Raw genomic sequence first — 60661 nt, forward strand, 5'->3', positions numbered from 1 at the left:
GAAAATGTTGATGCTATGACACACAATTTATATTACAAGAAAAAAATATTCTAAAAAATACTTTAAAGATAAAAGAAAAAGCTGAAAATATAACAGATTTTTCATCCAGAGTAAGAGCCAAACAATAGTAAACTAGAACTATCCAGTTTCTGTGTTGCTGCTGAAAGCAAAGGCATCTCATTAAGCAAAATCTAAAGCCTACATCTTCTTTTCTAAAGGACAGTGAGAAGTAATAACCAATCCAAAAAACTTCCAACCTTTTTTTAGGGAAGAAGGCTCTAGTTTCTCTGTACTTTTAAGAAAGAAAAATCTATTATATTTTTTTTACCCATGGACATGAAATATCCGTTTGAGATCAACAGTTCCAGTTGTAACTTCGCATGAATCACTAAGTAACATTAAGGGGATCTGGCATCTGGAAGGTTAATTTTCTTACCAAAACTATAGGAAATCCTAATTTTGCAGAGTAGCAATTTGGAAAAAAAAAAAAAAACAGCAATGGGAAAATGTTGGTTATGCAGCACTAGACATTCAGTACTCAGGGGATCAATTATAAAAACACTCATTCAGCTATTTCTATTCAAATGAACACCTGAAGAGGAGGTCTCAATGGTTTTAAAAGTGTGTGGATATTACTGGATAAATGTTAGTCCAATAAAAGAGATCATCATCTGCTATTTGTGTGCATTTAAGTTGACACTAAAAAGATCTTTGTGGAATATTGCTGCTTCTTTTTCTTTTTGTGTGCGTGCATCTTTTATCTCATATTCCCTTAACACTTTGTGAACTGAAGAAAATAGACCAAATGAGCTGTTCTTTAAGATTAAAGGGGCAGCATTTAGTTGAACACACCTGAATGTGGAAGGAGTCTATTTTCCTCACACTTATGAATATGTAATGATGTGCTTGGAGGCACAGTCACGAACCCCTAATAAGAATTCACGAGCCTGTGTTTGAAAACAGACATTTGCATTTGCCCTCTGGTCACAGTACATGGGTCATTCTTATTCAAAAATTCATTTGCTTTATTTTTCTATTCCCCCTCCCTTTGCTTCTCATTTCAAAATATTTTCTCATTTCTAGGTTTTGTTTAGAGAAAAATTAAAAAGGGAGGGCTAAGTCACTCCAGAGCATTCAGGACTCAGCTAGAGTGAGTTTATTCAGGGATATCTACATGCATTTGTGCAAGTGTAAAATTCTATTGTCTGGTTTGAGGAAAGAGTATGTTTCAATAATCTCACAAACACATTTGCTATACCAAAAGCATTTGGCAGGATCTGAGAAGAAACAAAAACCCCTCTACATCTGTGAACAACATAACATTTTAAAAAGTGAAAATTTGGACTAAAGTAATAGAAACAAAGTTATTTGGGATATACTTCACTAATCCAAATGCATAAATACTTATGAAAAGCTACACCAAGAAAAAGAGAAAAACAACAAAGAATCATAGATGTTAATATAGTGATCTAATCAGTGATATGTACCAGACTATTACCTTTGAAGGCATGATGTTCAGGTGGGAAACAACAGGCTGTGGGGACTGGCACTTAATGAGACTATTGCAGCTCTCTTAAAATCTCTGTTTAAAAAGCAGTTGGAGAGCTACTCCAAAACACACTCAGAATCATATCCTTTTTTTTTACCACTTCCAAAACAGTGTGCTGTAATTTTAAATTGGGCACAGGGGGAGATTTTTGTCTATGATTTTTTAAACCTCCTTTTTCAATTCTTTATAATTATTTTTCTTTTAAAGAAATAGCAAAGGGATAAAATAAAGTTTAAAAGTGAGGAAGAGAGAGTGAACTTGAAACGCTTTACTCGTTATGTGAATAACAACATGGAAGAATCAGGCCTGTTTACCCAGAGGGGGGAAAAAGGGAAAAAAGTAAAATAAAAGCCACAAACAAGCAAAAAAACCCACACAAATAAACCCAAGCAAATTCGTTTGAAGAGAATGGAATTACTGAGCTACTGCAAATCACCAGAAACAATTTCAGATGCTCACTATCAAATCCCATGTCAGTGCTTATACATTCTACAGCTGTATTGGAGATTTCATCATCACTTCGCTAAGGGTCAGTGGAAGTTAAATACTCTCCCCAAAGCATGGGAGGATTTCGAAACGTTCAGAGTAAAAGTTATAAGTCTAATTTGCAGAGATGTTAGAGCTTATTGCAAAGATGCTGAGATAGCTGTTACTGAGGTGTATATATGTGGAGACACACACCTGAAGTATAGGTTCAGCCTCAGCACATACCATGCATACGGGCACAGACACACTCACACAGGGCTTCAATCGATTACTGTTTACTACACATTTTCCAGATTTTATTTTACTATCACAAGTGTGACTTAAGAAAGAGAAGTCCGAGCGAGAGCAGCAGAGTAAAGCACGATTTTAGATCAAACAGTGACACCTGCAGCTGAGCCGCACACACTGACACACAACCATCTCAGAAAAACATCTCTCTTTTCGAGTCGTACTTATCTTCTGCTTAGTTATCCTCGTGTACCTCAAATTTGCCTCTCCCATTGGCAGCACAATCAGCTTCCACACCAGCATGAATCAGCTTTTCCTCTGAAAAGGCGAACAGCCTGCCATAAAGTATATAAATAGCCCAGAAAAGCTTCCTTGAGCTGCTTGGTGGGAGTGGAGCTGCCCATGCATATACATAACACAGATCTCTGCTCCACAAGCAGGCATTTCAGGAGAACCATCTGCATGTCTGAAAGGCTCATCTCCATGTTTCAAAGATTTAATCACTTTTCTTTTAATCGCAATATAAAGTGTTACGTTTGGTATGAATAAGAACTAGATAACCCAATGATTTTGATGAATTCTCTTTGCTTTCACTGTGCACTCCCTGGCTTTGCTACTAGCTGGTGGGTGTCAGTAATGTGGTCATTCTGTTCCCCTTCGCTCCCAGATGGTTCAAGAGTTTTCACTGTTGCCGTGTTAATCTAAAGCACAAATTTTTTAGGGTTTGTTTGTTTCATTGGTTGTTTTTTTTTTTTTTTTCCTGTTGTTTGAGGGTTAAGAAAAACAATGTTGTCCTTTGATTACTACTCTGGAAGCTACTTTTAAGAGGGCTGACTCTCTTGTTAAAGCAAATAGTATGTGGAAGTCTAGATGTCATTTTTCCTTTCCAGTATTCCCAAACAGTGTTTATTTGACTTCCTCCTGTATATTGGAAAACAAGCTCCTCTTCCTCTCTTAAATGCAGAGATGGCAACTAAAATGTGACTCTTCATTTCCTGTAAGATTATTGTACTTTTTTAATCACCAGTTCTTTTGATTCACTTCAGTGGTCCCACTACAATGGTTTCCAACCACGATCAGTACTCTCATTTCACCCAATATACAGCTCCTGGTGCTACTTCTTTCACTAAGTATGTAGAAGAACCTCATGCATAAACCTGTGTTCATATGAACAAAAAGATTTCTGTATAAGTTTTGTCAGTATTCTGCTGATTGCTAGTTCAGTAGCAGATGTGCTATGCTTAACAGTGCATATACAAGAAGTATTTGCTAATCCCCAAATGAACTTCTTATCTCAAAACGTATACAGGATAAGCGATCTAAACTCAATTTAGCAACTATGCTATTAAATCTACCAGAATCAAACGCTGAAAAAATATTGTTAAAGCCAGGCACCTGTTAGCAAAACCCAAAGAATCTTAACAAAACAAAACACTGCTAACCTTAGATCAAAATAAATCAGGTACAGTTCTACATAGATTAATTTTTATTATCAGTGCATCTTGATCCTCCTCATCTCAAGTGCATGCATGCAGTTTTAAAGCACACCAGTTTTGTTAGTGCTACACTCTGTCAGTCACAATTCGTTGTAGAGAAATGAGTTGTCATCAGATCAGACTTTTCAACTGCCTATGAATACAGATGGAGCCATTACGGGATTTAAGAGAAATTCACGAAAGAAAAGAAGGTAGTGTCATCTGCTGGCTGGATTACAAAATCTGGAAGAACAACTTGTGGTGCAAAGGTTCCTGCTGTACCTCCAGTTCCCTTTGGTGACCCTGGTACACATCTGGATGCGGCACCTGAATATCTTAGTTTATCATTCACAGCAACACTAAGGCCTGGCCCATCAGCTCCTCAGCAATGATCTCTTCTGTCCCTGGACACTGCAGTGGAAAAGGCAGGGATGCTCAGGGGCAAACAAGAAGAACACCTCTTGATTACTCCACTCTCCCTGGCACAGGTTCCCTGTCAGGCTGCTGTGTTCCCATTTAGCCCTCAAAACTGAGGTGAATCCTCAGAGCCAAGTGTAAATTATTGCAGTCTTGAGACTCTGGCTGGGCAGTGGGACTCAAATTTGTTATACAAATTACCTCTTCCAATTTAATCTCTGACTCTAATCTATGGGCAAACTCTCCCAGCCTAACAGGCTGAGGGGAAAAATATCCTTCCTTCTATTCTCATTTCTTTTTGTTTGCATTGGAGGAGAATATCACAAGACCATTGCAAGGAGAAGCCAGTATTCTCTTGTCTTTGGAAATGGTGCTGAAACTTAATGCAGGGAAAAGCTTGAAATGTCTCACAGCTACACACCACCTCTAAGTACTGGAAAATAAACATTGCCTACTTTGCAGCCACTAAATACATCCTGACCAAAAATACCTGGACACATCTTTTTTGTTTCTATAATTCTTGACATAGTTGGCTACCTGCAAAGGTGGTAAAATGGAGCATATAGAGATCGAGAGGCAGCAAGTTACACTCTGGCCCACAGATGAGATGACTCCTGATATCGTCTGCATGGTGAATGCTACCTGCTGCGGTGGACAACTTAACCATAGTCCTGAGAGTCCTCTGCTGCCTTCCCCACACTTCCTCATCCACTCTTATTTCTCCTCCCCTCAGCACAAAGATGATCATCTGGTATTAGCTGTATACCTGACATCCTGAAAAAAAAAATCCACTTTTTTCCAACCTCCAGGAGCATCATTCAAGAACTCTTTGCAGAGCTTGGTTTAAAGTATAACAAAATCTCAAACAAAATTCATTGACTTCACAGTTGCATGTGGAAGAGGAGAATCCCAGTTCAATAAAAGCAGAGGGCTATAGTCTGGGACCAGAGGATGGACAGGCACCACAGAGGTGCATTTTTGAGATACATTTTTTGTGGCATCTGCCTACATTTTCTTCAGCTTGTGCTCATGTTATTGTCTTATTACCTCGGGAAAAATGCTACAAAATCAACTTTTCCTTTAAAAAAAAGAAAAAAGAAAAAAAAAGAAGGAAAAAAAAAGTAATTTTAAAAGAAGAGGCTATGCATATGCAAAGTTGATTCAAATGCTTTCAGACTGCACTATAGAAAAGCCATGGCCTAGTTTTTGAAATACATATTTCACTTTATTTTGCACACAGCTGGGTTTATATTGGCACTCACACTAATATGCAAAATGCAGTATCTTGTATTCATGAATGACTCTTTACAAAATGCCAGGAGGGCACCTGCTTTCTTTTCTTTAAGTGTGTATCATGACAAAGAAGAAGCCTGTATGAATGGCCAGCTTCCAGCTCTGACCACAGCCTGGGGGGATTTATGCCAGCTGTACACAGGTTTGGAAGTAAACAACATGCCCTGGTCAAAAGGAGTTTCTTACACTCCACGGAAAGAGACTGCTAATGAGATGCAACATACTGAAGGAGGGAGTGCACATCAATGCTAAATCTGTCCACAACTCTTACAACTGCACACATCCTGTTCTTATCCACTATAAGTCTAGTACATTAAACACATCACCCAGCCCTTGTAGCCCTGTTGTAGACACAGTAACAAGATATTAAACACCTTCCCATGCTGAGTAGTTCTCAGGGCTCAGGCCCCGTGGCTACAGGGCATTAGGCAAACTAAAGACACTCTGGGCCGTTACAAGTGGCAAGATCTCTTTTTTCAGTTAAAAAAAAAAAGGCAGAGAGATGCACTGCATCTCAGTGGTTTAGCAGGCAGGCCATTGAAACAACAGCTCACTTGTGATGGTTTGGGTGTTACCTGCCCCCCCCCCCCCCCCCCCCCCAAATTTGTGAATCACCCAAACTAGACTCAGCTGGCTCTGGAAATTGAATGGAGCTTTTATATTTACAGCAGCACAATAGACAAGCAGGTATTTACAGTATATACAGTTATAGACAGAAATAGACAAGGTAAAAGGTAATACAGAAACACAACTCCCTGCCCAGAAACCTGAGTCTCCAGGAGGGGCTCCCAACTGCCCTTCCACTTTCTCTCACCCCTCTCTACCTTACCCTAGAAATTGCGTAGTGCCCGAGGAAGAACGGAGGGTCGGCCAGTAGGAAGCAAGTGGATTAATCAGAGAGATGGAAGGTGAGGTTAGAGAGATGCAGCCCAGAGCCTGGACAGAGAGCAACTCCCTTATCTGTGTTTGGATTCTTGCTCTTATACCTCTCAGCAAGCCTATGAGCGAAGTGGACATCACCACTGTTTCTCACAGCCTGTAATCTAGTTCTTCTCACCAAAACATTCTAGCTAGCTTCAAACTAGCACAATCCACACCTGTTTCACTCAGAGTATTGCTGAGAACGATCTGATCTAATCTTAGACTAATCTAATGAGTATTACAAGTTCAGTTCACACTTCATTCCAGCTCAGATGTAGGTGATACAGAAGCTCTAACAACAGCAAGCAGTTTGTCTCCTCACAGATGAGATGAGAACAGGGACTCCCAGGTGACGTTGGGTTCATGCTCATGTACTGTAGATTCTCTTGTAGATTCTTTCATTGGACGCCGATGGTACCTAGAACAGAAAACTCCTAACAGCTTGTATTATACACTCTGAATTTAAACTCTCTCAGCTAAGGTTAGATTTCTCTGTGGAATACACTGCATTTCACCATTCTCCTGCACTACCCAGTAGGTGTGACCACAACCTCCCTGGGAATCCAGTTCCAGTTTCTCACCACCCTCACTGTAAAGAGTTTCTCTCTAACATCCAGTCTAAGTCTTTCCTCCTCAAGCTGTTCCCTCTTGTCCTACAACAGGCCCTTGTAAAAAGTCCTATTTCCAGCTTTCTTGTAGGCTCCCTTCAGATGCTGGAAGACTACTACAAGGTCTGCCCCAGAGCCTTCTTTTCTCTATGCTGAATAGTCCTAAGCCTTGCAGTCTGTCCCCATAGGAGAGAGTCTCCAGCCCTCTCATCTTCATCTCACAAAAGCAGAGTAGGGGAGCTGAATCACCCCTCTCACTCTGCTGAGCACACTTCTTCTGATACAGCCTAGGACAGAGTTGGCCTTCTGGGCTGCAAGCACACATTGCCAGCTCATGCTGAGTTATCCTCTACTGACACCCTCAAGTCATTCTTGAGACTATTCTTGAGCCACTCCTCACCCTGCCTATATTTGTGCTTGGGATTGTCCCAACCCAGGTGTAAGACCTTGTACTTGGCGCTGTTGAACTTGACAAGGTTGACTTGGACAGGCTTGGGAGGTGGGCCCAAGTCCCTCTGGATGGCATCCCTCCCCTCCAGTGTCAACCAGACCACACGGCTTGATGTCATCCACAGACTTGCTGAGGGTGCACTCAATCTTACTGTCTGTATCATTGACAAAGATGTTCAAAAACATAGACCCCAGTACTGACCCCCCAAGGGATACCACTTGTCATTGGTCTTCATCTGGGCATTGAGCCATTGAATGCAACTCCGAGTGCAGCTATCCAGCAAGTGGTCCACCCCTCAAGTTCATGCTTTTCCAGTTTGGTGACCAGGATGCCATGCAGGACAGTATCAGACATTTTAGATAAGCCCAGGTAGATGACATCAGTTGCTCTTTGCTTTTCCACTAATTCTGTAGCTGCAGCATACAAAGGCACCAAGTTCATCAGGCATGACTTACCCCAGGTGAAGCCATGCTGGTTAACTCCAACCACCTCTTTTCATCTCCTGTATGCCTTAGCAAGGCCTTCAGGAGAATCTGCTCCATATTCTCATCAGGCACAGAGTTTCTGGGGTCTTAAAAGATGTCTTAAGAGTCATTAGGTAAACCCACAAAGTATTAAACAGAACAACCATTTTGAGGTTGTTTTTTTTAAATGCTTTCACTAGGCAGGTTGCATGAAGCACATAGTTGTGTATTTTTGCAGGCTAGTAACAACTCAATTGTAGAAAAGCTCTGTCCCTTGTCAGAACATAAGCTCAAATTATTTGCTGTATCACACTTCTCAGTGTGGAAGTCTGGTTGTCATTTGCAGTTATCTAGAAGAATCTGACTTAAACTTGGGAACTGGAAAAGGGAGTCAGGTAGCTAGTTTTCTACCTCTTAGCTCCCCCAGTGAATTACTAGGTGACCTTGGGCAAGACAACTGCTCTGTGTCTTCATTTACCCATCTAAACCACATCTATTACATTTATTTAGCTCACAGGGGCATCAAGAGGCTTAATTAATGTTTGCAAAAAGCTTTGAGATCATCAGATGAAAAGTGCTTATATAAGTCCAAAATACTATAAAGTCAACGAGAAAAAAAAGGGAGAGGTGCCAGAGGAGGCAACTGGACAAAGCAGCTTCTCCTATCAGCATTGTCCACATTTCAGGTTCTAGTTTATCAGTGGAAATATACAGGGCTGTTTAAATAAAGTCTCATACATGGTCCCCTGTGTACAGAACCAGCCAGAAGAGTTTGTAGAACTGAAAACAGAAAGTAAATGAACTCTTGGGAAGATATATTTCACTTCCAAGACAGAAGCTCTACCTCCACAAGTGGTTCTATAGGTAGAAAACTTCCCAGTGGCAGAAGCATATACATGGAGTTTAGCATTTTCAAATACTGTATTTTTTTTAATCAATGGACATTAGCAAGGATCTTTCCTTGACTGTTTTAGGAGGAGCTTAAATTTAATACCTGCAAACACATAACTAGTGTCTAAAGAAATAAACTCCCCTCTCTCTGAGGATCCTAATGCTGTAGGCATCTAGGTCACTGCCATCAACCTCTTCCCTAAGGAATTTGAAATAACTCCAAGATTCCAAATAAACTCTATTCTTTAGCTGATGGGATCCTGTCAGAAGACACTGTTTCCATCATCTTCCACCTAACCTGGTGATAAGCAGTCTTGGCTTAACTCAAAGAAGTTATCTTAGATACTGCACTGTCCTAATTCAGCCAAGAACAGGCCAGCTACAGATGTATTTGCTTGATCCCAGGCCTACTCCTTCCCACCTACCCTATACAGTCTTCTGTACTCATGGAGTTTAATTGCCCCCTGTCTCCTAGAAACTGAAGTTTTCAGCATGCTTGTGTGGGAAGGCAAAGCGCTATGTGGACCCGTTCAACAAAAATACACCTAAAGCAGAAGACAGGAGGCCAACCTTTAGTTACATCGGAGGGGCTTTTGCTAGAGATGGGCTCAGACAATATGAGATAAACAGACATGGACAGCAATCAAAGCATTATTTACAATTGTTCAGACTTGTTAATGTAGCAGATATAAGCATTAACTCCAAGTTGAATTTAGTATTTGCTGTATCAACTCAGTCCTCCAAGTAGAATAAATTCTTTCAAAATATCAGCATTACCTCAAAGAGTGCTGAAGAACAAAAAATTGGAGGATCTTTAGAAGATTTCAGGGGAAATGGGATTACCATAGGGTACACCCTAGTCACTAACATATGGCACTTCAAAAATTATTATCCTTTAAAAAATTAAACCCCTTTACACTTACCATTGTGAAGAACATAAATGCAAAACATGAACCAACTCATAAAATGTCTTCCCCAATTTTCAGACAAGCTTCCACAGGAAAGCAATGGGGGCCTGAGCAACTAGAAAAGTTCCTAAACTGTTAAAAAAGAAGGCAAATCTTCCAACGATGTCCTCACCACATTCTGGTTTTGTTTACAGGGTGAGATAGACTACACAATTAGTTTGTACTGGCAGAAGGTGAACACTCTGTGTAGCCCAAATTCATTTCCAGGTACACTTAATATGCACTATGCCAATGTACCAGTGAACTAAAAAGCTTGCAGACAGAAAGAAGACAACAGGATTAAATAGCTGATAATCAGAACAGCAAACAGCTATATAGCTTTTAGGATATAAAACTCTATTTCTCCTGCCAGAGTGGGGGGGAGGGAATCACCACATGCAGGTCTGTGTATATAAATAAATATATATAGATAGATATAAAGAAAAAATGAAGAATGGGCAAATCAGGATGCAGTATGTTTCCAAATAAAAACAGCACCAAGTTGCTCACTTCTGTGTTTTTCCTCTGCTGGAAGACACTTCTAATAGCATTCACAGGAACCTTTCCTCTTTCATGTGTTGCCCGTAGAACTAATTTACAGCAGGATATAAAAATGATATATCTGATAGAAAATAGAGATTGGAAAACTAGTGTACGACTTTCAAGTGGTGTGTGATTCATGCTTACAGTAGAATCCAATGGAATATTTTGAAGTATCTTTTGGATGAAAATTTCAAGACATCCTCAAATGTTAGCAGTATTTGTGAAGTGTCTGATAATCACTAATGTCATTTCACATACAAGAAGGTTGAAGCAGAGAGTCAATAACCCTGCCAAGGTCATGTATACACAAGTCAGGAGTAGAAGGGAGGTTGTAGCCAGTTGGGGGTTGCTCTCTTTTCCCAGACAACCAGCAACAGAACAAGGGGACACAGTCTCAAGTTGTGCCAGGGGAGGTATAGGCTGGATGTTAGGACGAAGTTCTTCCCAGAGAGAGTGATTTGCCATTGGAATGGGCTGCCCAGGGAGGTGGTGGAGGCACCGTCCCTGGAGGTGTTCAAGAAAAGCCTGGAGGAGGCACTCAGTGCTATGGTCTAGTTGACTGGCTAGGGCTGGGTGCTAGGTTGGACTGGATGATCTTGGAGGTCTCTTCCAACCTGGTTGATTCGATGAATCTATGAATTCACACCTGGCTTTGTTGTGATCCAGTCCTTGCAACAAAGACCTCTGTGTCACAGTGACAAGTTACAGTTATGGTTGGTTTGTTTCCTCACACATTACATGTTACTTCTCATACAGCCACATGAAAGTATCTTTGAAATAATATGTTCATGACTTCTTTCATCTCGACAGAATTAAAACACTAGAATTATAAGAGGAAACATCACACAACCTTAAAAAGAGTTGCTACAGCTGAAGAAGGTACCGATAACTTGGCAATGATATAATGGACAATTTATTCCCACAAATCCTCTGAAAAACTGTCTGTGGTCAAGCAAGGCATTTGGTTTGACACTTCACAAAGAGTATTAAAAACAAATAACTAAACTCTAAAATGTTTGTACACTAGAGAACACCAAATAGTAAAAAACCATAAAGATACACGATTTTTAAGCAAAAGTAGAAATGTACATCTGCAATGAATGTTCAGGTTATCTTTGAAAAGCTAACAGGCCAGGAAAGGAAAATCAACACACTGCAGAAACTGCAGTAACTCAAGAGCATGACTGCCACACATTTTACAAAATACAGTCTGTAGTGAATCAAACACAAAAGTATTCTTTCAGATAAAAACACCACAAAAACCAACACCCCCTCCCCCCCAAAAAAAACCCCAAACAAACCCACACACCAAATGTACACATAAACAAAAACACCCCCAAACCTAACGGTACTAGATCAAATATGCCATTTTGACTTTATCTGCAAAGACAGAACATCTGGTGTGCTTCTGGCTAGAAAGGTCTTATTCAGAGTAAACACTACTGAGACTATGAACCAATTCCTGCACCTTCAAAACAAACACGAGAGTGAATTAGTTTATACTGCTATGTTAAAAAAAAACCCAAACAACAAAACCAACAAAAACACACACAACAAACTTAAATCTTCTTAGATTCTTATAACCAGTCAGGTTAACAGAAGCCTCTGGAATGAAGCCTCCAAATTTAGAATTTTGTATGTTTTAAGTAGCAAGTCAAGATACAAAAATCTAAAACCTGCTATTTTCCCCTGTGCCTGTAGCAACTACTGGAAAAATGTTACTACACCAGTACTTTTTTATTCACAAGATATCATCCCTGTCTGGATCAAAAGTTCATAGGAGAGAACTCCATTTCCTTTTTCTGTTTTTTGTTTGTTATTTTTTTAAGAATGAGAAAGAATACATATCTAGTACTTTACCTATGAATTAATACATTATTTATACATCTCAATGCAGTTAAAAAAATACTAGTATTTGTACAATTTGTCCATAGAAAATGACCTAGCACCACCCAAAATGTGATCAGACCAAAAGGTCTGACCTTTCTTTCATAGAATCATCCAGGTTGGAAGAGACCTCCAAGATCATCCAGTCCAACCTATCACCCAGCCCTAACCAATCAACTAGACCATGGCACTAAGTGCCTCATCCATACATTTGAAACACTCAAGTGTGGGCCACCAAAATTGCTTTTAAAATCATTGTTCTTGATTTGGGTTGTGAACATCTTCTAGCATCCAGTGAAATAAAAAGAAGAAAAAAAAACCTGCTCCAGGATGAGACACTGCCTTTATTGGTCAGAATGATGATTAGCAGATAGAAAATCCACACACTGTTCTTGAACAAACAGTAGGAATAATCACTAATAATTCTAATATACTGAATGAGCAGATGGCCTAAACTATCAAATGTTTTATCAGTCTTAGTGTTTTTCACTTTGTGATGGATTAAAATTATCCATGATAAACTGTGGCTGAGAGAATGAGTGATTCCATTCATCACACTGGGCTTCTCTTCTTGCAACCATGTGACTAAGCTGAATCAAGTTTATGACAGCTTGGCAGGAGAGATTCCTCCAGAAACTAATGTGTACCCTGAGTACATGAATAATACATTTACTCCCCATAAAAGCAAAAAATGTTAAGAACAAGGGATTTCTATCTCACTTCATTGAGCCAAACCACAATGCAATAGTTTAAAAGTCCTAGCAGATCATTCACAAAAATCTACTCAAGCCTTTGTACTGCTGCTGCTGAAACTGCATTTGTTCAGAAGATGCTGTAAAGTTCTTTAAAAATCATAACACGTCTAAATGAAGGAAATCTCACTTTAAGAATACAGACTAAAAGCCTACTAGAAATCCATGTAAGCTGCAGACTCCTCTCCCCAACACACTGAACAGGCTTGGCACAGTGTCCAGGCATGGCCAGCTCTCTGCTGGGGGCAGCGTTTTTGGCTGTGAAGGCAGAGCATGCCCTCTGTCACTCATAGTGAGCAGCCCTGTCCAACTGTCTCTTTTCGACAACTTTATCATCAATCTCTTTATTAACAGCTCCACTGCAGACTGAGAATGCAAACAAGGGCAGTGCGCATGCCAGATTTCTGGAAGGCACACAGCACCAGACACCACACAGGGCAGGGCTTCTGTAATGCTGCAGCAGAAGCTGCAGCACAAAACCCTTGCATGTTGTTTTAAGAAGTACCACGTTTATGATGTTTTCTTGGAATCAAAGATCTAACTGGGGAGAGGTGAGGGAAAGTTGTTACTCAAACATCAAGGATCCCTCCAGCTTTCTCCAGTACTGGTTGAAATAGCCAAGGAATGAAGGAGATGTGACCTAGCGTTCCATTCCACTCTCGTAATTGTATTAGCACAGTACCTTAACTTAAGCAAGCATCACATAAAGAATCTCAGAAAACCTGAAAAGTTTGAAGTGTAGATTTTAAACATGTAAAACACTTACTTCAAACAGCCTTAGTGAGGATATTTATTTCTAAAAACACAAGCAAAGAGGGCATTTATAAAGCAGATGTGCTAGCTCACAAGACAGACAAAAATATATTTGCACTTGTAAGATTTCCAGTATCTGTGTAGGCTGCAATTACTGAGCAGTTTAAACGCATTGGCTGTTTGCTTAAATACATGTAGCTTTCCTTACCCAACAAGTTGGGAGTTTTTATCCACTCACATCAATAGCAATTTTCCTTCTTATCCTTTCCTGTTACTTGTCTGGATTCCAGCTGTTATTGAAGGACAGTAATTTACTGCAAAACCCAAGCTTGGTAACATTAAATATTTTTTCCCCCCAAACATTAGAATGCCGTGAAAGTCAACTTTTTCCTAAACTCAGTATCATTAGAGCCTATGAGGTAAACATTTAATGAACTTTGCAGGACATTGCCATTCTTAGTCAATTTTAAACACTACATTACCATACAGAGGTCATAAAATGCTGATATAACTAAGAAAAACAAGAAAACAAAAGCAAGCCCAGCAAAAAGAACAGACATGCTACATAGGAACTGTGATCAGGTTAACAAATTAAGTGTTGTAAGAAGGAAAAAGGTACTCGAAGATGGCATTAAAGAATTTACTTGGAAAAATACAAATGCCTGAACTTTATTTAAAAATACCATTAACTTAAAATATCCAAACAGCAGATGGGACATCCCACAGTGGTTAAGCAAATTATCTTTTTAATAATAGAACATGCCCTGGGAAGTTTGATATCCAAGTTTGCATTCTTTTGGTGATGATAGCAGCAGATGTTTGATGTTTGTAGGTATTTTGAATTATTAGTTTGAACTTTGTGGGTGTATCAAGTTGCACCTGCCTCTATCAACAAATCCAAAATGCTTTGTTTCTGTTGAACAGATCCTTAATTCCAAGATTACAAATTTATAAAGGCTTAATATTTAAGTTTTTTTCCAATATTAAGACAGGATCATTTTAAAAAGTGAATCTACCAAGTACTTAGCTGATATATATGTATATAAACATTTGTAGAGCATAGTAGCAAGACCTGCAGATTTTTAAGTGACAACATTTTTGGGCATTTTTCAGCCACGATGGCCATGAAGAGAGATTAAACACAGCAAAGCTATTTATTTTGCATATAAAATAACAAAAGATATGTCAGGGTCACTACCATGTGAAATGGCTTTTGTACAAATGTACAAGTCTTTAAAAAAAGTATAAAAAAATAAGCATATTCTGCTTCCTCAGTAACAGAGTTTTTCTTGCATTTATGTTACTCCTTGCTCAGTAATACTGAATGTGTTCTTGCTATACTGAGTATTTGTGGTTATTCTAGTTACAAACTCCATTTTAACTTTTACCATTAACACTGTTTCTCTTAAGGTACATTTACTAACATTTATATTCATTACTACACAGTAATGAATTTGCATTAAAAAAGAAATGCACTAAGAAACAGCATGCACACAAACCACCTACAGCAAGAAGGACAACTTCAGCTAAATCTCATCAACTCAAATGTCTGATTCAAATCAATATGTCTCAAGCCATCTGTTAAAACCATGGCTTATTAATGTTGATTATTTGGCTACAACAGTAATTTTCAGCTTCTTGTTTGCAGATCCTCACAAGTCCATGAACTTACTTCTGGAGGTTCATGACGGGTAACTCAGAAAAACAAGCCTATTGAAGCCTATTGCCAGTGGATTGAGAAACACTGAACAGAAATTTGTATATCTACTAGCAGATTTTTATTGGTCAGAGAAAATAAAAGAGGAATTAAAGTCATAAATAACATCAGCTGTGATGAAAGGGAGATGGAGCGGGTAAGACATAAAGATGATGAATCTGTTCTAAACAAGACAAGCCATTGCATGCTGTGAAAAATATATACAACACAAAGGTTTATTGTTTTAGGCAGGGCAATTATAATGTGAAGACCATAATCATCAGTGGTTTTAGCAGTTAGAGAAATTTTAGTCAAAAGGAAGCTACTTATTAAAGTTACTCACATCAAGCATTTGGAGGATTGGGCTCATGCTGATACAAAGATCAATCAAGTGATGCACAGCTACTTGCAATTTTTACTTTTATTTCAGGGCAAGCTTACACTATTTGACAAGAAGAGAAATAGTGCCATCTGGTGACATAAGAAACAGTCACTTGCAACAACAGCAAGTCCAAGAACCCAAAACTCAGAGCTAACGTTTTTAAAAATGGAATACAAATTTCCAAGAAATCAATCTAGTCTCAAGTTTTTAATGCACACATTTCTTCCAGTTCTGTCAGCTTTTAAGAATTTTAGCATTTTGAAATGGACTCCTAATCAGGAGACAAGGAATGGATGATCTTAAAAACTTTTTTTGGCAACAAACCCTGACCCTGCCAAGCCACTGTACAATCCACAACCCTTCCCTTTAACAGACTAGAGCTCAACATCCAGACAGGTTTTACTTCTGCTTCCTACATTTAACAGTATGTTTCTTGAGAGAACATTCATTCACATACCATCTCTTTTAGGCCACACCGTATTTTGTCTCAGTAGAAAATTTAGGAGCCAAGTATGAATTCAGAGAGCAAAATCAATTTAGTACATTCAGAAAAAGCAGACGACTATGGGATTGTGCTGTTTTTTATTGTGTTTTCAATGGAGAAATACATCATCTGTTTACAAAATAGCTCTTGAAAAATACAAGGAGTACAGATACTATAAAACAAAGCAAACTCCAGTCATGAGACACTACGTACATCATGCGAAAGCAACAGTCTGATCTCCAGGTTATGAAAACTAGAATTAAAAAGTCACTATACAGAAAGGTTCCAAGTTTCCAGCTTGGCAAAACTTGGGTGCAGTTACATGAAACGTTTAATAAAATGAAAAAGATCTTCTGATGTGTAAACAAAATGACAAGACTAAATTTGTGCCTGGCAATTTCGATCTAAACTCCATAGCTACACAAAATACACAGACACCTTGTACACTTCAACTGTTAATATAACCTTCTTTGGGGGGTGGACAACAGCAGGCTGCACAGGGCAAGGAAAAGAGAAATATTGTATACTAGACATCTTAGACAAATGGCAAAAAAACCCCTTCAGTTACTGCACAGCCTAAGTAAAAGATAAGCTACACTCTGACTTTGGAGAATTAATTTAGAAGGATAAGGGCAAGAGTGTAAGTAATTTAACATGAAAGATGCACATGTAATAGGATGGAGCACAACGGGAGAAGGGAGTTCATAAAACATGCTAATCAAAGTATGGGAAGTATGATTTGACATCCCACATATTTCAGACTTAAGTAACAGTAACATGAAGCTTGTTATCTACATCTGTTATTACTGTTGGTATCCTTCATGTTCCTCAAATACTGCTGCTCTTTGCCATGAGAGATTTAGTTCTTTCAAAAGAAAAGGTTGTTACTTTTTTGATAGGACTACAACAACAAAAAATAGTAGTAAGACTTTACTAAATGGCAAGTGCTTACTAGAAATGTGACTTCTAAAAATTCAGTGTTGTCTCAGTATGTAAAACTATTTCTGATGAGCCATCTAAAAATAAAGAAGTTAAAATTCTTAGGGAAAATTCTTTTTTTCCTTTATTTAAAATTTGAAGCTTTTAAATGCATACAGGACTTTCATGGAGCGTACAAAAATCATCTTAGATTTAGTGACTCAAAGGCCATCAAGACAGGTGTTACATTTCACAGGCACACAGTATGTAATTGAACACTTTAGTCAAGGGACAAAGTTTTCATTTGTGCCTACAGGCCACAAGGTATTATGATTAGGTAAGGGGCAAGAGGGAACCCAAAGGAGTACATGGCTTGCTTTTATTTTGTATAAATAACTATTGTTCTATATGGTGCATACAAAGCTGCAAAAACCCCCTCAACACTGAACGTAAAAGCTTTTCCCAAGAAAAAGGGATCAAAAAGGGAATAAGGAGTTTGATTAGCTCAAAAGAAAGTTTATTTGCTGTTTGATTTCTTATCTGTACGCACTTTAAAATAATCCCATAAAAGTAGAACACGTTAATCATGTCCCACTAACACCAGAACTTCCCAATCACTTCCTCAACTTATGTCTTATAACCTCAAGATTTGACATTTCATTTGAAAGGTTTACTGTTGCTTGATGACAGTTGACCTAGATATACTATACACTTTGAGTTCAATGTATAGTATATCACTGAACTTCATCCGATTTGCAGATTACTACTGAAGAGATTCTTCGATAAAACAAAAGTTTCAGTTGAAGATCTAAAATTAGTCATACTCCAATAAAAAAAAAAAAAAAACCACCCACATAAAAGTGTGTTTAAGGGATTCTTCTGCCAGTTTTACCTCAATTTTGAAACAATGCATCAAACAAATTCAATCAGAATGTCAAATATGGCTACAAATAGTGTTCATGTTTTTAAAGGCAGTAATCCTTTGAAATATTTAATGCAACTGTTGCTAACACATTAATTGTACTCCTGGCTTCACATACTAACCTGGACTTCCAATCAGGTGGTGGTATTAGTCCAGAAAGGGAAGTGCACAAAATATATCTAAATCCACTTGCGATTACGTTCTAGTCTTGCACCCTCCGTTCTTTTTTTGTAGCATTAGAAGACAACAGGTTGAGTTGGCAGGTACTGTTTATGGACCCCTGAGGTTGGTTTTACCGGTTCAATCTCAATTTTATCGAATTCTTGATAACAGGAATAGGATTTGCAGGGAGAGCAGGAATATCTGAAAGGTCTGTACTGGGTGTTTTCTGAAAAGAGAAGAACTTTGGTTGCATTTTAACTCTGTAAATATTAAAATGTTGTAGTAATTGGCACTAATTTTCACAACCAAGATCTTTAGAAATATACCAAGATAACGATAACTACAAATACAGATGCAGTTATTTCCTTAGTAATGATGGTGTAGATGAAGGAAAATTTATGCAAGAGTCTCTTTCACAGTGTTCAATTCCTTTATCAACAACTAAGAAATTAAGAAGAGCTGCAGATAAGGTTGAGCCTACTAATAACCTGTATTAGCATAAGACATACTATCCACATAAGGGTGCTTCATTGATGCCATCTATTTGATCTACATGCTTAGTATATTAAAAAAAATAATCTTTTGAGCTATTCAGTGTTAAGCCTCAGCCCCTTACAGACAAATGATGAAAAACTGTCACCAACGTCTTCATACAGTCATATTTCGGCCTGTTTAAAAGCTCTTTATAGTCAAATTTCCAACTTTTCACACTGATTTAAATATACATGGAAAAAGTATGATGAGACTTGAAACAGTGCTATATGACTGTGTTAAGAATTTCACCTTGAAAATAATCTGCACACTTCTTTTCCTCACTTTTAAGACTTAAGTCTCATTCAGCAAAACTAAATTGAAAGCCAAATAAAAGATAAACACAGAAAAGGAACACTCTCAAGATTCAGTGCAAGTTGCTAATTTCTCACATGTTTAACAAGCCTTTATTGTTGGCCATTGGGATGATTTGTGTTGTGGGGTGATTTTTAGTTTTTTGGTGTTTTTCTTCCTTGTTTTGTTTTTATAAATTGAAGTATTTCTCTTCCACTGGGACAGATTATTTGCTATTCCAATAACCCAGTTATTACACATTACTCATCATGATTTATCATAAAGTGGTTTCTGATGTTATAAACAATGAAAATTAACATTTGATACATGGAGAAAACTCCATTAAAATGACTGTTCTTAGTAGTTGTTTCAATAAAAAGAAATCAATTCAGTTAACACTGATACGGTAGCAAAGCGCAAGCCAACAAGGACTCCCAGCAAAATAGCTTTCATCTCCCTCCTTTTCCCAGTCCAAGCAGCCCACTCTGGTTGGTGCTGAACTGCAGTTTAAGTTAGTTTCTATTTGCTGCAATGAGCAGTGTTTCAAACAGAGCCAACAAGAATATAGAAAAGTGACAGAAGAGGCCACCATTTTTTTGCAGGTTTCAGACTACTACTGTATGATGTGTACTAGCTACAAGCTTTATATAATCATTCCTCAACAACAGATGAAATAAACTTGGCATATCTAATGACCTAAAAAATTTCCCTGAAACAGTTTAGTGGTTGTGCCAATTTTGGTACATTTTATTCAGTTCTGTCCATAGTTTGAAGTCTGCTAACAAATTCCATTGGTACTGTTGCAGTATCTCTCCTTTTTCAAACAATACTTTTACAACATGTAATGTAATGAGTATTCATAAATTTTCTTGTGACAGTGAAGTATCAATTGGTAGAGAACTAACAGAACCTTATAAATGCTGGTAAAGACAAAGATGTGTTCTCTAAGTTTTTACAATACTAGGAACAAAAATTCAAGTGAATTCCACAGAATTATTAGCATCTATTTTTCCAGTCCTCTTTACACTTGTAATACCTACAGTGAAGCAACACAGCTGGCTAATATATAAACCTACAGCTCCTTGTATCTAATATCAGAATCTGAACTTACACTTCAGATTTATCAACCTCTGCTAGGATATCCTAGAGCAGCAGCTATTTAAAGCATTTTTTCCTTGTTAGAAGGGATTATTCTGTGATGTGCAAAGCACAAAGGAATAAACCAAGCCCCTTACTTTGAAGGCACAATTCAGAAGAGCGAATCCAGCTTCGGTCAGTTTGTATGGAAAGCCATACATGTTTAGCTACAATGCACATTCAATAAGATCAATGACCATCTAAAACACAAAAATTGTGACAGTAACAACAAGCAGCTTTCCATACAGTGGATTTGTATTTAAAATTATACATTTATTTTTAACATCTGGACTCATTTTTATTTCAGCGTTTTCACCACAGATCAGTGTGCACAGAGAGGTGATGTTTTTAAAAACATACCTGAGGAGCTTGCAGAGAAGTTGTCTGAAGAGTTTCTGTTTGAGAATTAACATTCACTTCTGTCTCAAGTTGCTCCTAAAAAGCCAAAAGCATTAACATAGTTACAGCACTTGCAATTACAAAAGCTGTTCATACAGAACTCCATTAAGCAGAATATCTTAAATGTTGCATATAGAGCAAAATTTTAAAAGGCAACTATCTTGTACATGCTGTGTTGATATTCCTCTTTTTATAACATAGAAATCTCCACACTAGAGAACATACATGCTGTGTTGATATTCCTCTTTTTATAACATAGAAATCTCCACACTAGAGAACACAGGAATCTGACATTCAACATGAGCTACATTACTTCTCGGTTGTCACTTGTTTAACCACTAAATACCTTTAAACAGAAATCTATAGGAAAGCATTGCATGTCACTCAACTCATTAAAGAAAGAAAGTCTAGTGCAAAGGACATGAAAAAGCTACTGAATCTGTTGCAAATTCAACTGCTTTTCCACTTCTTTCGACATTCGGACATTCTGCCTGAAAAGTTTTGCTGCTATTTTCATGTGTTGAATCAGTTCCCTAGATGAACAGCTTGATGTCAGAGACAGTTTTCCAGGTAAAATAATGAGACTTTCACAGATAAAGTAGGGCAACAACACATTTTAATGAAAACAGCCTGTTAGTTAAAACTGTACTGAATTATTTAGTAAATCATACCCTAATAAAAAGGTATGGAATTAAATAGAGATATACCTATGGTTATGATAAAGAATTGAATTCCTCCATTTCCTTCTACTAAATTAAGGCCATAAGATTTAGAGGAGACTGACAACAAAAGCTAACAGGCTTATCTATGTCTTTTAAAATCATCTGTATCCAAAGGATCTATTATCAGTGTTAGGGTTACAAAATGCTGGAAGGGCACACTTGAGTCTCTGGTAGTTGCACGTGTGCTCTAACTGCATGCCAATTTCATTGTCAGAAAATATTTATTTGCCAGTATTTGACTTTGCCTTTTTAAACCTCACAAGTTGTTAAGGCAGCAGCTGACTTCAGGATTCTCAGCCCACCATGCAAAAATCCCAGTGAAATACACTGGATAACTGTTCAGCTAAGTAACATACATTGAGATTGAAATGCAAAAAGACTTTTTTTTAATATAGACAAATCCCTAGCCTGATTTACAAAATTTAAGTATAATAATAATTTTTTTTAGCTACATATAATATTGTATGTATGACTGACCAGTAAAGGAATCACTGTCCTAAGTGACCATGGACTCAGGCTCAGCATCACTAGGTTGAGAGCAGGCAATGGACTGTAATTGGTTAATAGTGATGTATCAAAATGACGCATTAATTTTTCAATACCCATCTTTACTGGAGAGTTTGTACTGTATCTATATAAACAGTCACTCCTAGAAGGGGAAAGATCCATCTTCACAAGGATGAGTACCAATTAATATATACAAAATGGTATGGTCTAGGCAAAGATACCTTAGTTTCCATTTTTTCATGTTCATTCAAATCTATACAGCTAGGTTCTTCACTCATTTCATCTTGCTGAAATGCAAACAAACCCAAAAAATATTAAAAAAACATTAAAATGTATTTTAAGTAATCAACAAGAAAATAAGGCTGTAAAGTGTTTTTGAAGACATAATTAGTTGAAGACTTAGCACATTACACTAATAAACAAAAAACAAAAATATGACTTTTCAGACAAGAATTTAGAATCAAAGCACTTGTGACAATGCAGTACCTCTGTCATGTGATGAGTATCAGCATTAATAAAACCACTAACACCTGAGCAAGTTAAATACAAAAAGCAGCATTTCAGAGTAGGAAATATATACTTGATTTAACAAAATGTTTGAAACCTAGAATATGAGAATCAGTACACTGCAGCTGAAATAAATAGCAATGTCCAAAACTTTGCGTATGGTATGATCTCAAAATGTCAAATACCTCTTCCATTTTCATTTTCTTGGGAGAATCGTCTTTATGGGGAGATGATGTCCTTTTCACCGCTGTGACAGGGCTAGGCATTTTTGTTGCAACATTTCCTGAAGTTCTTGGTGATGGATTTAATAGATACACTGGGGAAACAACTCTAGAGATGGTAGGCTTTGGTGGTGGAGAAATGGCTGGTTGTGTGGCAGTTTGAGGAATGCTTTCATTTGAAGTACCTGTGGACAAGTAATTAAAAAAACTTCCATAAACAACTAGACACAACTGTTTCATTGCAATCACTGGTATTTTTGGTCTCTATTCAAAAGCAGTGGTATCAAGTAGGCTTCACATGGTACAGTTAGAGGTATAAGCATCATGTTTGGGACAGCAGGTCTGCATACGCATCAGTGATACTCTGCCTTTTAATCTTGCTTAATAGCAGAGTATACTAGCCCAGACAGAGATCTGTGCTAATACAGCTCTATTATTCTGAGTACCCAAAAAAGGCTTTTCCATTTCTGTTCTCAGCCATATATATGCACTGCTAAAGACTGCCTTAAATCAAATCCAAGTGCAATCCAATACTCTTTTTCATCCACATATGAAGTTTACTTTCTCAGACTTAGCCTATGCTGTGGCAGTCATCACAGAACATCAGATAAAGGTCTGACATTCCATACATCCTTTTGAAAAATGTTCCATATGACAAAGTTCTATCTTATCAATTGCCTACTTCAAACCAGTAAGTGCATACACAAAGATGCTCCAGGATGACAAAAACTACTTTAAGAACATTTTTCATTAATAACTCTGAGGTGACTGCTGTTGATTAGCCAAAATAGAAGAATGACCAATTTCTGATACACTTCCAAATTCCAAAAACAGTCATGCTATTTAAGGTCTGCTTAGTGCTCACGGACAAATTTAATCACAGAACAATAAGGCTCTACTGCACTACATGTCAGAGTGAAAAAAGGGAGCTCTCTGTTTTTCCATCTACTGCTGACTTGCTCCTTTTATACAGCTCAAGTTCCATTTGACCAAACGAACTGCAGATCTGCTCTAGATCACTATAAAGCTATGCTATTGTGAATGACAAATATAAATCCCCAGGAATAAAACACACACTGCAGTACAAGATATTCTGCCATGGTTTTCCAAGTCCTAAAGAAATTAGTTACACTTGTGTATCAAGAAGAATATGTTACAGCATGTGTTAGAAGTCCTCAAACTGGACTGTTTTATAAGTGTTAAAAATAAATCAATAGAAACAATACTCTATGGCAATCTCCTTACCCCCTGAGCTTTCACTGGAATTTATTTGTGGCACAGTGACTTCAGAAGCCTGTATGTTGGTCACAGATGCTGCAGTTACAGCTGGCGCAGGACTGCTTCTGCTAAAACAAGAAAAAAAACCAACAAAATTATGAACATTGTTAAAGTTAAGGTGCTGTGTGATTTACCTTTCATTACATTATACACGTGGCCAGTAACCATAGTTGATAGGATTTTACCTACATTACAGAGTAGTACTTACAGTACTACATTACAGGAGGAAGACAGAAATGAGCACTGAATATCTACTATCAAAACTAAGCAATGGAAGCCACTTCAAATATCTCATCTGAATCACTTCAGAGATATGTTTTCAGATGAGTAAGAAGCTGCATTAGAAAAGGCAGAACTTAAGTCCAAGGGAAAACTTGGCAATTCATCTGAAGTATGGAATAAAACTAGAAGAACTAGAATAGAAAGTATGTTTACAATCTACACACAACCTTAGGACAATGATTTCAGTCTGGACTTCCCAAGGAAAAGCCTGAGATTAAACATGGCAAAAGGTCCACTTATTTTTCCACTTTCAAGAAATAGGGATGAAATACGAATGATCACAGAGTAATTTCCACTTCATGTGTGACATCCTAGATGTCATACATTTGTTTTAATAGCATGGTCAGCAGCATCCACTATGGAAACGATTTATGAAGGAAGACTAACAAAAAGAGCATTTGTCAAAATGAGTACGTTTACTGAACTTCTAATATTGCACACTTACAGGAGATCTATGTTAACTTCTCTGTGTATCAAACAGACAAGCATGAGACTCTTGAAATAGATTTTGATGCAAAATTGGTATAACTTTCTTGCTCTCAAACTTCAATTTCGTCTGCCATCTCTCAGTCCCCTATTACAGCACCCTTACATTTTCATATTGCCTCCTCCTTGTAAGCATCTTTATCCAACCTTCTGACTCCTTAATTGAAATCCAATGCTGTGCTCCCTTCTCCCCAGATATAGCCATGTTCTAGCACTCAAACTGGAAATGAGTATCTGCAAGCTCAAACATTCACACCTTGGCAACTGTAGTATCTTGTGTATGCAGCATTTGCTAAGCTTTTAACGTAAATAATTTAAAAACAGAGAGCATCAACAAGACTGAAAGTCCTCATTACTCACCCCTGAGAACTTCCAGAACTGTTCAATGGACTCGTCTTCATAGCACTAGTAGGCGAAGGCACAGACGTGCTGTTATCACTGTCCATAGACAAGTCTAGGCTGCTGTCATTCAGAGCAGTCAACCTGATCCCTTCTGTCGAATGCTGCAATCCACAAAAAAGATTCTATTAGCCTTACAAAAAAAATCAATGAAGACTCAAATTGTTTAATAGTTCAGGTATGCAAAATATGTTAGGTGTTAAATCTCTAAAGAAAAAAACAAACACGAGATGATTTAACAGCAGTAAGCTTTCACTGTGAACCAAGAATGTACGTGTGCTTTAAATGCAGTTATATTTAAGTAGTCTTTAGGAAAAAAAAAACACCCAAACACACTCCAAAAGGGCCATTTAAAAATGTACAATGTTAAATTGACAAATTTCAAAAGACTTTTACACGAAATAATTCATTACTCTTTCACTAAAAGCATTACATTTTCACACTCATGTTTGTCTGTAACAATGATGTTTAAAAACTAAGATAAACTGTTGTTGTATTTAATGATTGTCTTTTCAGCTTTATTTCAAGTTGTTTTGGCTTTGTAGGCTTACAAATACTGCTTTCAGAAAGTTCAAAATAATCCTGATATAGACCAAGCCCACAATTTAAAAAAATAATTTAGAGACTGGTTTGCACTTAGTGGATAAGAAAAATGCTTCTCTGACGTAGCATCACTTAAAAAGATGCATTACTTAATATTTACACTATCCTTTGAAACATAGTACTCTTGGTTTCCACAGAGGACTTCTTAATTCTTTCAGAAAGCTGTTGATATAGAACAGCTACAGTAATAAAACATGTTATTTGGACATACCTAAACCAGAGTATATAAGTGGTTTAGCTACTCAGAGACAAGTCAACCTGTACTACTCTCAGATTGCACTAATACAAAGAAGCAGAATTTTGAAATTCAGATTAAATACACTCAATGCTCCACCTTCTTCCTGCCTTCAGTAAAAGAAATCACATGCAAAGCAACAGCTTAAGAATTTTGCTACCATTTGCATGGATGGCCCCAAAAGTAAACTTCACAGGGAGAGAAAACAGTACTGGCCAGGCAACGGGCAACTTTCAGATGTCAAAACTATAATTTAAATATTTTAATTAAAAGATAATATCAAAGGCTACCAAGTTTCATGTTTAAAAATATTTTTCTGTAAATTATCCTCAAAGTATTCAACCTCAGTACACAGGAACAGTTTACTGTCTGAGACACAAATAGGCACCAACAAGTTCAACATTCTATTCTGCTTCTATCTGAACATCTGCAGTCTAAGTAGTAACAACTTAAGAGGTAAAACATGGAGATAGCAAGAATTGACTGAGTTGTATTGTTACCAATGGCTTCCTTCAGGTATCTGTATGTTAAAACAGCAAGAAAGTTTTAAAATCTTATCACTGCTCTGCATGAAATGCATTGATGCTCTGGAAAAATCTATTATTATATGTAGTGCATCTAATAATACTTTAAGAGTCCAGTGAGACCAAAATACTTATACATGTAAAATAAAGCTTTTGAAACATGAGTTTAGTTCTTTGATTGTAAACCTATTAAGCTGAGGAATAATTTCCCAATGGTGTTTTTACTGATCTCAACTATTAGTCAAGTTTACCTTTTTCTTCTTCTGAAGCACATGATTAGGTAGTAGTTGGTGAAGTTGCCTACGTTTCACATGCCTTGCAGCAATCTTCATATCCATCTCAAACATTTTGCTGTTTATTGCTTGCCTATAAACTACACAATTAGAGTAACATTAAGACCTATTGAAACATTTTGGACAGTTCATTTACTTGCCCAGACACAAGCAATTTGCACTTCATAATATTTATTACGCTCCAGAAAAAAGCACAGTGTCTTCTCCTTCTAGCTGAACAACGTGAACTACCTACTACGGCAGAACTGACAGTACAGATGCTGCAATGTTACTCTGGAAAGAGACGACCCCTTTCAAAGAAAAATATCTTGCAAGCATACAGTTAGCTAAACTTCATTTTGAACAAGTTTCAGTAGCAACAGCTCTGAAGTGAATTCTACATTTTGTCTCAAAGGGACTGAAGACAGAAATAAGATTTCCTCCTAAGAATTACAGTATTTACATAAAATTGTTTTCTTCACAGGGGATTCGGCTTTTATTATGCAGCTCCTACAACAAATGGGGTTTAGTTCAGGAGTTCCATGCTTGTGTGCCAGCTAATGTAATACAGATCATTCTGGCAACTCAGACACCTCTACGTTTTCATACACGAGTGATTTATGTTTATATTTGTTTTTTTCTGCTGTGTTCTGTGGTTGGTTTGTTTAGTCTGTGTTTTTTGTGGGGTTTTGTTTGTTTTGTTTGGATCACGGTGGTTTCTGGTTATCATTGGGGTTAGTTGGTCGTTTTGTTTTATATGTCTATTATAATAATGTATTCCTCTACCTCAGAAATTTAATTCTGGTGAGTCAAAACTGTTAGTGCTAGTAAAGGACTAACACAACATCTTGTGTTCAAGTAAAGCCATGTAAAAAATTAAACATCTGTTGTTTTTTCACACTGACTTCCTACACAAAGTTGAACATTGTGGCAGACATATGAATAAAAAAAAATCTGTAGCTCTTCAATACAAAAACTTCAGAGGCATCTCACTTATTCACTGTCTATTCTGCAAACTGTAAGGAATCCACTAAATAGTCTGTGAACATGCAATTGACTTTCTGTTAAGAGAAAGACAAAACAAAAGGTCAATAATACTGCATACTGAAGAGCCTACTACACTAATTCTTCATATTGAAATAATTCATAATGTGCACATGTAAAAATTGTAAGAGTTACAGCTAGGGTAGGGGCACACTCAGGAAAGCCAGACATCATTAAAGCATTCCATATTCCTGGCATTAGGTCTTACCGAAGTTTCACTACCAAGAATACCTATCCCACTTTCTAAATCTCTATTCCACCCCCTGCCCCCACTAAGCAGTAAACTATTCACTAATTTAATCCTTGAAATGGTTTCAGTAGTTTTGATAACATCTTAACAATCTATTCCAAAAGACAAACATGAGTTTTTGGGATGGATTTGAAACAGTGAAGACATATCACATTAATCTGACAAAAAAAGGTACACCACATAATCAGAAGTAGTCTATTATTCATAGAATCAACCAGGTTGGAAGAAACCTCCAAGATCATCCAGTCCAACCTATGACCCAGACCTATCCAGTCAACTAGACCATGGCACTAAGTGCAGTCTGCTAGTTGCTTACTTCTGGAAGCGCATTTACAAACTGGACAGAAAACTACACATCACAGTCTACAGTGATTTTGAAGAAATACTACTTCATTTAACACAGTAATTATCTAGACAAATTTCAGATTTTAATGTATGGCAAGTAAAACAGATTTGGTGTCAGTCCAAGTTTTAGTGTTTTCATACCAAAAATCTAACTATTGAAATACTTAAAGAACTAAGACACTGCAACTCCTAGATTCTTCACTCCTTCAAAGCAGTGGCAAAGCTGTTACACCTTTTTGTAAATTCTCAAAAATTAAGATGTGTCTATAATTGCACTTTCAGTCCTTATAACCCGAGAAGGAATATTGCACTCCACAAGAAAATGGAAATCCTTTTGCCTGATAAAGGACACAGACAAACACGGAGCCACTCCTCATGCCCTGCACTTCCACAGAACAATAAAGACTTTGAAACCTTGGCACAATTTACTTAAAAATAGATGTGTGTTTATATTCTATTCATCTATGCACCAAGAGCAGGGGTGCACAATTTCCTCACTTCCAGTCCTACTGAGGCCCAGAAATCCAGAGACAAGGGTTGCAGTAAGTAGCACTTCAGTCTATTCTTTTAGCCCTGTAAACACGATCCTTAACTGTCAGTTGCTTAAAAAAGATATTGTAACTTTTTTAAGTACTGTTCCTCTGGCAGCCTCTGGAGTGTTATACTCTTCAGCTGTTACCAACCCTATGCTTTATATTTTTTTATGCACATTTTAAATATTTTCGTGAATCAAAAGGTAAACCATGGAAAAAGTCAAAAAGGTTTCTGGAAGAGAGTGCTGGACATGAAAGCAAAAATTACTCAGTTAACCAGCTAGTAAGAAACTCTATGGAATAAAGGGCATTTTGTTGTAAAATCTGATACTTTTAATCCACTAATAAATTCAGTTTCATAAAGCAAGACAGACTTAAGTCAAAGTTTATGGACACACTGTTTAAATGAGATTAAGACAGGTAGTTTACATGCAATTTGTCAGTTTAATAAAGATCACAATATAATGTACCATTCTTAATGAGATGTGAGAAGTGCTAATCATTTTAAAGAGTTTAAACCAAACAAACTGAACATAATTAATCTGAAGTGTCTAGAAACAATTATCTTAATTCTTCTACTCCATGTCTAGATACAATTCTACTAGTGAAACAGAGTAGATGATGAGCAAAGACAGTAGAAGGCAAAACTCACCTGTATCTGTAAATGACTGAATATCATAGGTAAGATCAACACTTAAATTTTCAGAGTTTTCGGTTTTCTTAAACACCAACCCAATCACCCACATTGTACGGTATTCTTCCCTGGGAAAAAAAAATGATACAAAGAAGTTACACAACAGCGACAGAAGAAATCAATTGTAAGTTATCTGCCAGAAAGAAATCTGTACATTTTAACTTCAATAGCAATGGAGAGATAGCCATAGAAAGGCAAAAAGCTCAGGCTACCTAAAAAACATTCCATTTGCAATGCAAGAAGTAGTCACAAAACACTTAATGCCATCTATCTTCAACAAGCAAGGAACTAATATCATCAGTATATTACTTCATTCAACCATGCTTCTCATTTTTCAGAGTTACAACTAGCCAACTGCAAAGGAAATAGAATTGAAAGAGCACAATTTTTTAGCACCTGACTAAATATACTTACAGTATTCCCTAATTAAAGAACTGCCCCCTAAACTTGCATTCAACTCCCAAATTTCTTAGCTGTAACTGACCACAAAATGCAGTTTTCGGTAAGAAAAGCCTCCTTCTGACAGCTCATGTTCACATAATATATATGCAAGATGAACTAATATATCCTATTACAGAATACAATGTAGCACTTCTCTAGCAGTTGAAGGAATTATATCCTTTAACTCAAATGTCTTTTCCCAGTGTTTAAGAAGAACACAGTTTTGTACACAGTCAATGAACAAATTTAGGACAGCAGGTGAAGAAAATACATAATTTACATCAGGAAAATTACCTTTCCTAAAAGCACCACTCTCTCAAGTAAGAGCTAAGAGAAGCCTGTGATTACACAGGCAGTTCTAGTTGCCCTCACTCAGTAAAAAGGTGCTGAAGGGGTACTGCCTGTTTTTGCCTTATTTCACTTGATATATCCATGTAATTTAGGCATACAGTTTTAAAAAAAATAAACATGTATTATCACTTGGCAAAGATATATTCTTCATTTTTTTTCCTTCTCGTACAAAATAAAAAATACCTAATTTCACAAAGAGTATTTGAAAAGAGCTAATTGATTAGTGAACTGGCATTTTTGTGAAGTTATCTCCTCACCATTACAGGAAAAAACTTTTTTACTTACTTGTCAGGATTCTCTTTCGGTGCTGGGAATGACTGTGGATTCACATGAGCCAGTGTAATGAACTCGTTCTTCTCCAGGTTTCCGACTAGAATACGGATTTTTGATTCCACCAAGCCCACCCTGCATAAAGGCCATTAATTAGCAACCTCACATAAATATAAATAATAGATGTAAATATGATAAAATCCTAAACATCACCCTTATACTAATATTTCAGACTGCAAATTAACTAGTTCACTATACATGACAGATTCATTTGGATCAATAAACCAAGAGAATGCTTTACAAAAACTGATATAACGGAATTTTAAAAATAATGCCCTGAAGGTCTCCTTATGATCAAATTTAATAAAAGGAATTAAACAGAAAGATATTACACAGCAAGTAAGAGACAGTCAGCAAGTCCAATAAGCAATTGGATTCAGATCATCAATTTTAGAAGTTGAAAAAATTCCTGGTATCTGACAATCTTAAAACTCCTCTAATAAAAAGACAGCAGAAACAAGGGAAAGAGGCATTTTTAAGAAACAGTACTTGAAGAGACCATAAACATCTCCTCACACTGCTTGTTAAGCAAAGCACATAAGGCTTACAAAAGTAAGACTTGTAAAGTCGACCTGACAGTGCCATAAAGCTGCAAAACTGATGCAACAGCATTCACTCACTTTTTCCCACTCATTTTCAAAAGCAGACCACCTCCATCAATTTAATTTTGAAACACTGAAGCTCCAATTTGTTTCATTAAAAACATACTAGATACACTATTGCACCTAAAGCAGACAGATTTTTGGCTTTGTTGGGTGGTTTCAGGTGTTCTTTTAAACAGTAAGCATTCTACTCACCATTCTAGTCGCTGTTTTTCTGTTGGTGCACTTGCTAGAAGTACAATATAATGCCTTTGGAGATAAAGATAATATGCTATTCTATTTGTACTTCTAAAACTAGACATTCAAACCTTAAGAATTTACAGTAAACTCAATATTGCAAACTACAGATAATAATCTCAGATATACACCCTATAATGAAATGCAGCATTAAGTGGCTATGTCCCCCAAAACACATGGCTAACAGACTTCTCAAACCATTTAAGATTTGCAACTACACTTTAGTAACCCTAACTAAAAAATGATAAAGATAGCACCAGTTTGAAATTAATAGGTATTAAAGTATTTAATGATACCAGAGATTGAAACTGACTACTAGAGATTCCTTGCAGTAATAACAGTTGATCACAACCATCTAATGTGTCAGTCGGCTTAGTCACAACATTATTTCTGAAGTGTCAGAAGAGTGGTTAGTACATATGCATTTGTTTGAAGTAAAAAATACAACCATCCATGTGGTTTAAAATATATATATGTATGCATCTTAGAATGGACTGAAGACACTTATTTGAAACTTAACAAGGAATCTTTCATCTGATGATAATTCTTAGGCTCTCTATATTCCAGGATAATCAGAGTACACCCACTGTTAAGCAAATGTCACAAAAACAGTACACAAAGCAAAAGAGGGATGCTAAACAAAGAAGCTAAGGCAGGGGAATGGGAGATGATTACTTTCAAAGTGAGTTCATCATGATGGGGTTGAGGGAACCTTACATATCTATGGTCAAGTTTTTCAGAAGTTTGGCTGAGAAGTCTATTTTAACATACTGCTATATACATACTGATATAGCATATTCAGAGCAAGATTTAAAGAACAGTGGTAAAATGAAGGATTAGACTGTATTATATATGCTTCAGAGTGTAACAGAAGGTCAATGATGGCAAAAAGTTACAGTGCAGAAAGAGTCTACAGATGTTACAGGCCTTCAAATTGTAACAGCAAATCAAGGTCAACAGATCAGATTAGTAACTATATTTCCATACTTAGGATAGCACGAGGAAAAAAATCCCTGAATGCTACAATGCTTAGAATTCAGTCAGATAATGTCAATGAAATAAGAGGACTGGAAAGGAGATGTAGAAAAATGTTTCCCCTTTTATCTACTTATTTTCTGCATTTTGGCGATATTAACTTAACACAAAAATGTTAGGGACTTTTTCCTGTTTTTTATGAAGATTTCAATTACCCTCATTTTAGTTACTTGTAGGGTACCACGAATCAATCATTTAGGATGGGGGAGGAGGGGAAAAGGTCTTTTAACTCTATCTAGGTAGTTGCCAACTATTGCTTTTTTCTAAGCAGTACCAGTTATGCAACAATAATCTGTCAGATTCCTACATGCTACATATGCTTGCAGGCTATTTCATTTAAATAGGAATGACAACCTAAGGTTTTTATTTGTTGGCATTTGGTTTTGGCATTTTTTCCACCATGTATAAGCTGAGACAAATGTTAAATCTGCAAATATTTGTAGAAACTAATTTTTCAGTTACTTATTCAAAGCAGCTCTTTGAAACTAACTTGGAAAATCAGTTTTTAAAGAGGTAATTTGTGTGTGTTTAAAATCCTCAGCCAGCTGGTGAGTACCTAGGAAAAATCTCTAAATCTTTTTTAATGATTAGCTATTTTTGCTGAGGTTGTGCTAGCTACTAGGTGAAAGAAGAAACGAGGCCATCATCCCCATCACCAACAGATTAAAGGGAATTAAACACTGAAAATCAGCTATTCCTAATTTCAGTAAAACTTAAAGTAGCATAAGGTGTTGAAAATCAAGATGCTTAGAATCCAAGGTCTCACTTCATTACAACAATGAAATTTGTTATCAATTCTTCACTCAATTTTATGACAAATAACATCTAACTCAAAAGTTTCCATTACTTCATACACTTACAAATAAGCTTAACTTATGTTTTATTTTTTAATTATTCTGAAGTATACAGGGTTGGTCAGTTTTGTCTGGGCTTTTCTGTTTATGTTTTCATACAAATAACCTCTTGTACTTATTATAGAATTGTCTCATGCCATTAACACCTGTACCAACAAAAAACCCCCAAAACATTTTGAACTCATACTACTTTGTGGAAAAAAAAATTAAGACCCTGAATATGTTAATTTAGATTTTTCTTCTAAAGCTGTCCAGGATTTATACTTTAAATTATCCAGTGCTTTAGCTAAAGTGCTATCAAGCAAGTGTTTAAAGAAACCTTTCCAAAAGGTATGATTACCTCCTACTGTTTCAGCAAGGTGTCTCTATAACAGAAAAACATGCTGGAGCTCATGAAATGATTTCTCTCATTGATATATTTCACTCTTGTTTTTAACCTCTAATAATTTCATTCTTACATTGTATTTCATACTCGTACTTTTTTATCACGTCCCTATAAAGCACCATAGCCAGAAAGTGCATGTTCTTCACTGTTGTTTCCATCTAAATAATTTAAACCAATATGAAGAACAGATAACACATTGAAACTCCTTAAATTCCAAGGAATTGTTGACATCTTAAAATACTACAGATTTCCCCATTTTCCCAATTTCTAATCTGCTCTTGCCATACCAATTATTCAGTAGTCTCCAAAATTGCTTAAAATAAACTTCAGCAATGTGTGAGCAAATACAGTTATCAAGTCTAAAGTGGTTATGATCAATGGATCTTACCATAGACGTTTAACAGCTAATTGCCAATAAGAGCAATACAGACTACTACAGCTATGCTTTCAGAGAATAACTGTTTTTAGAATGGTCTCAGAGAAAGGATCAGATGATTTCTTATCTGACAAGGCACTATACACTGCTTTGAAATTCAGCAGGAACAAGTCAAGGCATCTACAACTTAAACTAGAGTGCAAAGAAAGGAAAACAATTCTGAAGCATTTAGGTTTAAAGCTGGAGATCTCACTAAGATGCTTCATACTTACTGCATATAATTATTTTATTTCATAGAGATTATTAACCAAGTTTTCAATTAACTTACTAAAATCCAAGAAAGTTGTGGATAATTTAAACTAAAGCAGGCTCCACAACAACATCACACAGTTCACTAAAAAAAAAATCAAAATCATTTAGCACTAAAAATGCATATTAAAATTTGGGAATATTTTGTTTCTAAAACAGCTAAACAAAAAGCTATACTATAATGGAGATTATTTCAAATGACAGTTAATGTTTCCTTTTTTTCCCCCCATAGTTTTGAAGGAAACTAAGAAAATGTACTAGGAAACTTACTAGCAACCTCTTGAGCAGAAATAGATTTGTCTGCAGCCCATTTTTAACTTAAAAAAAGCCAACATTACAGTGGTCTTGTAAGCGTTTTCAAAGTTAATTCTCCAAGGTACAACATAAAAGCTGTTGAAATATTTTAAAGCTTTTATCATGCAAAAGGTATATAAACAAAACACAGACACATTATGAAGGTCATCAGTCTCTTTTAATGGGGGAACTGCATTTCAGTCTTATTTAGATTAGTACATAACCAACCAACCACCCAACAAAGGAACAAATGTAAAATATATTTGATCATGATTCAAGAAAAATGGGTCTCCAATTTCGACTGAGGGCAAAGAAGATGTAGTCCGTATTTTAATAATCCATATTTATTATAGAAATACAACTTCCAGCAAGTCCATATACATTTAACAAGCTTCTGCCCCACAAGCATGTTACTGGAAACTCTAAAAATGTGAAGTGTGAACTTCAGTACTCTCCTCAGAGACAATGTAAAATTAGTGAAGCTATGTGTCTGAGTATTAATAGCCAGAAGCCTTAAGCTTTATTTTTTCATTAAATCTGGTAATAACTAGTATAGCTAGCAGTTAGTCAACACAAATGCAAAACTATCTTTTATTGTCAGACTGAACTGTTAACTACTGTTGACAGAGTAAACATGCAGTTTCAAGTATTTCAGATATTGACCTTCAGAAGTAGTTATTTTAATATCTTGTTTCCTGGGAGGCAAGACCCATTTTTAGAATGCCTACTGAGACCACTAGTTTTACTTGCAGTTAACTGGTGACATTCTAAGTATCTTATCAGGGACTAAAATGTTTCTAAACTGAATACTGAAGACACCACCACCTCCAACCCCCCCACAAAAAAAAAAAAAAAAAAAGTGTCTAAGAAAATATTACTAATCTCCTGAGGAAAATAATTCATTGGTTCCCCTCCATATAGAAAAAATCTGAATAAAGCACTTTTTATCAGTCTAAATGTACGTATATTTCAGATCCTGTCCTACAGATCATCATTAGATATTTTAACTGATAAACTTAAAATATTCTGCCATGCCATAAAATACATACTTGTACTTTTGAAAGAAGTTTGGAGCTTCAAAAAGTTTGGACCACTCTGCCTTACTCAGCAAAATTTCATCTGTGATAGCAAGACCTAAATTATAAGAACACATTTAAACTTTTTTTTAAAATACAGTTTAGTAGCCAGAGTAAAACCAGCTTCCTAACTTAGCATGTTACTATGAATTACTTCCCCCCTTCATATTCAAAGGAACTTATCAACAAGTTTTATATTCCAGTCACACCTTAAGTTGTCATTAGTTATGCAGATTATATTATTAAAAAAAGAATCTCAATACATTTAGAAGTATATGTTAATTGATGAGACTGATTTCACTTCTTCCCTCAATTTAATGTTTTCTGTATGCCATAATAACTATGCCATCTAAAGTCAAACACCTTTGTCTTTGCAGTACCTAAATCATTTGTGCAAAGCATTGTACAAGGCAAAGAAACAGTGACAATAACGTACTGCTCTGCCTGAGAGTGCTTTTATATTTACTCTCTGCATTAAGTCTACTCCTTACTTAAAAAGCATCTCTCCTTATCTACTATATTCACATAGATTACTAAAATAAACCCCAGAAGACTCATCTCTGAACAAGTGCATTGTCTTAAATTAGGCCTAGAAACCGTCATCAAGTGAGATTGCAACACTAATCTTACATGTGGCATAACACACTTGAAAGACGCTGAAGTAAACAAAAATACTGTACCTTTAATTCTTATTTTCATAGCACAAGGCATTCTCCTTAACTACCTTCAGTTTCTAAGAATGAATGACAAATCTACACAAGTCTCCACTGAATTTGGGACTTCATGTAAGCATAACAGATCAAGTTCTACCTCCATGAGAAGAAAGTCTTTTGTCAAGAAACTATTATCCACCCACCTCCCACTTCACAAAGCAGATCCACAATGGAACTACTTCAAATCTCTTTGAAAACATTTATATAAAGAGTTTAAGATAATACTTACCTTGTTTAAATTCCTCAACCATGACCATCCGTGTGGAAACGGACACATTGTAGGTAGAGTTCTGCTGTGGGTATGCTGGTGTAATTATAGGCATAAGATGGTACCTATCACTGGGGTTTACCTATGTATAACAACAGCCAATCAGTTTTCTTCAAGCACAGACATGAGTTAACAAATTTGGATTTATCCCTTTACTACAACTGAGTCCTAAGTTCTAAAAGACTTTAATTTGCAGGCCAAATATATTTACCAAGTTCAGAGGAAGTTTAGAAAAAATAAGATAATGCTTTCACAATGGACATCATTCTGAATTATTGATGTGAGTGGGCTGTGACCTGTCAGCACATCAAAAAGTTGTAGTTATTTATCAGTCCAGAAATACCAAATGAGCAACTTCTCTCTTTAATAGAAATTAGCTTGTGGTCACATCAAAAGAAGAATTTCTTATCACTACAAGAGCATCTTCAAAAGAACGACTGTCTTCAGATATTGCAAAATATATTTTATATTTTATTTCTGTAACATTACTGAAAATAAAAAGCTGGCTTGGGAGAAGAGACTCTAGGCAACCTGACAAAAACATCACCCACATTAACGTTTTTTATTAAATAATAAAGAAAGGGCAAAACACACACACAAAACATCTTCTAAATAGCATTATGATAGCAATTTTGTAGATAGTAAAGTAAAGATAAACCCCTGATATTACCTTGCCCCACTTGGCTTAGCTACTGTAACACAGAGTTTCCATCACACACTGACCTCAGACCCTCTATTTCCAGGAATAGAAGTAAGATTCAAAAACACTTTTTCAACTGTCACACATTATTTACATGTGGACTTTTGTCAACCAAAAAAGCCCCAGATCTCAAGTAGGTAAGGGCCTATAACTTGATTTATAGTGCCTACACTATCCAATGAAAAAAATTAGTTCAAGATCAGCTATTCTAGAATTGACAAAGAAGCACTGAACATATTCACACTATGCCTCACTGAAACCTCAGAATGTGAGCTGCTTATCTGCTGCAATCTCTTTTATTGACTGCCCGAAGGACTTCAATGTCCAATGTTCCTAATGTAAGTGTTCAGAAAGTCAGAGCAGGTGCTATAATAAGCAAAACAACAACAACTTCAAGTTATAATCTTCAGTCAAAGATAAAAAGTCATATTACTACAACTATACAAAACCAAACCTATGCATCTGTAAGCATTGTACTGTGAATTCAATACACTTGCAGAAGTTCCAAATTTTAACTCAGAAGCAAACTACTTTAAGCAGTTTTATATAATGCATTGTTTTAAAGGCTTTGATGCAATTATACTGAGTAGCTATTAAGACCACTTATTACAGAAGCTGAGAATAAAAAGTAGACTGTTTCTCAAGTGTGCTTCAAGCAGTCAGGCCAGACAATTAAGCTAACAGTTCCACACTCAGGAAAACTAGAGGTTACCTACAAAGAAGACATAATACCAAAATATTTAGTTTAATAAATCCAAAATGAAATTCGCCTATAATTTTTAAGCAACTGAATTTATTGTACAGTGTGACTTATAGGGGAAAAAATAATACACTAACCCTTGGGTCCCATACAGGCAAATTAAGATTGCATTCTTCTGGCTGTTTCAAAAGCACTGGATTTGGCCATTCCCTGTTCAAAAAGATTGTAGCACTGAATAAGACTATTGGATACAACCATGTATGTTCAACAAACAACACTTCTGAATGTGATCCTTCTTAACTGTGGTCTCACAGTAAAGCATCATTAACTCAAGACTAAGCTGGTCTAGCTGGGGTTAAATAAGCTATATCACTCAATTACAATACAGCTGCAATTAGCATCTCCAAAGCATCAGAAGAGTGATTTTTTTCTGTAGTCCTGGAGGTTTATAATCACTAGTTGAGTAACTAGAGTGAAATTCTCTAAGTTTTTTTGGAAATAAACCTATCAAAGAGAAATTCCTCTATGAAAATTGACATTGTGTCCATCTTCAAGCTAGCTGTTTCATGGATGAACTACAGAAGAAACAGCCAGCATGACTACAGCATTATTACAAAGCACACGTATTAAGCAAAAAAATTCCAAATCAAGACAGAAAGAAGCCATGCTGAAAGAAAGAAAAGTAACACTTGTGTTCTTCAAGTTGTGTCTACTCCCATGAGTATAGCTGTCTTCCTATAAAGAGAAGTCAAGTTAATCTCTTGGTATTTACACATACGAAGTGGACAGCAGTATAAAAAACACAACCAATTTTCTTCTACTAGCTTGTGCAGCAACACTACCTCAAAGAAGCTATAAAGTCTATGGATTCAAGATAGTGAAACGGTGGGAATTATCTTCACATTAGGAAGGAAAGACACTATCTTGAAGTGAAATACCAACTTGGTACAGGGATTCTTAAAATCTGTTAATGTCTCCTGAAGAATCTAAGTATCCAGACACACTCTTTAAAGAAAAAGTATTCATTTGTAGTGTGCAAATTACACTTTTGTTCCATTTATTCTGAATTTACTGGGAAGGTTCCCATTGTTTCCAGAGTTATTCAAACCATCTTCCTGAGGTTACTATCCAAAACACCTATCTCTCCATACTAACGAGACTGAAAACCACACTTCTACTACTGGTTCTCTTAAACTGCATTTAAGCTACATGCCTAAAATAGATACAACCTTTTCCCATCATCCCGGTATACAAATTTTAAGACTTTAAATTTTGGGGTGTCTGCTCTTACTTTGCACCATTTAAGTATTTTATCTGAAGTTACAAAAAATACCTAAGAAAATTTTACCTAAAAACTGGGTGGTTTTTGTTGATAATTTAGGAACAACACACATTGGATGACTGATTGAGAAACTAACAACTTTCTGGCAGCAAGAACAATGCTTGTAACTACCATCTTGATCTGGTAATAGTTGAAAACGATACCATAAAAACAGGACTAAAATTTAGTGTCTACAAACAATTTTATTTTAGTGTAATCTAAATGTAAAAAAAAGAAGAAGAAAAAAAGAAAAAGAAAAATGACAACAAAAAACCACAACATACCATTTAGAAAATACCAAGAAAAATTTATGTACAAGAGTTGACGCTATTGCATTTGGATAAAGCTGGCAGGTTCTTGCTACTAGCATAGCCCAGGAAACACCACCAAGGAAACCTAGTATATTGGAATAGATGTTGTGGCCTGTGGATTGAAAAGAGACAAAGGAAGAGAGTTATCAGTAACTGTAAGAGTTAATGAAAAAAATTTTAAAATTGAAATAACTGCTTACGTTTTGCCCACAGTTTGATAGCTCTCAGTGTTAACCTGAAGTTGTCAATGTTTGGTACTAGATGCAAAATTTCATCAGTTACCCGGCAACCTGCCAAAAGAAAGAATCCATTACTCATGCTGCCTTTAAAGCTTTTTGCTTGCTTACCCTCCCTCACCTTCAAAGATATTAGGCTTTCTAGATCAGCACATTAGAAATTAATTCTGTATTTCAATCACTTCTGTTTTAAATTAGAAAGCTTATCATATTTTCATATAGTCCACAGGATCACAGGATATTAGGGGTTAGAAGGGACCCAAGGAGATCACTGAGTCCACCCCCCTGCCAGAGCAGGACAATACTATCTAACACAGATCATAGAGGAACACATCCAGACAGGTGTTGAAATTCTCCAGAGGACACTCCACAACCTCACTGGGGAACCTGTTCCAGTGCTCATGGACCCTTACAGGAAAGAAGTTCCCACTTGTGCTGAGGCAGAACCTCTTTCGCTGCAACTTAAACCCATTGCTCCTTGTCCTATCACAGGGAGCAAGTGAGAAGAACCTGTCCCCCCACTCCTGGCCAGCCTTCAGATACTTATAAACACTTATCAAATCCCCTCTAAGTCTTCTTTCCTCCAGACTTAAAATGCCCCAAGTCCCTCAGCTTCTCCTCATGAAGCATGCCCTCCAGTCCCCTAATCATCCTTGTAGCCTTCCACTGGACCCTTTCCAGCAGATCCCTGTCCCTCAAACTGGGGAGCCCAAAACTGAACACAGTATTCAAGATGAGGTCTCACCAGGGCAGAGCAGAGGGGGAGGAGAACCTCCCTTGATCTGCTGGACACACTCTTCTTAATACACCCCAGGATCTCATTGGCCTTCTTGGTCACAAGGGCACATTGCTGTGCCACGGTTAACTTGTTGTCCACTCTAGGACTCCCAGGTCCCTCTCCATAGAGCTGCTCTCCAGCAGATCACCTCCCAGCCTGTACTGGTGCAGTTTATTATTCCTCCCCAGATGCAGAACTCTGCACTTGTCCTTGTTGAACTTCATCTGGTTTCTCTGTGCTCAGCTCTCCAGTCTGTCCAGGTCTCGCTGGATGGCTGCACAGCCTTCAGCTATCTCAGCCAAGCCTCCCAGCTTGGTGTCATCTGCAAACTTGCTGAGCAGACACTCTGTACCCTCATCAATGTCAATGATGAAGATGTTGAACAGTACTGGATCCAGCACTGATCCCTGGTGGATACCACTAGTCACAGCTCTCCAGCTGGACCTAGCACCATTCATCACCACCCTCTGAACTCTATCTTGCAACTAGTTCCTAACCCACCTCACTGTCCGCTCTTCCATCCCACACTTCCTCAGCTTGCTCACTAAAATGTCATGGGAAACGGTGTCAAAGGCCTTGCTGAGGTCAAGGTAGACTACATCCACTGGTTTCCCTGCATCTACCCATTCAATTATGGCATCATAAAATGTTATCAGGTTAGTCAAGCGTGACTTCCCCTTGGTAAATCCATGCTGACTACTCCTGATAACCTTCTCTTCCAAGTGCCTTGAGATGGTCTCCAACAGGAGCCATTCCATCATTTTTCCAGAGATGGAGGTAAGGCTGACTGGTCTATAGTTTCCTGGAACCTCTTTCTTGCCCTTTTTGAAGGCTGGAGTGACATTGGCTTTCCTCCAGTCCTCAGACACCTCTCCTGTCTGCCACGATTTGGGAAAGATGATGGATAGTGGTAGAACGCTAATATCAGCCAGTTTTCTCAGCACTCTTGGGTGCACGTCATCAGGGCCCATGGACTTCTTAATGTTAATTTGTATGATTGATCCCTAGTCCAGTCTGAACTGAGAAGTGGAAATGTTCCCTCCTCCAAGCTACCTCTCCTTCATCCAGGGTCTGGAGTACATAGGGGAGTTCAGCCTAGTTGTTGATGTGCTTATGCATATTAAAACACAGCATAAAAGACCCCATGCACACATCTTGATTTGTAAGGGCAGACAGCACTCCACACAAAATTCTTCTCTCCATTTTTTGACAGCATTGTTTACTAACAAAATACATGGCGGGGGGCGGTAATCAACCCTTCAATGCAAATAACTGCCTATGATTTAATTTCCACACATGGAGCTGCAATATTGTCAGGTAAGTCTTCAATTAAATATCCTAGATTGTTTGATACTGTAGGTTATTAAGAGATTAGACAAGATGTTTATATGAACAGTTGCATATACTTACCATTAAGACTTCGTATGCATCTAATGTCTAAATTTTTAAGTAGGCTATCATCTCGTAGGTCTAAGTCTTCAGGAATAGTTTGCAGTGCTAATCTTGCAAACAAAATATCAATCTTAAAAAAAGAGAGAATATATTAGAAAACTGTTCTGTAGAATTCTGTAACACATTTTCATCAAATTTGCTAATGAAAGCAGTCCTGCTAGTACACAGAACCACTTTAAACACCACAAACACCCTTCAGAAATATTGAAGAAACATTTTCAGATAAAATACAGATTAAGATCAATTTGGAACCAGCATACAAACTCTTGACTGTCAAATAAAAATCATTTCAGAACAAGCACTACTTCTAGGTCCTGGATACAAAATTCTACTCAGAGCAAGTACCGAAACCAATCTAGTTTTAACCTAAATATCCCCAAAAGTATCACTACCTTACAGAAAGAGCAGGAGACTTTTTTTGAGTGCTATACGCATTCAACTAGGGCCAGCATCAATAAAAAGTCTAAGCGTGTGATTACAGAAAATCCAGCAAACTACTGAGAAAGTGTATAAATCTGTATAAATGTTTAAATGATGTCAAATTATTTTGCTACTACTTCTGCAATAATTTACTTCTGCAATAATTTATCATAGTCTTTGTAAGTCAAGAACATGAAGACACTGTTCAGCTCCAAACTTAAGTTTTACTTTATCAAACATATAGCAACAATGTTACACAGAGCAAAGAAGTCAGTTTGCATTTCTAGTCTTTTATTCTCATCATATTGACTGATTACTAAAGTGCATGTCATGTTTTATATGGAAAATAGTACTTCTCCATGTGAAACAAGTTCAAAATTAACTTCAGCCTGAATTCTAGTCTTATCTTTAGAAGGTCTCACACTTCTAATGATTCAAATTTCTTGAACAAGAAAAGGTTTTTTCAAATTAATAGATTTGTGAATTTATTGATTTGTCCTATGTATTTTTTTTGAGAAAGCCGAGTAATCATTCTTTTTTACAGGAAGAACACCACCAAAAATAATAAAAAAGTCAAGGTGCTTGTTCATTTTCAGCAAGACCATAAAACGCGTATGTAAAAACTAGATTTGGAAGAAACACCAAGTTTAACTGACAGGATCAGCACGAAAACAAAGTCTTCCTCAATTATAAGGTGTTCTTTACAGAAGGAATAATTTCTGACACCTTTTCCCTGGATTAGGAAAAGGAAAATCAAATTAAGCACCTTCTGATACACACACAACCATGAGAAATCATAGCCTAACAGCACCTGTACAGGTCTCTTAATTGAGAGAAAATATACCTGCCCTAGCCTAAACTGAGTATGTCAATGAAAACATAAAAGTAAAACTAGAGGGACGAGGGCAAAGGCAGGGTCCATCTTTCTAAAACTTAAAAATCAACAGTACCCTAACTAACGACCACTGTAATTGCCAGGCAGAGATGTTAATATTACAGCTTTTCAAATCACACCACATATCAAAAGGTTAGCATGGGAATTCCTGCCCAATTACCAGCTAATATAAAACAGCAACAAGTCTGAGGTGCTATGTGTATATATAGTCATATGGGTTTGTCTTGTCACCAAAAAACCAAAACCCCATACAAACAAAAAAACCAAAACCAAACAAAAATTTGACAAATTGAGCATCAAGCAGTCTGAGAAAGACTAACAGAGTGTCTTCTGAAAGCACTGTTATTTTGTCAGCAACTTCTTCCAAAATAGTAAAAAACAAGTTAAGGAAGTTCGTAACTCCAAGTCAGCACATCTATCAGACTACAGACATGAAATTCATTGTTTTGCTTATGTGTTTACAGACATCTGAAGAGATCAAGATGACAGTAATACTGAGTTTGCTTTCAGCAGTACATTTTTGAGAAGTGATCAAAGATCACACAACTTCCTACACATTATACAGTATAACACATTAAAGCAAATATGAATTTAAGATTTGGACAGTCAATCATTACCAGTCAAACAATTACTAAAGCCACATTATTTATCAATGTAATTTCTATTAATTGTTAATCCACAATAATGCCAATACTGGTATTCTACAGGTCAATGAACTAATCAGTGAAAGTTGATAGCAGTGCCTAAAAGAAAAGAATCTAGAGTTACTATACATGCAACCTTCAGTACATCAAGACTGAAACAAGTTTTTCTTGAAGTCCAGAAACACAACTGATGGCTGTTGCCAAGGACCTAAGTATGAACTTTTAAGAATCGCTTCAACATAATTTGTCTTAATGTGTAATTATGTGAGTTATTGAGATCTTAAAAACTGTGTCTTAACCATGTTCTACCAAAACAAAATAAAATATGATCTTTACCTCTATTCCATCAAAACAAAGTTTAATAACTGGGACAAAAGCTTCTTCAACAGCCTGGGAAGAAAAAGATAACTTTTCAGTATACAGAAGAATGTTTACAAGCAACAGTTAACAGCTCTAAACAATCACAATGTAATGCTATTTATACAGATGCTTTTCTATTTTCGAGCTCGTTTTTGACAGAAATATATTTGTCCACCATTGAAGATTTAAGCATTAAGTACTGACTTATTACATGCTACAGCTGTCTGGATGTTAATTATAACCCAAAAGTACAGCAACCAGCCCTGAGGATGCTACCTCAAGATCCATGCAGGACATGATCAAGCACCTTTTACTCCTCACAGCATCATTAAGACTAACCAATAAGGACTCTTATGCTAAGAGGCCTCTTTCTTCTGTAGTTTCTGCAGCCAGTATTTTATGATAAATGACAAGGAGACAACTGCAACTATGCAGTCTGATTTCACCTAAACCAGTAAGTCACTAGTCTGTAGAGCTCAAGTATCTTTTCCAAAAGCAGTCATTAAAAGTACTCTGACAAACAGTGTCCATAATGAAACTATGGAACAGCTAGGAATAGCGCCTTTCTGAACTAAACATCTGAATTAAATGCAGATCTGCAGAGCCTTGCTTTCAAAAAAACCCACTACATACCTCCAAGAACCAAATGGTAGGAACTGCCAGAGGATAAGCAGTTCTAAGAGTGTTCTAGTTCTCAACAAGAACAAGAAACAACACTACTTTATGCACTTAACCTTAAAGTTTCCTCAATGTTACTGTTTGGAAGGATGGATCCTAAGCAAAATAAGACTTTCACAAGTCTCTCAGACTCACTTACTAGTGCAACCATTATGAAAGTCTAGGCCCCCTAAAGATGGAGATGTAAAAACTTTCTTACAACATAGCTGGAATGACCTGAGTTGCAACATGCTGGCCTAAAGGCTATTTCCATCACTGCAAATCTACACTGAACAATGTAAATTTACCCACCCTGCTGATAAATCAACTACATTAGCTTAAATTAGGTAGTTTATAGTGAAGCTGATTATATTCTGCATATTTAAACACTAATAACAAAAAAAAAATCAGGTAATAAAGCATTCAGAACAGTTGTTTCAGTGCATATAGTATTACCACCAGATGTGTGCACTACTCTGGAAATTAGCAGCTAAAAGATGCATAAAGTGCAAGAACGCAGACATAGTTCCATTTATTTTACAAAAGAAGGACTAAACCAAAGTTTAAGACTTGCCAGCAACTACCTTAACCAAAAAAAACCACTACAAAGAAAGCCACAAAATTGCAGCAGTGAAAATTTACTCTGGGCCTATACTGAGTAGATTACAGCTCCCACCAGCTGACCAAGGGGAGCTTATTTCTTAGGCGTAACAGAAACAAAATACTGTGTACCAATATGCTTTCCATTACAACAAAGCAAAACTTCCTCTTCACATGCTAAAAACCTTGGCACAACATATACTAATGACACATTTAAATGGTAACCTCAGTTTTAAAATGCACAGCTGACAGCCAATATAGAAGTTTAGTTAATATCAACTACCATAATTGTTTATGTAATCATGAGATCATAAAATAGCAACATAACAGCACACTTGAAAACCTTCATTAAAAACACAACCTTGGTCCTGATCTTTTCTAAGCTAACATATTTGTATCTGACTGCTACTAGAGAGTGAGCAGAATTATCACAATACTAAACATGTGCTAGAGTATCATTCTGCTCGCCATATATTTAAAGAGTGTCTTCAAGTGGGAACAGAAAATATTTGGAAGAAACTCTATTTCAATTATTTTACTAGGCTTTGCTGCAGGTTCACTAAAAATTCACTGCAAATTTTAACAATAAAGATACATCTGTGCAATACATCTTTCACTACTAACTTTTCAGCATCACTTTTGCTGGCTGTGTCAGGCAATACACATACCCTCAGATCTTTTACTTCCTCTTGCTGTTTCAGTTTTTCATAAAATGATGTGAAAAAATCACTTCTTTCAACATGTCTTGGTGCAACACACAGGGCATCAATATCAGCACCTGAAATTGTTTATTAGTGTAAGTTATTCATATCTGACACATGTGAAAACACAGAGTCACAGAAGGACATGGGTTTTAAGGGACCTCTGCAGATCATCTAGTCCAATCCCCCAACTAGAGCAGGTTTCACCTAGAGCAGGCTGCACAGAAGTGTGTCCAGGAAGGTTCTGAATGACTCCAGAGATGAAGCAGCCACATCTCTATAGACAGCCTGTTCCAGTGCTCTAGCACCCTCAAAGTAAAGAAATTTCTCCTCATGCTTAGATGGAACTTTCCATTATAAAGTTTGTGTCTGTTACCTTATCATGTCACTGGGCATCAATAAAAAAAGACAGCCCTATCCTCCTGACACCCACCCTTCAAGTATTTACAAGCATTAAGATCCCCCTTCCCTCAGTGTTCCTTAGGCTAAAATCCTCCATGTCCCTTAGCCCCTTTTCATAAGACATGTTCTAGTCCCCTCATCAACTTTGTAGCCCTTTGCTGCACCCTGTTAAGGCAGTTCCCTGTCTTTAAACAGGGGGGTGCAGAAGTGGACAAAATACTCCAGCAACAGTCAAAATTTTGTTTGAAACCCAACAGGAAAATTTAATTTCGCTTCCCATAGTATTGCTTTTCTTTGGGAATATTATGCCAAACAAAATGAAATGGAAAAAAAATCAAGTCTGTGGACACTAAGCACAGTAAATACATACATACATTATTTCAATAAAGGAAGATTTGTAGCAATTTTCAAAGAACAAATCACAAGAGTCTGAATATACAACTTCCTCTATTTTTAAGTCCTTTCAGCTTTATTTTCTGTTTCCCAACCCACAACAAAAAACAAAACAGGAATATATTTCTTGTAGTTAGAATGAAGACTGGAGATGATCGACAAAAAAAACACGTGACAAAACATTGACACAAAACCCAACTAAAAATAAGATAAATTAACACTACTCAATGTGACATTTATAGATACATCACTAATTGAAATATATTTTGTACCATAAATGTTTTTGTATTATAAAAGAATATATTACCTTTTGTATGAACCCCTAATCTATAGGATCCAAATGTAAAAATTTTTCCTCCAACATTTTCTATTACAGATTGTGGAAGATTCTGAATGGAGCAAATAAAATTGGTTATTTTACCATAACAAATTCTAACAACATTTATTGTAACAGTAGTTTATTGTAAAACAATAATTTCTGTTTAAAGTGTAGTCACTAGTGAAATAGCAATCTCAGTATTTACAGAAAATATAGACATATGTTTGCCACTCGGGAACTATTTGTAACATTTCAACTACATTACACATCACTCCCTCAAACTTGGTCATTGTTCCAGCATCTCTACATTTCAGGTGCAATAGCTTTTAAAATATTATGGTTAACACTTAATTATTATGCTTACGTATTTTGTTTAATACTTGGGTATTTCAGAATGACTTGGAAACTGACAATGGATTCCAATTAAAAGCAACAGAAAAATACTACTTACACCCATACTACATTCTTTAATTAAAAGTTTGGTTTGGGGAGAGGTATTTATCTTGTTAAAGTTGTTCAGGTACATCTACTCAAGTTTCTACATTTGCATCTTCAAAAAAACTCCAAAATCTACAGTACTATGGGCAAAGACTACAACATGGCAAAAACACTATCAGTGTTTACAAAGGCAGCATTACAGGATTCAAATTGAAAAATATCATAAAGTTGAAAAGTCCATTTTAAGATCTAGCACTGGTTTCCAAAGCCAAACAATCCAAGCATATAATTCATAGTACTATACATATATATTTTCACAAAAAGTCAAGCTATATTTCTACCTAGAGAGCAGAGGGAACAACTGAAAATTACTATTACGACTACCATGACTTTTTCCATCATTTATCACTCTGTTTCTCTAACAAGGCTCTACTTTGAAGGAGTGATGCTGCCTAGGAATAAAAGAAGCTACACAAAGGTGGTATTTGTTTTTCCAATTTTATCAAATTTGATCCCCAAATCTAAGATTCATCCCATTTACACTGGGACAGATTTTGGAGTTCTTCCTAAAACAGTTTCACATGAAAGCACTCATGCTAAAACACATCCATACCTTGCTTTCGCTGATTTCCCGGATCCATTCCTTTACCAGGTTATTTAACTTGCCCAAAATCAGAATTCTAATAATAAAACAACAGAATAAGTCATTAACTTAAAAAATGCTATGTTTGATCTAAAAGCATCATTATACATTAACACTGCACATCTAATTACAGATCTTCTTTTATACATATATATGTACACACACACTGAAATCATGTCACTCTTAAAACATTCTCATAATTTTTTATTCCTTCCAAGATGTTTCAAGTGATGTAAGCTCAGAAAAAAAAGCATGCATGCAAAGCCTACACATTTTTAGGTATGTAACTTCTACTCATTTTTTAAATGAAATCTTAATTCATAAAACACATGTACAAGAAGCACAACTGAGAGCAAAACTCTAGAAAACATACTAAGGATAAAAGTATAGGGGCCAATACAACAGATCAGCTATGAGAGGAAAAAAAATACAGAAGACAGACTTCAGAATGTAAAGATCATTATAATTCCTTCCTGTGTGCTCAGGTATTCCCCTTAAGATGAGGACAAAAAATATTAAAAAAAAAAACAAGCTTAATATTCCACTAAAGCTGTTAAGAAAGCATTACAAGGAACAGAAACATGGTTGAGGTTCAGAAGTCAACTACATTGGGGGGGGGGGGGGGGGGGGGAATCACTGCTGGCCTGTTTTACTCACCTGCGTTGCAGTTCTTCCTCTTCTTCAAATACACCATAAGGTTTTAAGGTTTCAATTAATTTCTGGGTAAGCATGCAGTCAGACTCCTTCGGGGCAGCTAAACTGATAGGTGAGGTAATGCCATAATGCTTCTGTAGTTGTTGTGTTTGTGATCCCTGGGTTGTAACGGGACTAATAAAGGCAATTAGACAACATTACTGATAGAAACAAAACAACGTAAAAATTCTTTTTTTCTACTCATAGCAGCAGATAAGAGACACATACTAAAGAAATAAAAAGTTAAACCCATGCTTAGCACTTGCATCCCAGATCAATCTGTATTACATCTGTGCTACTAAGGACAATAATAGAATTGCCTTTCTCCCAATTCTAAATACTGATTACAGGTTTAGAAGGTGCTATGAGTCATGATCTTTTACATCAGCTGACTTCATACCAAACATTCATATAAAAAAGAAGTCTTCAGTACATTTTGAGCCCACCAGCACCATAGTTAGCTTTAAGCTGACTTCTCTGCTGGCTAGCATAACTGGATGGCTAGACAAAACATGTGAGCTCCATCAATACTGGCAATATTACATATAGACTTGCTTCATGAAGGGTGGCAGGAGAATATAAAATTTCTACTAGACAAATACTGAGGATACAAGCACTACTCACTCTACAAGCCTTATGTTTTCTTGACATTTTATTTCAAGTATTTCACTACACAGAAAAGCCTAAAGTAAACTTAACCCACCACAAGGGTTAAATTTGCAAGCACATCATTCACTACTAAACAGTGCAAGCACCCACAGAACCCACCCTCATGCAAGAAAATGCTACTCTCAAGTCAATCCCCCATATCTCAATATTTCAAGAAAGAGGAGGAGACAATGCAAAGAACTTCAGTAAACACAAAAGCAAGGTTATCACATTGTGAGAACCAACAGCAGCTTTCCTAGATGAGTATCCTGAAAAGGGTCATGCAAGCTCTTTTTTTAATAACGGGCATATATTTGTTTGTGATGTTCACATTTAAATCACAGACATTTTCAGAATGGTTACTAGCCTTGAAGTCCAAAACATGTGTTAGTTTTGCTCATTATACTCTTCACAATTAAAAAAAATAATGCTTAAGTCTGTATTTTAAAAGCTCTAAAGGTTACTTGCAGCATTTAATAGTAGTTTTATATCAGTTATAACTTTCCTCTAAATATTGAGCTGTTATTTTTAAATGTAAAATTGATTGGTTTTAGGTATAGTGAAAAGTCCTAAGTACTACAATTTGTTTGAAATTAAGAATTCAGTCACAATGCAAGTTTCTCGCAAAGCAAGTTCTAGCATATTTGTCCCTTTGCTTCTTAGTAAAAGGCAAAAACGTGCAAAACAGGGAAAAAAGCAGATTGAGGAAAAAAGCTAAAATTTAATAATGTAATGAAGAATTTGGTAGCAGCTTAACAAACCATACTGATCTTAAAACTTCTGTATGAACTAAAACTTTTTTAAAAGCTGCTCAGATGAGTTACATAAATCAACAATTCAAACTGGGGACAAAGGAAGCCACTAAAACATTTTTTCTCATTTTAGCAAATCAATTATACATTTAGGAACTTCAGCACAATTAGTAGCTTCAGCCACTTAGTTTCAACTTCAAGCAGACAAAACCCCAAAAGTTCTGAATAGATAAATATCATGAAAATTCTTACTTATGCCACAAAGCAGGTAGCTAAATATGAACTATAATTTCTCCCATTTTGTCAATTGTTACTTTGAAAAAAATAAATTGCTTTTTAATTTAAGATTTTTCAGTTTATTTGTATAGGTTTTTTAAAGTAGTAATGTAAAGCAATCAATATCCGAGTTGTGTGTAACAATTTCCTGAAGGTCTGAGCTTAAAGGAGGCTGTAGCCAGGTGAGGGTTGCTCTCTTCTCCCAGGCAACCAGCAACAGAACGAGGGGACACAGTCTCACGTTGTGCCAGGGGAGGTCTAGGCTGGATGTTAGGAGGAAGTTCTTCACAGAGAGAGTGATTGGCATTGGAATGGGCTGCTCAGGGAGTGCCATGGTCTAGTTGATTGGACAGGGTTGGGTGCTAGGTTGGACTGGATGACTTTGGAGGTCTCCTCCAACCTGGTTGATTCTATGATTCTAATCTTCACCCATCCCTAAGTAAAAACTGTACTCAATTCAACAGATACTGGACTTCATTGAAGAATGTGGCACAACATAGCCTGGAAGGTGCTGTTAAGTTTGAAAAGATGGACTCAATGGACCCATATTTTGAGAGGCAGGCTCCTGAACTTAGTAATGCTGATAGAGCCCTCTGGCTTCCACCTGCGTGTATGGGCTATGCTTCACCAGCTAGAGAACTATCAAGCCTAAAGACAATCCTTCACCTTGCCACCAAAATTACGGTACATAAAAACTAATCAAGCATCGTCTCACTTCCCTCATCTGGTTTCCAGCATAACTCTGGCAGTACTAAGTGCAGGTCTGTCTTCATGAAACACCAAGTTGTGATTTAAACCCTAATATACACCCTCTACTCCCCCCTGCCCTGTAAGAACACCAGAGCATGGCCATAGGGCACAAAATCAGCTTAAAAGCCATCATTCCAGTGACGAGTTTCAAACAACCTATTAAATCCACCAGTTGATATACATCTTTGGGATGCTACACATAAACAGAAGCTTTAGAGTTACTGCTTTTATATTCATGTTAGGTCAGCACAGGACCTAACTACACAAATGTTTTGCCTGTGTCTGAAAGTCAAGGAGTTAGTAAGAACACTTTTACTGGGGTGGTATGTAGCAATTCTCAGCACAGCTGCTTCCTACAAGATGATGTAACTCTAAAAGTTATGTATTAGCACTGAAGGAATTACAAGTCATTTCTAGCTGAAAGCATTTAAGTCAAAGCTCAACTATTCACACCCGCATGAAGTTAAGGCTATTCCAAGGTTTCTATAATACACAAGATAGCAGAAAAGTGCTCTTGTAAATGAAGAAAAAGATGGTATTTGGCAAGAGAGTTTCTTAAACTCATTGAAGGATGCTATAAAATAATACTAGATAAGCCACCTTCAAACAATTAAATGCAAACAGTCATGAAAGTTACTACAAAACAGTCATATCCTCTCACCACCGGAAATAACCTTTCAATGTTCATTTTCCAACTTTAATGTTGCATTTACTTGTTACATTTTAAGTAAAGAAGGATAATGATCAACATTTCTAGATTTCTTCCTGATTTTAGAAAAAAGTAGATGACAATCTACTTCAAAATACTCTCTCTTCAAAGGATACAGACATCCTACTTCTCACCTGTGACAAGTCATGATACTTCACTTTTTGAACCCTCTGAACTATCCAATTTATTCAAAAAGAAAGAACAAGTAGGAATAAAATGCTAACCTTCTACCCAAGAGGATCAAGGAAGTTAAGGCCTCAGGAAAAGGGTGTCAACACCTGCGCAGTATACTGTCTGCTAGTCACTGAAGTTAAGCATTAACAAAAATCTGAGCACTGAACAACATAAAGTCCCATTTCAGCTACTCAATCTTGACAAAAACAAAGAGAATTTTGGCAGACTCTGTCAAAGTCTGGCACTCAACTCAAATCGTGGTTCAGGAGTTCTGTTTGTTTTGTTGGGGGCTTTTTGTCTGCTTCGGTGGGGGGGGTGTTTGTTTTTAAGAAATAATCAAGGTAAAATGTTAAGCTTTTTGTTTGTGAAGGTTTTTTTTCCCCTTAGTCAAACACACATACATATGAAGATCCTGCTCTCACTCTCATGTGAATGAGCTACCTGTCAATAGCACAAATATAAAGTTGCAGAAAGTGTAGAGTTAAATTTAACATAACTGGTTTGACCTGAACTTTTGAAGAGCATATGCTGACATTTTAAATAATAAACAAAATGGGTAACAGCTACAGTAGTTTAATTCTGAAGTGTCAGAATCCAGTATTTCATACTCTAATATGAATTAGTCTCACCTCTCAGAGAGATACATTTTCCCTCATGTAAAAAACAGACACAAAACCAGTACAGCTTAATTTTATTTTTTTTTCTTTGGGAATCTAAGTTTTGGTACACCTTTAAATTCCTTCAAATGGAAGTGACTACATTGTTCTATGGTAGAGAAGGGAAGACTGACATAAGGGAAAACTCTTCAACCCATCTTTTAAAGATCAAGTTATACACTGATCAGGTATTCACATCAACTGAAAACACAGAGCAAATACAGGTGTGTATATACACACATAACTTAAGTTAGATACAACTTCTAAGCATTAGCTGTTTTTTCTTATAACACTGGAACCATTCTCCATCCTTGGAAGAAACAAGAATCCTGCCACAAACTTCTTTCAGACGTGCTTTATATTTAATGCTCCTCCTACACTGACATTAAAAGTGCTTAGAAAGACAGGATTTTTTTGTTCTTCACTCCCATGTATTCTTCCTCAGTTCTAGGAGTGTTATTAGAGTTACATTTGTATGATCATCATGGAAAAAAAGTTATCTAAAAGTACTACTGAAATGTGGCACACTTTACAAAAAAAAAGAACAATGACCAAAATCTTAGTAATAGATATACGAAATTCAACAAATAACAAATTGAATCCTATGTGAGTTTAAAACATCTCTGATCCACCTTGAAATATATCTTCAACACTCAAGACCTAACCCTTCTAAATGTATGATACTTTCCAGCTTTTGGCCATCTGGACCTGCTTTTGCTGAAAGTCATAGCCCCTTTTATGCACCACTAAACCTCAGCTGAAGATTTAATTTGTCCATACAGACACATACCGTATGGCCAGCACTGATGAAGCAAGAAAAGTAGTAGGCTGTTAACAGTCTTAAAATAGTGCCAACCCAGAGAACATTAACTTTAGACTTGACTTCAAGAAGGACCTTTGGCTCATTCACTCTTGCCTCCAGACAGCAAGACAGACAACTCAAGGAATCTCAGTTACTATCCTCTCTTCTCTGTCTCTACTGATTAGCAAAATTCAGTCTTCCTTTTTTACTAATGCAAGACATTTAAGTCAGATTCCTGAAGCAAGAGTGGTCATGACACCATCTAGTCAATTGGTTGAGGCTAAACTAACAAAGTTCAAACTGTCCAATTTCAGAGGGAGTGTTTTGAAGGGAGTTGTATGCTGGTTTAAAAATCTCCTCCAACAAGGAATTACTTTGGCAATTTCAGGGTAAAGTTTCTGATTATCTTTATTCCAACACTCCATATAAAAGTTCAGAAATCTAGACAGGAAATCCTACTGAAGTCTGTGCAAATCAGTTACCCAGGAATATATTTTAAATAGTTAAGATATAGCTGTCCTTCCAGGACAAAGGTTTTAAAATCCAGCAGAAAACTGCGGGACCATTAGATCATGAATTAAATTTAATTAAATTTAAATTAAATACTGTCAGTATGCGATGTTCAAGATACTCAAAAGAGATCTGAACATGGGAATTGAATCAATGACAGGCAACACACCTATGAAAGGACACACTTGCCTAAGGTAAACAAAAACAAGCAAAAAAACCCCAAACCAACAACAAAAAAAATCAAAACTAAAATGCCAAAACATCATGCATACATATTCTGTTAACCTTTGACTCAATCCTAGTAAGTACTCTCTGTCTCTTCTGTTTGTATATTAGAACAGTGAAGGCAGTGTGCACAAATACCCATTTACAACATTCTTACAAACAGTAGTTTCAGAAGCCTCTTAAGTTTAATCAAAAGAAATTTCTACTGAACTCCACAGGCAGCCCTTGAACCAAAAATAAGGAGACAAGAAACACCAGAAGCAAAAATTTAAGAAATTTAATAAGATTGAATCAAAAGATATCATATATCAAGTTTTTCAGTGCAAGAGATGAATTTGTCTCAATGGTGAACTCTGCTCACCCTAAATAACTGAGCTTCCAAGTTATGGGCAGTATCTCCATGTTAACATGGTCAGGTTTTTTTTTGGAGTGACATTAGAAGTCTAAAAGATATTGCAAAACCACATATTTTGGCTACTCATTTCCTCTGTACTGTATCTAACAAATTAATCCTCAGTACAGATTTTTTTATTCATCATGAAGAAATTAGTAACTACCACTTAAGGCAATTATTCTAAAGTTAGAAATAATTGAATTCCTAACAAAACTGTCTGTAAAGAACAACACTGCTCAGAAACATACTACTTATTCACTCACAATCAGTACGATCCATTTTAAATACTGTGTTGTACTTGTGGAATATAGGTTACTAATTACAAGTCAAGAAAACACGTTTAAAGCAAAGTTTAGTGAAAGAAAGGTGACAAAAAGTCTTACTGCAGAAACGAAAATAAGTCAAAATAAGTCTGACTGCCTGAAAAATAATTAATGGCATTCCCAAACTCTAACATTTAAGTTACCAGTATCAACAACTGTTAAAATTCATGGCAGTTTTAAGTGTTCCGATACGACTTAATGCACTGTTCAACTTCTGAGTAAAATAAGGCAACAGTAACTGTTGCAGCAATTTCAGCAAACACTGAAGTTCAACATAGAAGCTGCAAGTGTAACAGTATCAGTAGGTTAACAACAACCAGATTCATGAAGCCATTTTTTTCCTATATGGAGGGTCAGATAGGTCCAGATTACATAAAAAGACTCCATCAACGCACACAAACATAGCTGTCACTTCATTGAATCCGGTAGCCTTTCTGTATAAAATCTAGCCCTAACCAAAACTCATAAGCAGCTTAATGAGCTCCATTTCTCCCTAGCATCCTACTTCAGGTAATGCACGGCTCGCTAAAATATATCTTTTTAATAAAGGAAATATTCACTTTTGTTTCTAATCACCTTTTCTAACCAATTGAAAGAGTTTTCCCTTACTCCGCTCCTACGTTTTCACAACAGACATCTGTAAAAGTCACATACACTAGTAGGATAAATCCAGAGGGGTTTTTGGTTTGGTTTTGTGTGAGGTTTTTTTACCATTAAAAGGTTTCTGTGAATGACAGCTCTCAGCATAACTTAAGCTTACTCTTGTACTACATGCACATGCCTTGCATATAGAGAATTTGCTTGAGTTCATAGTTTCATACTGTTCTGATAAGAGAAATATATACACAGAGTGCAGTATTAATACTGTACACCTTCTGATGAATCGGAACTAATGCTTTTCAAGTAAAGAGTGATGACAATCTCTGGTGTATGGGAAGTCAGCTCTAACTAGGCCTGTCAGTGGTAACACTATCCCTCCCCCCAACTTCTCCCCCCCAAAAAAATTCAAGTGAAAAAAGAGGTCAGCAACACCCCTCTCCCAAAAAAAAACCAAACCAAACCGAACATTAACAATAAAACCCAAACAACAACAACAACATGTTTGTCATTTTTGAAGTCTGGAAGTGACATAGGGTTATCTCACTCAGAAAGATTTATCATCCAAAAGCAGGAAAGAATCAACTGCAAAGAATTAAACACAAAAGGAACTTCCTAAGTTTAGAGCGGGGGGAAGTGAGCTTAAATGCTAAGTATCACATCTTAAACTCAAGATTTAACATGACTAGCACTGCAAATTACTAGTCTTACATCTGCTTTTAACTGAGTAATACAAACACAATCGTTCAAAATACAAACGACAGAAATAACATGGAATTTGAGGAAGCTTTTCCTAACTAAACGTCCTGCATTAGTGAAGTTGTCAAACAATGTTTACATTGAAAACTGTAATGTATTGGTGCAAACATGTTATCTACGACTTAAAGTACCTACATTAATAAAAACTATCAAATCATTCCAAACTTGTCTAAGTTGAAGACTGCTACTACTTTAACTCCTAAAAGAAGCCCAAACTTTAAAAAGTTGTTACTAAGCATTTGGAATTTATGCAGTAACAACTAAAACTAAGAATGAAAGTATGCAGAATAAACACCCTCCCATTTTCCTGAGGCTAAAAAGCTTAGCCAACTTCAAAGATGGTTTCTGGTATTTTTTTCAATTGTTATAATTAACATTGCAATCTCTAGATAAGTTTTGCACGTCTCACTATACATGCATTAGAGGCTACCTGGCATAACCATTTTCTTTTCTGCATTCACACACTTTTTCCTGCCGTAAACTCTTCTAAGTTTGTCTCGTGCTATCTACCCCATGACTAACTCAGCAGTATTTTAAATTAAACACAATAGGCAAATACGGTTATTCTCCACAAACTTTACACATTTAAAGAACTGCAAATAATCTCTAACAATAATAGTGGAGCAGTAGTGAATAATCTCAAACTCTTTATATTTCTTCTTCAATGTCAATATAAACAAACAAACCGAACAAAGCATATAATCATGTCTTAAAAGCCATCTGACCACCTACTCACGTCTGGTTCCCTCGACTTATAGAGGATAATAATAACATTACAGACTATGGAGCTAAGGAGCTGAAATTTTTGTCGTCTCGACTCGTAGCCCTCAAAACGTAAGGGAGAAAAATAAGAGGAAGCCGGGGGTGGGGGTGGGGGAGAAGCCAAAGAAATCTTCTAAAAAATGCGGATGAAATAATGTCCTACTTTGTTAAGGGGTACTTTTCTAGCGAGAAAGACCATCGACAACCCAAAAACAGAATGGCGGGGGGAGGGAAGGGGGAGTGGTGTCGGGGAGCGGCGAGGGCCGCCGGCCGATGGCGCCGGTCGGGGGCGCTGCCTGCACCTGTGCGGGCCTCCGCGGGCTCCCCGCAGCGGCCCAACACTTCAGAGCCACCGAGCACCGGCTGTGTTTTCTAAGGGCAGTGAGCTCGGCGTGGGTCGTCTGTTAGAAAAACAGCGCCTGAGCTTCTCCTACCCCCGGAACGAGAAAAAAACATTGGCGGGGCCACTCAGGCAAGGCTTTGGAGAAACTCTTTGAAAGCTTCGTATTTCGCGGCCGGGATGAGAAAAAGATAAATATGCGGCACCTTCCCACTTCATATAGCTTGATTCAACAGTGAGGCGATGAGGGCCACTGCAGATATCCGCCCCGTGGCCGCCAGGCCTCTCACGCTTGCCGTTATGAGACCGTGAAGAAGACGAAAACAAAACAAAGCCGCATCAGCATCTCTTACGGAGATGATGTGAAGTCAGAAAAGCAAGCAAGTAGCTCCTCGCAAGCCGGGCGAAGAACAGCGTTTCCACAGCTCCTCACACTGCGGCACCGGAAGAGCCCAGGACCAGAGGAGGAACAGACAAGAGGGGGAAGGGCGAGAGCTAACAGAAAGGGCCCGAGCGGGTACGGAGCACGGGGAGCTACGAGAAGAGCTGTAAGGGCCAGCAAAATACAGGCCTTAAGACACTCCGCGAGCTTTCCAACTTACAACGGCATCGTCTCTCCGGCCCCTCCTCCTCCTCCTCCGCCGCCGCCACCACCACCACCACCGCGTCGTCCCCTTCTCCCTCCTCCTCTTTTTCTTCGTCCTCCCCCACCACTGCCGCCTCTGGGCCGGTCACTCGTCCCGCCAAGAAGCGGGAATCGTGACCATGGTACGGGCCGGTGTCAGGCCTTAGAGGGAAGAGAAAGCCTTTCGCTTAGGCCCGGCCGCCGCCGCTTCACTTTCCTCTTCCCCTCCGGCCTTCTAACATGGCGCCCAGACGGTACCACAGCAACGTTCTAGACCGGGGGGGGCCTGACGCAGCAGCGCGGCCACCCCCGCACGCCGCGCACGCTGGCTGGCTCGCGCAGGCTCCGGCGCCGCGAGGCCGAAGGGCACCCTGGGGGCTGCAGTTCCGGCAGGGCAGCGACCTGACGTTTGAACACAAAGCGCTAACGGCTGCAGGGCCGAAGGGCACCCTGGGGGCTGCAGTTCCGGCAGGGCAGCGACCTGACGTTTGAACACAAAGCGCTAACGGCTGCAGGGCCGAAGGGCACCCTGGGGGCTGCAGTTCCGGCAGGGCAGCGACCTGACGTTTGAACACAAAGCGCTAACGGCTGCAGGGCCGAAGGGCACCCTGGGGGCTGCAGTTCCGCCAGGGCAGCGACCTGACGTTTGAACACAAAGCGCTAACGGCTGCAGGGCCGAAGGGCACCCTGGGGGCTGTAGTCCGGCAGGGCAGCGACCTGACGTTTGAACACAAAGCGCTAACGGCTGCAGGGCCGAAGGGCACCCTGGGGGCTGCAGTTCCGGCAGGGCAGCGACCTGACGTTTGAACACAAAGCGCTAACGGCTGCAGGGCCGAAGGGCACCCTGGGGGCTGTAGTCCGGCAGGGCAGCGACCTGACGTTTGAACACAAAGCGCTAACGGCTGCGGCGCCGCGCCTGCGCCCGGCGCGCACGGATTCAAGCGGAGCGCGGCTAGAGGCGCCCGGGCGTCCCGGCAAGGCGGGGTTTGGGGTCGTGGCAGCTGTAGTGTGGGGTTCGACGCGACTGACGGTGTGCTGAGCACCGGGGGGACTTCGAGCGAAGGAAAGCGGAGACTTTAGTTGCCATAGGAACTAAAGTGGTGAGACCGCCCTCATGTTAAACGGACGAACCGTCTGAAAGTGCTCCCGACACCACGCGTAGGCCCCGGCCACGGCACAGCAGCTAGCTGGCTGCACGCGGGAAGTCCCGGGGAGAGCGGCGGCTGCAGGCGGCGGACCCCTCTCTCGTAGGGTGGAAGGCGCCCCGGCCCCGACGAAAGCCCCGGGAAGGCACGGCTGAGTTTGTAACTGGCTCACACGACCGAGCGCAGCCCATGTGAGCGCCTGGTTATTGTCCCCCTGAGAAAGCAACGCTTTCGAAGAAAGCCTGTTTATTTCTACCTACCTTCATCGATCCTATTTTGGTTTTTATGCCCCACACGGGAAAAGCAGATCCCTTTCTAATAATTGCTTTCTTTTTTTCCCCTAATAATTCATAAAATTAAATGTCTAATAATTTCTAAAAAATCTAATCGTTTTCTAGTAAGCTCTGCCTGTAATAGGCTGTGTAAGTTGAAGAAGTTTGAAAAAAAAAATCACACACCTCAGAGATCAGCTCAAAACTTTATTCTTACTGGAGTTATGTACTACAGCAACTCTACACTACTCGTTTTATCTGCTTTTTTTTTTAGTGTCCTATCTTCATCACACATCTGAAAAATAGAATTCTGAATTAAGATTAGACTATTTGATTCTCAACTGCCTTACATGCAGGACTACCTGCATATATAGCATGTATTTTTTTTTTCAAATAAATAATGTTTCTTTAGAATAGAAAATAATCATTCTGAACTCTGTTCCTGGTTATCATCACTGACTTGACTGTGACTGTGTGAAAACATAAAATAAGACTTTCTCTCTAAAAATGTATATC

The 60661-nt window shown here is 37.4% G+C and overlaps 1 protein-coding gene across 4 annotated transcripts; it reads right to left on the bottom strand.

Annotated features, from left to right (window-relative positions):
• Positions 1-16308: 16308 nt before the first annotated feature.
• On the bottom strand, positions 16309-59217 carry PAPOLA (poly(A) polymerase alpha). 4 transcript variants are annotated; one of them, XM_064141964.1, is made up of 22 exons: positions 58706-59217; positions 49391-49561; positions 48704-48770; positions 47641-47722; positions 46506-46615; positions 44557-44610; positions 42220-42331; positions 39996-40085; positions 39769-39907; positions 38301-38373; positions 36725-36845; positions 35756-35840; positions 31412-31465; positions 30570-30689; positions 29451-29560; positions 26606-26727; positions 24954-25096; positions 23793-23890; positions 22512-22732; positions 22041-22106; positions 20552-20626; positions 16309-18455 (listed from the first exon to the last, which is right to left on the bottom strand). In XM_064141964.1, exons 1-22 carry the CDS (start codon positions 58711-58713, stop codon positions 18360-18362), a joined length of 2217 nt encoding a protein of 738 aa, XP_063998034.1. In that variant the 5' UTR covers positions 58714-59217; the 3' UTR covers positions 16309-18359. The 4 variants fall into 4 exon arrangements, with proteins under 4 accessions (XP_063998034.1, XP_063997992.1, XP_063998042.1 ...); XM_064141922.1 differs by having other exon boundaries at positions 23793-23893; positions 58706-59216; XM_064141972.1 differs by lacking the exon at positions 58706-59217 and adding an exon at positions 58310-58687 and having other exon boundaries at positions 23793-23893.
• Between the last annotated feature and the right edge of the window lie 1444 nt (positions 59218-60661).

Source organism: Pogoniulus pusillus, chromosome 1 (assembly GCF_015220805.1).
Source record: "Pogoniulus pusillus isolate bPogPus1 chromosome 1, bPogPus1.pri, whole genome shotgun sequence".
Lineage (NCBI taxonomy): Eukaryota > Metazoa > Chordata > Aves > Piciformes > Lybiidae > Pogoniulus > Pogoniulus pusillus.

Coding starts and splice junctions, on each gene's coding strand:
- PAPOLA (XM_064141922.1), bottom strand. Junction 42,332..44,556: donor TTTGTTTTGATGGAATAGAG/GTAAAGATCATA, acceptor TCTTTTTTTAAG/ATTGATATTTTGTTTGCAAG. Junction 22,107..22,511: donor AGAAAATGAAAATGGAAGAG/GTATTTGACATT, acceptor TTTGCATTTCAG/CAAGATGAAATGAGTGAAGA.